This window comes from Euprymna scolopes, chromosome 31, assembly GCF_053919585.1.
Source record: "Euprymna scolopes isolate OS-2025 chromosome 31, ASM5391958v1, whole genome shotgun sequence".
NCBI lineage: Eukaryota > Metazoa > Mollusca > Cephalopoda > Sepiida > Sepiolidae > Euprymna > Euprymna scolopes.
The window spans coordinates 63,843,103-63,915,191 of NC_136512.1; positions in this window are offsets into that span (position 1 = coordinate 63,843,103).

Genomic DNA, 72,089 nt, shown 5'->3' on the forward strand with positions numbered 1-72,089 from the left:
ATTTAACAGCCTAAGCACTCAGAAGCAGGTATTTAACAAAGTACTCATAAGCAAAGCGATCTGCATTACATAACTGTCTCCTCGAGCGATTTGCAACGATTAATACGAAATTGAACCGACGCTCCTTGTTATGCAAAATGTCCCATGACTGTTACTTGAAAATACCTACAACTTTAACTCTATTCGCACCTACTGAAAACCTGCCCATATATCTATTCACCTAATTACGTATGACTCAAAACTTGCTGTTTTTTCCATACTATATTGCACTTACATCTTAACCCTCCTATCCTCTAAAATAGTTTGGGCACAACTCGTAGCTCAATTCTTAATACCTACTCATACTGTAACATTATCCTAGACCTAAGCTAACATAAATAAAATAAATAAAAATTATCAAATTATCGACCCACTTTTTGCAAAAATATTTGAGACCAATTAACCATGCTCTAGTCCATCACCTTACAGATGCTAAACTTCTGACTGACCAACAATATGGATTTAGACAAGCCCGCTCCACAGCAGACATCCTAACTGTAATCTCTGAACGTATACACCGTTCACTGGACAAAGCGGGGGAGGGCAGAGCGGTAGCTCTAGATATATCTAAGGGTTTTGACAGGGTATGGCATGAGGGTCTCATGAAAATTAGATCATACGGTATCACTGGTAGAATACTTAACATAATTAAATCCTTCTTAGATAAGAGAAAAATCCAGGTTGTCCTCGACGGTCGTTCATCTAAACAATATGATATAAATGCGGGAGTGCCCCAGGGTTCTATCCTTGGATCTCTATTGTTCCTGATATTCATAAATGACCTCCCCGACAAAATTGCCTCTGAGATGGGTATATATGCTGATGACACTACACTCTATGGCAGGCACGACAGGAAGACGAATGAACACATTTCTAAAGAAATGGCAGAAACACTAGAGGAAGATCTCCAATCTGTAGTGGAATGGGGACAAAAATGGTTGGTCACGTCCAATGCCGCCAAGACTAAACTAATTTCATTCAATAATTACAAGAAACCTTCTCTACCACCTATAGCAATGGCCAACGACTCTTTATTTGAGAGTACATCTTTCAAACTCCTTGGCCTAACGTTCACAGGAAACATGAGTTGGAACAATTACATTGAGGGCGTTGCCAGGGCCGTGCTAGACAACTACTAACACCGAAAGTATCCTGTACCTCTATAAGGCCACCATTCGCCCGTGTATGGAGTATTGTTGTCACATTTGGGCTGGTGCATCTGCTACTAGTCTCTCGCTCCTTGACAAGGTTCAAAAGAGAGTCGCAAACCTGATAGGCCCTGAACTGGCATCTAAGCTTCAGCCTCTGTCCCATCGACGAAATTTTGCATCCCTCTGCCAGTTCTACAAGTATTTTAGTGGTGAATGCTCTGACGAACTGCAATCACTTGTGCCCCCACGATGTGAGCACCCTCGACAAACCCGACAGGCTGATAAATCCCATCCCCACACTGTAGAGATCCCTAGATGTAAAAGATCTTTCTACTGCAATAGTTTCTTCCCCATAACCGCTAGACTTTGGAATCCCATTCCAGGTCCCTGCTTCCCAACAGTACTGACGTGCAGAAGTTCAAGTGTAACGTGAACCGACATCTTGCTGCCCAAATCCCTACATAGTACCCCAGTAGTTGTTGCCCCTGATAGTAGCCCCCTACACCAAAGTGGCAATTTGCCTTGTTTGGGGTGAAAATGTAATAAAAAAAAATGACAATGTCTATATTCCAAATTTTATAAAATTAACCATCTTACAATTTATTCCTTTAATTCCGTTGACACTTACAATTCTGGACAGTAATTGTTTTGTAGCGCAAAATCATTCATTTAATTATTTGTCGTTTATTTACTATGCGCCATGTAATCACATTTAGCGTCTTAAATTAAGGGTTTATATATATATATATAAAGTTAAATATAATTGAAAAAAATCATATTTCTACAGAAATATATATATATATATATATATATATTTAACTACTTCATTTACTTATATAAAATTAATATACGAAAGTATAAATTTATGCGTAAACTTTAAGTATTTACTTCAAAAGTGCTCAATACGTAGGTAGAGCTAGTTAGTAAGTTATAAAATATATATGGCGATTAAGCTAAACTGAATATTCCGCGTTTCATCCACTTACGCATAAGCCTGAAGAGTCCTAGAGTGGAATATTCAGTCTAGCTTAATCGCCATATATATTTTATAACTTACTATATATATATATATATATATATATATATATATATATATATATGTATATGTATATATAGTGTATGCGTGTATACATATTTGTAATTCAATTCAATTTTTTACAGAGTCCATCTCCATCATGTAAATAACACGGCTTCTACCATCTTTCTTGTGTCAGTAACCATCGGCTACATTCGTAAATAGTTTATTTTCATTTTGCTGGTGACATTTCAAAAGTTGTGAAATAATATCTGTCTATTCTCTGAGGGGAACGGGTTTTATTATTCCTATGGAAAAAAGAAAGAAAAAAACTCATAACTATCGGATTTCTCTGCAAGTACAAAACTAAACAAAGACACTCTTCCACAAGAAAATCCTTCGACAAGGTCCTTCGGTTTGTAGAGCCATCCAATCACTTACATGACAGTTGCACCTGCAGCATTCTCAGACACATGACATGCTAAGAGTTACAGATGAATCCGAACTATTCAATAATTGTACTGGATATAATATTGTTTCCAAGAGAGGCATATTTAAGATGAGTTAGTCTCTCTACGTAGGCGTGTTTTGTTGCATAAAGCTCTACACATTTATCTATCGTTATATATATATATATATATATATATATATATATATATATATATATAATGAACGTGTCTGTTTGTGTGTGTGTGTACATTTCCCTATGCAATAGCTCTGTCAATTTTAACTCTACAGACATGAAATTTGATATACAGGGTACGGAGATTTGGGAAAATCTAAGGGATCGGTTTTCGGCCAGAAATTTGGCTGTTAAGGGGTCTAAGTTCAACGATTTGACTTTTGAGAACTCTACCAAACTCATCCGACAATTTTGGGTCCAAACACTTTAAATTTTAGATATAGGGTCCTTGGACATTGATCTAAGTTAATAACTTGATTTTAGCCCGAAACAATAAATTTAAGGGGTCATAATATGGGTCAAATTTTTAAAAATTACCTTTTTTTTTTGCTCAGCATACACCTCCAAATAGCCGGGCAACGGCGGGCATCCATGTTAGTATACTATAAGGCTGTCTGCATTGCCCGGTCGTAAAACACGCTTGCATATATTTTGATTATTGCAGATTTCGTAATTATTACTGTATTATATTGGATCCAATGCCTGAGCTATGAAGACATGTTTGCTGCAAGGCTAAAAATTAAAACACGGACTAACAGCTATTACGTTACGCATCCATAATTGTAATGCTGTCCTTCGACTTTCACCTGGCAAATTCCATTTTTTTTTAATTTCTACACTTTTGTGGCCATTTTTCTTGGCTAAAACCCAAATATAAAGTTTCGCATGTATTCGAATACCCTATATATGAAGTTTCATGTCTTTAGACTAAAAACTGACAGAGGAGTTTGGTAGGTAAAATAGTTTAAAGAAATATATATGCGTATGCATAAATATACATATTTGTGTTTACTTTAACCTGTTTACGAAAATATATGCAATTATAAATCATGTAGAATATCTGCATGAACACGTAATCTATCTATATAATTATAAAACTCAAATGACCTTGTAACGGGTATTGTAACCCAACATCCGGTTTATCACTTCCGGTTGTGCATGCGTAGACAGGCATAAACTCATAACAGAGTGAATAATAAACTCGACAATAAACGTTTTTTTTTTTACTGCGTACGTTTTCAGCATCCCAACTGTTTATTTTTTCGCGTTAAATCATCCAAATAAACAATTGTTATTAATTTCTGCTTTTTTTTTTTGACATTGTTCATTTTCCCATAACAGCATAAATAGATAATCGACTCGACAATAAACGTATTGTTTTACTGTGTACGTTCTCAGCGACCCAATTGCTTTTTTTCTTTTGGCGTTTAAATTATCCAAATAAACAATTGTTGATACTTTCTGCTTTGTTTACATCGCTCATTTCCGCATTGTCTTAGTTAGTTTTATTGACCTTATTATTAACATATGAATTAAATATTTTAACTAATGGGTCATGAATATTTGTTTAAAATAAATGGAAAAAGTTACATTTTATTTTCATTTTCTATTTAAAAAGTCATCCCTAACATGGGGGAGAGTGTTTTTAACTATTCTGTACTTTCAACTAACAATTTCATTTTAAAAAGATATACGAGGGGCGTGCAATAAGTAATGCCCCTGACCCACTTCCCATAGCAGTAGAGCAATTTAACTTGCCACAAATATTAGTCTTCTCTACATAGGAACCACCCAGAGTTATGCATTTCTCCCATCGTTTGATGCAGCTCTGAAGACCGTTTTTGTAGAACATCCCAGGTTGGTCCTCCAACCACGACGTGACTTCAGAAATCAAGGCTGCATCACCTGATAAACGCTTTCCAAAAATAACTTCAGGCCTGGGAAGATGTGAAACTCAGAGGATGCAGGGTCAGGAGAGTAGGGAGGACGGGGAAGGATTCCATAACCACACCCATGCTTCTGATCTGGCGACATGCGAGTTGTGGACTCGAGCGTTGTCCTGCAGGAGGAGTGTACCTTTGCTGATCTTGCCGCGCCTCTTGATTTTGATAGCTTCCCTTAATTTCCTCAAAAGTGAAGCATAATAGGTTCCTGTATTGTGGTACCCTTTTCCAGGAAATCTATCATCACTACTCCATCCTGGTCCCAGAAGACTGTGAGCATGACCTAGCCAGCGGAGGGCTGCACTCTTGCCTTCTTTGGAGGTGGTGAGTCCAAATGCTTCCACTGCATTGACTGGGTTTTGTTCTCTGGATCATAGTGATGGACCCAGGTTTCATCCTGTGAAATCAGTATTTTGAAAAAATTGACTCATCTTCTTGGCACATCTCCAAATTCATCCTCGAGCAGTCGACGCGTTCTTGCTTCTTGAATGGTATGAGCAACCTGGGAATCCATCTGGCAGACACCTTATGCATATGTAAATGGTCATGAATGGTAGTTTCCACAGACCCTGTACTAATCTTTACATCTTGGGCTATGTGGCGAATAGTAATACGCCGATCTTCTAAAATGGCAGCCTCAACTTGACGGACAGATGCCTTATCAATGGCAGAAGGGAGGCGACTAGGTCTGGGAGCTGTTTCCACAGACTTCCGGCCATGTTTGAATTCACGATGCCAGCCTTTTACAAGGTCATATGATGGGGCATTATCACCATGAGTTTCTTTCATTTCATCAAAAGTCTCCTGTGGTGTGCGTCCTTTCAAATACAAAAACCGGATCACTGCTCGACATTAAACAGGCTCCATTTCACACCTAACTCAGTTCAAACACCTGTAAAATTGAAAGCACAATTAGTTCAGAGCTGTAATTTGCCACATAACCCGTAGAGATATGACTCATTGCACATACAAAATTTTAGCTAGATTAGACAAATGAAAGTGGGTCGGGGCATTACTTATTTCACACCCCTCGTATCAAAATTTGTATTTAACTTTAAGTATTATAATATCTGTTAAGTGCACATTTCCCTATAAGTATAGCAAACCACTTATAATTCAATAGTTGTAAGTTTTCTTTTCAAAAATAGACAATTATAAACAGAACGACTCATAGAAATCTATCTATATTATTTTTTCATTTTAATATACTTTCATAGAAATGTTTCTGTTATGTCACAAACAATTATTTTCTTTACGCCACAAGTGGCACGCTCATACATTAATTCCATAACTAATATAGCATACTGACCCAACGGGTCACGGGTAGTCTAGTATATATATAAAAGTGAAAATGTATGTGTGTTTATCTTTCTGTCTGTCTCTCTGTGTATACTTCACTACCAAAAAACTCTGTCGGTCTACAGACTCGAGATTTGACATAAGGAGTATTAAGATTTGGGAAAATGGTTTTTATTGGTTTTTGGCCAGAAAATTTCGGTTAAGGGTTTAAAGTCCAAATATTTGACCTTTGCGAACTCTACCAAACTCCTCCGCCAATTTTTGTTTAATCACTTGAAATTTTAGATATAGATTAGTTGGTTTTAATTCGATTTCAGCCCAAAACAATAAATGCTAAGGGGTCATAATTGGGGTCAAAGTTTACAAAAAGTTGACCGCTGCGGTCTCTACCAAATTACTCAGCCAACATTTGAAATTTTGCATAAAGTGTATCAGTCATAGGACAAGCTTTTAACAGTGCTGGAAATTTGGCTTCTGTGGGTTAAAAGTTTAAAAGATCTTACATTTGCCGTCTCTAGCAAACTAATTAAGCCAATTGTGGGTTTAAACATTTGAAATTTTACATAGAGGGTATTCAGAAATGCAGCAACATTTTTAATCAGTTTTTGGGCGAAAATTTCGTTGACGAGGTAAAAGTTGAGAGAGTTGACTTTTTCAAACTCTACCAAACTCCTCCACCAATTTTGCGTCTAAACACTTGAAATTTAAGATGTAGGTTACTTGGACATGGATCAAATTTTTTTAATTTAATTTGAGTCCAAAACAATAAACGTTAAGGGCTAAAAGCAATTTTTTTTTTAATTTGACGTCTGCGGTCTATACCAATTTTTCTCTATGGTAGTTAAGAAAGCCTATTATATAGAAAGGCCTTATTCACACTTTTTAATATATACATATGATCATGAAGTTATGAACAGTACATAGGGTCCGAGCAAAGCCGGGCGGAACTGAAAAAAACTAATAAGGAATTAATTTAAGTGAATGTTCATAAGAATATGCAAATTAGATACATCTCTTGCAGATGAATCCAATTCTACGACCCATTTATGAGAAAGTTGTATTTTCTTTTGAAGTAAATAGAAAAAGGGGTTGTATTATATATATATATATATATATATATATATATATATATATATATATATATATATCCACACACAATATATATATAGGAGTATAGATATATCTATATCCCTATAAATTGTTTTTTTTTTTTTGTGTGTGTATTGTGGACCTAAAACAAATTAGTAATTTAGGCGTATTTTTGACCGGGCAATTCCGAAAGAACCCTTATATTTACATAACTATTTATTTCTTTTCTATATAAATTAACTCTCTATACTACCACATAATAAAAGCTAATGAAGGCACAGTTAAATAGTATTATGCAAAACTTTCACAAAAACACACGACTAGCTACAACCACTATATACGATTTTTTTCATGCTCTAACTGTGCCTAAATTACAACGAAGATTCCATTAACGAAGCTTCTTTGTCCGCATGTAAGACACTGTTACACTGGTCTGCTTCCCGGTTTAATACAACAGCTTTCAAATTCAATAATTCAAGTAAATAATGTCTTGTTGATCCGTCCCCTTAAATAATCCAAATTTTATCCAATTTACACCATTAACGATTACAACACTACCACCTTATATTCTTTAATCCTTATCCTCGAGTGGCTTTTGGGTCTTCATAAGTTATGACTCCCAAGTAAGAAAAATAAATAAAACATAAAAATAAAATAAATGCATCGATTCAGACCACAGCAACATAAAGGATTCCATTGTGGTTAACGACAAAGTTGGGTCCTGTTCATTTCAAAAACACTTTTAATCACGGATGTTCATAACATTCACTGGGTCCTCTCCGTAAATACCAAGTGCTTTTCTAACAAGAATTTTTACGAGAAAGATAGTATGAAAACCAATGCCAACAATAATGAACCAATGATGATCTATATCATAACAATAACAACTATCGGGACCTGTGGAAATTCCACAGGGAACTCATTTATATGTAATATATTGATGTTAGCATTCTGTAGATGTTCAGTGTAAATGGAGGCGCTCTGATATTATTGTAGCTCTTTTGTAAAAACTGCAAAAGTATTTATCTAAGCTAGCACGAACACCCGGCAAAACCCAGTCGCAAAGTGCGCTTAAATATGATATTTTAATTCTTGCAGATTTCGTATATCTTATTATAGAGTTAACGTTCTATCGATTTTTACATATTATAATGTTACGGTTTCAAAAATAATATATATATATATATATATATATATATATATATATATATATATATATATATATATATATATATATATATATATATACATATGACTTGGGTGAATTAGCTTGAATCAAAACCGAAATAAAAACTTCTGAAAAAATATATATATATGTATATATATATATATATATATATAACTTGAGTTCCTTCAGCCATAATCGAAACCGAAACCAAAACTTATGAAAAATTCTTGCTAAAATTATTTATTAAAAAAATAGATTATTGGAGTGGCATCAGTTATAATCGAAACCGAAACCAAAACTTATGAAGAATTATTGGTAAAATTATTTATAAAAAAAGATGACTTAAGTGCCATCAGCTATAATCGAAACCGACACCGAAACTTATGAAGAATTCTTGGTAAAATAATTTATGACAAGAAATGGAAGTACATAACAATTACACGTGGCAGAGAAAATAACACAGACGCTATTGTATTGATATATAGATAAAATTATCCTTATCATATTTTATTTAACTTTGAAAAAATTCATTTTTGAAACGAGTATATTCTAAAAATAATAATAATAATAATAATAATAATAATAATAATAATAATAATAATAAGTCATAATCACGTTGACTCACAGGTTTTCATCAAATCACTGAAGTTAAGCAACGTTAAGCCAGGCTAGTACCAAAATGGGTGACCATTTCGAAATTCTAGGTGCTGTATGTGCTCTCCGCTTATCTCGGCATTGTTTCCAGTCGCACTGAACCTTTACTTGCTACTAGTATTTAACAATTCCGACTCAGGAGAGGTGTGGTTCAGGATTGCCACAAAAAATTCTATGCGCATGCACTCTTACAGTGGGTATTATAGTCCGTAAAGACTGAAGGAAGCTGTCATTCTAAAATGCTCGCACCCAGTACAATTAATTGATTACTTGATTAATTGTTTTTGCATTTTATATTTTGCAATAGTACAATCTAATTTAGTTTCAACATTAGCATATGAGTTTATCAGCCCTAGAGAATCGGAGATATAGATACTACGCTATTGTCACCTAAACATTTGCGGTTCTTCTATTTCTCAAATAATAACACGAACGAAATGTATTCCAGTGTGATTATTGATCTGTTCACATTACTAGAGAACATCATTCTCTAGAAGAACATAATCTATAATCTTCGCCCTATGGACTTGTTGGCAAAATTGATTGACGTCACTCATCGTTCATGTATGTGAGGTGGATAAATTTACTGGACGTTACGTGAGTAGATTCGAAATCGAGTAATATGGAACCCGACAAGCCATGGTGGCCAAATGCAGTTACATAGGCAATTATTCACTTGGCCCATTTAGGTCGTTTGCTGAGAGACACCGTGAAGTTGAACAAAGGTTATACCATTCGAAAAACTTTTGATAGTTGTGCGCATATCTCTGTCATAGTGAAGAACAAAAAAATAACAGTATTTGTTCTGGTATAATCTGGTATAGTCATATTACTAGGGCTAATGCAACAGAATATGCTTTTCACTGTTTTGACTCTCAAGTGTATATCAGTTGATATCTCAGTTGATATCATATATGTTTTTATATACACAGATGTGGTTCTCGATTGATTAACTGTATTTAACTGTGCCGGATATATAGTCAGAAGTCAAAACAATGATACGAGTATTCTGTTGTCATAGTCCTAGTTATTACTTATTTAAAGTCGGCACTAATCGATAAAACTCCTGTTTCCCCTATACAAAACCAGGTTCCTCATTAAGGTGATCCTAGTGGAGCAAATATAATTGTCGAAATTAAGATTTCTAAATAACTAGCATACCGCTCGGCGTTGCAAGGTCATCAATAGGACTATGACAACAGCATAATCTTTCCCATGTTTTGATTCTTAGATATGTATATATCCATATTTTAGGGTAAAATGTACCTTGACCTCCAAATGTGTGGGTCATTGGGGCTTACTCTACTTCTTTTATATGTTATAATTAGAGCTGTGACAACAGCATATTCTTTTCCTTGTTTTGATTCTCAGGTATATATCCATTGATATCTTATATGTTTTTTTTATGTAGAGTGATATGGTTCTCGGTTGATTAATTGTGTCGAATATATGTACTCGACAGTCAAAACAATGAAAAATATATGCTGTTGCCATAGCCCTAGTCATAAAATACACTTAAATACGATATTTTAATTCGTGCACATTTTGTATTTGTTAATAAAGAGCTAATGTTAATTTGGTTATTATAGTGTACCCAATATATAGTTGTGGCCGCACGGAGAAGTCTAGTCGCAAAATACGCTTATATGATATTTTAATTCATACGAAATACACATTTATTATTATACTCTATTGATTATTATATTGTACCCAACATATATTAATGATTTCAAAATTTAAAAAAAAATAATGACTTGGATGCAGTTATCTAGAATAAAAACCAAACAATCCAATGTTGAGCATTATTCCTTAATATATGAGTCATTAACAAATGAATATCAAACCTCTAAAAATTAAACGAAGTATACTTGCGCATAAAATTTGTACAGCAGGTCGGAATTCCTAATGTATCAAGTCCCAAGTCTAGAGACTAAAAATTGACAAATGAGTGTAGTAGAGACCATTCTACATACAGAAAGATAGGGTCACTTATATATACATAAGAATAACTCTATAACTACATTCCAAGATCCAAATATGTATTGTTTATGCAAAGCGGCTCTTTCAGCATGTCATAATTCCGGTGTATCTTTACAGATCACTTGAGTTATGCGAAAACAATCGTTTATTATCACAAAATACTAGTCTCCTTGATATACTACTCTGAAAAAATAGAAATTATTTGCTTAGAAAGAAAAATGCATAACAATATAATGTCGGAAAAAGAAAATCTAAAAAAAAGAATATTCATAGAATATATACGCACACACACACACACATACATATATATATATATATATATATATATATATATATATATATATATATATATATATATATATATATATATATATTACTAACTGTACTCTACTACGCGTTGCTGTGGCTCAATTTGGCAGAAATAGAAAAAACTCCCAAAATGAGAAAATGCATTTTTCTTATATGCTTAATTTCTCAGTACGTGTGGACACACTTTTCTGTTTTTCTGCTTTCTGGGCAAATATAAAGTTTTCTGGTTTTCTGACTCTTGAACACGCAACATAAATTTTACATGTGTGAAAAAGTCAGTGTGTACATGTAAGCCACACAATTGTAAAGATTGTCTTTGGGCTTTGTTGGTGGTTATTTTAAACGGCAATAGAATTGGGAATTGCAATCTCCTAAATTGAAATAGCGTATCCGCTGGAATCAAAGGAGTAGGTGGAATGAAGATATCTCTTATTTTTGAAAGAGCCTGTCAAGATTGTTGCTTCTCTGATGTTGTTCATTAATGTTTTTACTGCAAGCCATGTACCATTGCAGAGCTTGGGTTGGTTTTTATTTCGTAACATGAATATTGTTACGCGAATTTTCAATTGCAGTACATGCACTGGCATCCCTAGCAAATCTAGTGAATTCAAAAATTCTGTAGTGTCGACGGACTTGGAATTTTACGCTGAATAATATCGTTAAGTTCATAGCGTCTTTGTTTTGAGCTGTAAGAATAGCTTGTTCTTATAATTAATTTGAACATTTGGAAACACCTTTTTTTTACCAACTCTTCTTTTGGTGTAACTAAGTTACGGAAGTTATGAGGCAACGAAATTCACACTTAACTCGGATCAGCCGGCACTTTTCCGTTCTAATTTTCCACAATTAATGCGAAAATTGCTCTGCAGATCCATGGTTCTGCAAATGGACACGCATATTTTGAGTTAAGATTAATGTATTCACATGGCGCCAAAAAGTTGAGTATTTGAGGCAAGCATTTATTTCATCTGCTGGTGTTGATCGAGAAATTACAGGTAATGTTTGTCTGAAATCTTCTGCAAGCAATATTACTGGATTCCCAAATGGTCTGACATTGCCATGCAATTCTTGCCAGGATCGATCAAGAGCCTCAAGAGACTTTTTTGTGTGCCATTGTACATTCATCCCAAATAATAAGTTTGCATTTCTGCAATATATTTCTCAGGCTGGATGTTTTGGGCATATTGAACATGGAGCTTTGGAAAATTGAATTTTTAATAGTAATACCAAAGCAGAATGAGCCGTTTTTCTATTAATGGTATTAAGGATGCAGTTATTCCGTATGAAGCAAGTGCTAAGGCTATGACTTTTTGTGATCGAATAGTTGCCAAAATCACTTTAATTAGAAGTCCCTCCTATTGTTCTAATTAGCAGTAATTTTCAATTGCATTTCTATTCTCACTGTAAGCAATTTAGGTGACAAAAACAGGATTTATCCACGTATTGACAATGCCTTATTCATCGTAATTTACATGACTAAAACAGGATTTTCCAATGTTTTTACAATGCCTCGTTCACAGTAAGAAAATTACGTGACTAAAATAGGATTTATCCATCTCTTGACAATGTCTTACTCACTTTACGTCATTTAGGTGACTAAAATAGAGAAAGGGATTAGAGAGAGATTGATAAAGGAGGATAGAGATATAGAGATAGAAAAAAGAAAGGGATATGGAAACATGAAAGAGAGGGATATAAAGAGAGATAGATGGAATTGAAAGAGAGACAGAAAAAGATAGAGAGAGTTAGAGGCAGAAACAAACAAATGTGTGTGTGTGTGTTTGTATGTCTCGCAAAAAATTTAGATTCACGCCACTGATCCTCACAAGATCGGCATCGTTTTGAAGTTCGATGTTTTGGACGAAAAATTGGCCAAAACCTTAATTCCTTCACTCCCAACCTGTCCGTTTTGTACAAGGAAGGGTTGGGGTATTTTTCGCGGAATATTTTAGCAAGTCATCGTATCCTTTCGATTGACTACACTTAAATTCAACGCTCGCCACTTCCGGTTGCGCGATAGAGACATCGGCTAATACGTTACGTTTTTTCTTTCTCCTTCGTGTTACGAGTTCGAGCCTGCCTCTCTTCTACAACTTTTTTTACAACACATCTCTCCACCCGGGCTGCCTACTGTAATTTTGACCCCGTCCCCCCGTTACTACCACTTTTTTCGGGGTTCTTTACTACACCACCGCCACACACCTGGGCAATGCCGGATACAACCTCTAGTCACTCTATGATACTCTTCTCCCTCTTCGCTAAAATTTTGATACGCTAATCAATCACACACTGGTCCACCATCTTACAAAATAAAGCTTCTTTCTGACAAACAGTAAGGATTTAGGAAATGTCGTTCTACTTCAGATATTTTAACAGTCACCTCTGAACGCATATATCATGCACTCATGATATATGTAGCCCTCGATATATCCGAGGCATTTGACAAAGTCTGACATGAAAGGCTGCTAATAAAAATCAAATCATGCGGTATAACTGGACGAATACTAAATATAATTAGATCCTTCTTAGACAATAGGATCATCCAGGTCGTCATTGATGGACGTTCATCCAAGCAGCATTAGATTAATGCGGGAGTGCCTTAGGGGCCGATCCTTGAACCACTATTATTCCAGAAATGGACAATGACCTTCCGATAATATGGAGCCCGAGATGGGTATATTTGCTGATGATACAACGCTCTATAATATGCATGAGGGAAGAACAGATGTACACAAATCTAAGACAATGACTGAATCATTAGAAAATGACCTCCAGACCGTAAATGGGTGATAAAATTTAATGCTAATAAGTCTAAGCTGCTCTCCTTTAACAATAACAAGAAACCTCTCTAACCACCGATATCCATGACAAATAACACCCTACCTGAGAATTCTTCCTTAAAACCTCTTTACTTAATATTCACAGGAAATATGAACTGGAATAAATACATTGAGAACATTGTGAAGGCTGCTGCAAGGAAGGTGGACTCCCTCTATCGTGCTAGAAAACTGCTCACCCCTGAGAGGATTCTGTAGGCTACCATGCGGCCATGTATGGAGTATTGTTGCGTCATCTGGGCTGGTGCACCTACCACTCGTCTCTCCATTTTTGAAAGGGTCCAAAAAGGTCTGCAATCTAATAGGTCCCAATTTGTCTACTGGGCTCCAACCCCTGTCCCATCACTGTAATGCTGCATCCCTGTGCCTGTTTTACAAGTATTTTAATGAAATGTGCTACTCATAGAGTTTTGGCCAAGATCAAAGTGTAGTATCTGTTCCGGCAGTTGCTGCACTTAAGATGATTTGTACCAGTCAATGGAGGGGAAACCCTCTATACTGGGACAATTATTATTTTTGGTAACCAGAGTGCCCCCTTTTTGCCTACTTTTAGGGGAGCTGGTTTTTACCTCACATTAAAAACGGCCTTGTGCCTAATTTGCTCAGTGGGGGAGCAAATAAACACCATCTGTTCCGGCAGATACTGCACTTAAGATAATTTGTACCAGTCAATGGAGGGGAAACCCTCTATACTGGGACAATTATTATTTTTGGTAACCAGAGTGACCCCTTTTAGGGGAGCTGGTTTTTACCTCACATTAAAAACGGCCTTGTGCCTAATTTGCTCAGTGGGGGAGCAAATAAATACCATCTGTTCCGGCAGATACTGCAAGCTATGACTAGCTATGACTAGCAAAGACCAGATGTGGGGGCAACCCCACATGCCTGACCATTAACCAGCTCCCATTTCCCACCTCTCGGGAGCTGGTCCCCTTTTTCCCTTCCCCCTCCCTTCACTCCTCACATTAAAAATCGGCCTTGTGCCTAATTTGCTCGGTGGGGAAGCAAATAAATACCATCTGTTCCGGCAGATGCTGCAAGCTATGACTAGCTATGACTAGCAAAGACCAGATGTGGGGGCAACCCCACATGCCTGACCATTAACCAGCTCCCATTTCCCACCTCTCGGGAGCTGGTCCCCCTTTTTCCCTTCCCCCTCCCTTCACTCCTCACATTAAAAATCGGCCTTATGCCTAATTTGCTCGGTGGGGGAGCAAATAAATACCATCTGTTCCGGCAGATGCTGCACTTAAGATAATTTGTACCAGTCAATGGAGGGGAAACCCTCTATACTGGGACAATTATTATATTTGGTAACCAGAGTGCCCCCTTTTTGCCTACTTTTAGGGGAGCTGGTTTTTACCTCACATTAAAAACGGCCTTGTGCTTAATTTGCTCAGTGGGGGAGCAAATAAATACCATCTGTTCCGGCATATACTGCAAGCTATGACTAGCTATGACTAGCAAAGACCAGATGTGGGGGCAACCCCACATGCCTGACCTTTAACCCGCTCCCATTTCCCACCTCTCGGGAGCTGGTCCCCTTTTTCCCTTCCCCCTCCCTTCACTCCTCACATTAAAAATCGGCCTTGTGCCTAATTTGCTCGGTGGGGGAGCAAATAAATACCATCTGTTCCGGCAGATGCTGCACTTAAGATAATCTGTACCAGTCAATGGAGGGGAAACCCTCTATACTGGGACAATTATTATTTTTGGTAACCAGAGTGCCCCCCTTTTTGCCTACTTTTAGGGGAGCTGGTTTTTACCTCACATTAAAAACGGCCTTGTGCCTAATTTGCTCAGTGGGGGAGCAAATAAATACCATCTGTTCCGGCAGATGCTGCACTTAAGATAATTTGTACCAGTCAATGGAGGGGAAACCCTCTATACTGGGACAATTATTATTTTTGGTAACCAGAGTGCCCCCCTTTTTGCCTACTTTTAGGGGAGCTGGTTTTTACCTCACATTAAAAACGGCCTTGTGCCTAATTTGCTCAGTGGGAGAGCAAATAAATACCATCTGTTCCGGCAGATACTGCAAGCTATGACTAGCTATGACTAGCAAAGACCAGATGTGGGGGCAACCCCACATGCCTGACCTTTAACCAGCTCCCATTTCCCACCTCTCGGGAGCTGGTCCCCTTTTTTCCCTTCCCCATCCCTTCACTCCTCGCATTAAAAATCGGCCTTGTGCCTAATTTGCTCGGTGGGGGAGCAAATAAATACCATCTGTTCCGGCAGATGCTGCAAGCTATGACTAGCTATGACTAGCAAAGACCAGATGTGGGGGCAACCCCACATGCCTGACCTTTAACCAGCTCCCATTTCCCACCTCTCGGGAGCTGGTCCCCTTTTTCCCTTCCCCCTCCCTTCACTTCTCACATTAAAAATTGGCCTTGTGCCTAATTTGCCCGGAGCGGGAGCAAATAAATACCATCTGTTCCGGCAGATACTGCAAGCTATGACTAGCAAAGACCAGAAGTGGAGGAAACCCCACATGCCTGACCTATAACCAGCTCCCATTTCCCACCTCTCGGGAGCTGGTCCCCTTTTCCCCTTCCCCCTCCCTTCACTCCTCACATTAAAAATTGGCCTTGTGCCTAATTTGCTCGCTGGGGGAGCAAATAAATACCATCTGTTCCGGCAGATACTGCAAGCAAAGACCATATGTGGGGGTAACTCCACATATCAGACCTTGGTCAATGTAGGGGCAACCCTTCATACCAATTGTCACTATCCAGCTCCCATTTCCCTCCCATCGGGAGCTGGTCCCCTTTCCCTCCCCCTTCCCTCTTTCTCCACATTAAAAAACGGCCTTGTGCCTAATTTGCTCAGTGGGGAAGCAAATAAATACCATATGTTCTTCAGATGCGGCACTTCCATTTCTCGTTCTCTTTCAGTGGAGAAGAAATCCTTCACGACTGAGACAAGTTTTATTTGTGTACCTTTTCTCCGCGTTAAAAAACGACCCTGGTGTCTAACTCTGTAACGTGGGGAGGCATTGTAAATAGGTATTCATTGCATTTGTGTCCTTTCGACATACATATCTTCGACAAATCCGCTTAGTAACAAAATCACACCCCTTCACTTTTGAGGTCCGTACGTGTCAGAAAGTTTTCTATTCAAATAGTTTCTTCCTTGGAACAGCTAGACTTTGGAATTCTCTTCCTGCTGCCTGTTTCCAAAACTGTACTGATCTACAGAAGTTCAAATGCAACGTACACTAACATCTTAATTTTTCTTAGGCATCATTCCGGTTAGTAGCTCCTTACGTCCAAGTGGCAATATGCCTTATTTGGTTGATTGGTTGGTTGTTTTTGTTTTACGGCATATCAACCCTTTTCGGGTTATTTAATTCCGAATCCAAAGATTTTTAAGAAAAAAAATTTTAATAGAATATATTTGCTGTTTCACGTCGGTTTCTATTTAACCCATAGTTGGGACCCTAACAGGTACTACCACTCCGAGTCAGATTGGACCTGGGAGCAATAGTAATTAAAGGGTGGCTCCAAACTCCCCAAAGCCCACAAGCTGGGGCCTCACCACTGGATATATTTTAAGGTCATATCCAGAACTCCCATTGAGGGACTTTTACCCTCTGCAGGGGGGGGGCAGTCGGCGTATTCTAATGCCCCACCGACAAGGCCAGTCTTGTTTGGGGTGAAGGTGAATTTAAAAAAAAAAAGCCAGCGAATGCGCGATTGGTAAAAAAAAAATGTTACGCACGTTACTAATATTAAAATCACAATCGTTATTTTTCGGTGTTGGCGAGACAGGAATTCGTTATTTTTATTTTATAATAAATGTATGAAAATAAACCATATTAATGTAAAAAAGCGAAATACTAAAACAATCGCTAATAAAAAATGACGACAAAAACGAATTTTTATTCCAAACGATCGACGTTTATTGAGATAAAACGATTTAAAAAAAAAAAAAGGTTTTTAATATTGTAATATTTTTTAAACCTTAAGTATATCGCAGTTTGAATAAGTTATTCCTCAGTTCGTTTCATTTTTGTAACCATCCGTGTTTGATATAGATTTTCAGTAACATTCTTGGTAAATCCAGCAACTTCTTTGAATATGTCAAAGCAAATCACGCCGACTTCTGTGCAGCAATATATTTTTTTTCTTCGTATATTGAACATTTTGAGTGAAAGTTTTGTTTTTTACATACGAACAAGATACATGTGTTTTATTTGTTGTCCGTCAAACATTATTTTCTTACACACATCATAACATATGTAGAACAGATATGTTGTCTCTAGAAATAACCCTATCTGACGCATTATATCCGCGTTGCTTGTCAAAATAAATCGATGTGATATAAGAAAAAAATAGTAATTCAAAAATAGTTATGAATGATCTCTGAAACAAAACCAGGTTATAGTTATTTCAAACTAGCTGGTATAAAAAGAGTATCTGCACCGACATTATTGTATATCGAGGGACAATGTTTCCCTTTCGGTTCCCACATTAAAAATGCCTAAAATGGTTTATGCGCACATTTTGTTTGTTTGCTTTTTGGTCCACCTCCATTTTAGACGGGTTAAACCGGTTTCTTCCAGATAACGGAAGTTTCAAGGGAATATTCAATTTACAAAGGGTTTTAGGTCGCTTCTATATCCCCGTCAGGGATGATCGCGATGTTAGTTTTTTTTTTTTTTTTTTTACTGTTCTTGCATGGGGTCGAGGTTCTCATACGTACAGCACTTAATATTCCCAAGTGGGCACCCATCTTATACTTACTAGGTTCGACGTTACTTAACTTCACTCACCTAATGATAACCGGTGTGGCAATTAGTGATGGGACGATCACTATATATATTTCCCGATTCCAATACAATTACTGATTTCGTACTAAATTCCCGATTCTGATACAATTACCGATACTGATTCCCATTCTTTATAAATTTGTAAATATTTAACTATAAAGTTGTTATTTTGTCAGGATTACAGTAAAAAAAAAAACACCTGTTAAATGTTCATATATTTTCTTGAAACGTAAAAAAAAACACTTGTGTGTAGGGGGGATGATTTATAACTTTTAGCTTTACTGATAGCTTAAAAATAATTAATATTTATTATTTTATTATTTCGACCAGCAGTGGGAGATGTTGTTTCAAACAAAATCAAATAAAAAACAGATAAATAAAGAAATCGTTTTTGGCACCGTTTCGGATATGACCAAACGTTTCGATTTTTCCGATTCCCGATTCGATAAATCGCCCAACACTAGTGGCAACATTATATTTTCTTGTGTTGTTTTTATATCCGCGGCATTTTCAAGTTACTAAATATTAAATCTTCCAACTAAAAAACCGATGCGTTCCTCATGTCTGTTTTGAAAATATAACACTGTTGTTGCTTACTGTGTATTCATTTTTATTGTTTTGTTATCCGCGACATTCTAACAAAATGAAAAAGACATTTTAGTTACAAGAATTTTGGTATTCCAGCTGCAAAACCGACGCATCCTCTTAATTAATCTGTTTCGAAAATATTTTCGTCGGACTAGTATTCGTTTTTTCCCGCTTCTTTACGTGTTTTGTTTTGGTATCCGCCTGATATTTTTGTGCATATACTCGCCTGAATTGGTAAAAAGAAATTTTAGCATTCTTAAGCCAATTAAATACATTTCTTTGAATTTATCAAATTTTCTGTTTTGATCCCTCCAAATAGATAGAAAAAAAGAAAACAAATTTTTCCTTCATTAAAATGATTGAGCCAAAGTCAAAGACAGTTTTGACTACGATTTTTTCAACATATGAATAATTCAACCAGTTAAATTATTTGTCTAAACTTCCTTGATGTCTACGCTAATGAACCCCCTTGTTTGGCAAGAACACTTAAAATATGAACATACCTTCTGCGTTTTAATATGTGTGTGACCTTCTATTTTAAACATATATAAAATACATCATTTTTGAAATCTATGCTTTTAAACTTATGTTAGATATTGTCCGGGCAAGGCCGAAAGATTTCCTGATCGCCGATTATTACGAACTTTATAAAATTTGTAAAAATAAAATGACAAAAAGAATGTTATCCAAGCGAAATAAATATTTACAGGTAAAATTATTTATTTATGTTTTAATAGAAATGAATGTTACTTTTCATATAACTAGCACAAGAAATAGTTTTAAAATATGTCTGACCTCTAGAGTCTGACGTAGAGGTCACTTAAGATGACGTGGATCTTAGGAGATGGCTTGAAAAGACACGTATGAGTTAGTCAAGAGTCGTTTGTAATACAAACCCCAAAAGTTTATCTATCCAAAAACTTCACCCAAGCTAAACTCCTAAAAATGGCGATTAGATAATGTCAACGCTAAGTTCAAGTCAAATCCGTATGACGTATTATTTAGATCCTTTGCAATACTGTTCTCATCATGATTATATTTAATGGTGCCGCCCACACTCGAATATTAGTAATAGTATGTATAATCTTTCTGCGAATAATCATTATGTTATCTTAAAAGACCAATCGTCGAAGTGTATTCTTACTTCTTTTGACTTTGATAACCCTTTGCTATCCCAGCGATACAGATAACGGTGATCAGTAACCGAGGATTTTTCCTCCTAATTATTGATAAGGTGGAAGGAAGTTGTAATTCGACTGTCGAGCCCAAAAAAATCAACTGGTACCCAGAAAGGACTAAATTCGGAGGAACCACTCGCTGAAGGTCGTTAAAGGTACAGGGGTATACTATTATTAGTGTAATGACAACAACATATACTTGTCATTACTTTGACTCTCGAGTACATATCCGACACAGACGCAGTTAATCAACCGAGAACCACATTACTATATAAAAGCGTATAAGATATTAACGGATACACACTCGAGAGTCAAACACTGAAAAGAATATGCTTTTGTCCTGCTCTAATTATTTACTAGCATCGTTTTCAGGCGATATGAAGAAAATTATCTTTTATATGGATTATAAGTAACTAATAGATGCTTAAAAACAAATGGAATAATTAAGAATATAATTATATGGTTAACTTTGTCGTCATTAATTTTTCTCGTCTTGAGGGTAATTTTCACAACATTTCGCTCGAATTAACCGTCGGCCTTTGTTCAGGTATATCTTGCCGAACTCAGGAATGTTTCTGCCGAGCTCGTGAATTTGGACGGAATTTCGAACAGAGCCCTTTGTTTACTTCACGGGGGTAGCATAATCTCGTTCCGTCAGCCATGATTTAAGTACTTGGAAAAATCAATTGTATAAGTGATATTCTCCTGAAGGTTTTATATTCAGTTTTCAGTGTGGGCGACTGAAAGATAAAATTTGGAATTAATTAGAACCTCTATCCAGTAAGGGCGGACGGAAAAAGATAGCATGTTACCCCCGAGAAGTAAATAAAGGGTTCTGTTCGAAGTTCCGTCGAAATTTCTTAGTTCGGCAGAAACATTACCAAGAAGATACACCTGAAGAAGGTTGGAGGTTACATCAACCGAAACGTTGTTAAAAATGCTACTAAAGATGAGAACAGAAGTCTGATGAATCCATATAATACGAATTAGCAATCCTCATCTAAAAATGACTCAGAAACGTAAATCCGTATGAAAATGATTTATAATCGACAATCACTGTATTTATTTATGGACGTCATAAAAATGATATACAAAATAGTAGATTTAAATAATATAAAAGTGTTCAATATTGATTTTTCCTCTATCGACGTAAATATAATCAATAAAATTATGTTGTCATCATACATTTTTAAGTGACATTTTTATTTTAAAAATATTTAAGTCAGTTAAAGAAACGTTTTGACAGGCAATATGCAAACGCTGCATCCTATCTTTATCCTATAATACAACATATCTTCAAGTCTAACATAAACAAGTTCTTGATGAGCCGTTCCATTAAGTTAACAAATTTACCGAATTTCCATTACTAATGATTACTATATTGTTCAATTTCTACTGTACACTCTTTAACCCTTATCTTCGAGTGGCCTCTTGGCCTTGATAATGTGGTTATGCCTGTGTAAAAAAATATCGTTATCTTTTGTTGTGTAAATCACTTCAGACAAGGCATAAAACCATTTGATGTAACGAGATAGAAATAAAATAAAATAGTATTTCAAGGTAAAAAATCTACCCCAAAATAAGTATTAGGTGGATAGCGTCTAATCCAGAAAACAGCAATTTTCCCTCGTTGTCAGAAACATATTTCATGAGAAGTGAATATTAAAGGAAGAATAATGGAGAGCGTAGATTTCTATGCTTACGAAAGTAAATCAAATGTTTCAGTTTCTACTCCTTATATTATTATAGACATGTACGTGTTACAAAACGTATTATGAAGCTTACAAGGGAGATACAACACAGATATTTCTCAGGCTGTTATTTTGGGTTCATATTCACCGGCGATATTTAAATAGAGAACAAGTGCATGACGTCACCAAAACGCGTTGAAAATAAAGTTGCGGGAAAAATATTGATGCAGAAATATTTCATACACATCTTCTCTCATATGAGGAATCGTTACAGAATGAATTTAACAATTTAGCAAATAATTTGATTAATAAAAATCATTTGAACGATAATCATAATCGATCTTTTAAAATCAATTCTCTCTTTCTGAACGGAATAACCTCTTGTAGATATGATAATTGTTTCGATTAGTTTTCAATTCTTCTAAAACAGAAATAAAAATTGTAAATAAAACTTGCTTCGATACAAACAAAATCAACAGGATTGAGAATTAAAGTCAAAAACAGATCTTTAATATAATGATCTATAATAATATATTTTAATTTTAATATCCTTTTTATTTTAATATAAATATCTATAATAATATATGTTAATTTTAATATTCTTTTTTATTTTGATATAAAGATCTATAATAATATATTTTAATTTTAATATCCTTTTAATTTTAATATAAATATCTATAATAATATATTTTAATTTTAATATCCTTTTTATTTTGATATAAAGATCTATAATAATATATTTTAATTTTAATATCCTTTTTATTTTTATATAAAGATCTATAATAATATATTTTAATTTTAATATCCTTTTTATGTTGATATAAAGATCTATAATAATATATTTTAATTTTAATATCCTTTTTATTTTAATATAAAAATCTATAATAATATATTTTAATTGTAATATCCTTTTTATTTTAATATAAAGATCTATAATAATATATTTTAATTTTAATATCCTTTTCATTTTAGTATAAAAAATTTATATTAAAGATCTGTTTTTTAGTTTAATTTTCAATCATATTGATTTCGAAAATATTAACTTGGTGCAAAACTAATATCGTTTTTTGACTTAAAGCTAAATGTCAATAACCGACATCATTTTTGCACCAAGCTAATAAAACATAATATAAATCTCACCTGTCTATTTAAATGTATGCATGTAGGTTTGCATGTCTGCCTAAAACTTTCGACAAAGGCGACAGATTTTCACGTGATCGGTATCGTTTGGAAGCTCTATCCTACGGATGACAAATATCGAACAATTGGCTAAAAACATTAATGCCTTACACCTTAAGTAAGTATTTTCCTACAGAGAGGAATCGCTTTTTTTTCGCTGATATTTTCGAACGTAATCCCCTCCTTTCGATGGAATACATTCCGCCACTGCCGGGTTGGTGATGGACGCAACGACAAAGACGTCACGTTTTTCACGTTCTTTTCCGCCTTCGCAATACGGTTTCGAGCCTCCCTGCCTACTACATTATTATCAGTAGTAGTAGTAGTAGTACTATTATTATTATTATTATTATTATTATTAACAACAACAACAACACACCGCGAAACACCTGAGCAACATCCAGGATAGTAAGACATAAGGTTTACTTTCGGCAACATCGCATTCCTCATTTTTCCTTTAGTTCTTATATTCCATCAGCGATGTTTCTGACAACGGGGAAAAATTGCTGTTTTCTGGGTCGGACGCTATCAATCTAAGACACTGATGCACACAAACTCATACATATGTACGTAGGTCGTTCTAAAAGTAATACATCCTAATTTTTTTAACAAAATAATGTTGAATATCTATGAAGACGGAATTTGTAGCATTGGAACGAGCAACCTGTTGTGTTCCAGAATGTATTTCCTACATAATAACCACCGTTCTCCATGCACTTTTTTCCAACACTGGCGTGATGGCTGCGCATGAGCACCCGGAGCGCGCTTTGTTATACGAGTGTCGTTTCTAAAGTAAAGCATTCTACTTTTATTTAACTCAGGAAGTTGAAGAGCTATCATGACGAAAGTAGTACCATAAAAACGAACCACCTTTTTGTGTTTCAGAATTTATTTTTCAACATAGTCACTTCTATGCTTAATGAACTTTTGCCAAGAATTCAATGAGGCATCTCTGCTTCTGATGCGCGTTTGTGAAGTGGGGGGGTGTTCCTTAGACTCGCAAATTACAACTTCGTATAACCTATATCTTGTATCCGAACAAACATTAGTACAAGTGTGTGTTACCTACAGCTTATTTAGTTTAAGTCTTTATATATATATATATATATATATATATATATATATATATATATATATATAAAGAAAATGAAAACTGTAAATTAAACTTACAGTTTAAATTTTCATTCTCTTATAATAAGCTCTATTCTCTATTGCGTATTGAGCTTTTTTATTTAGTTGGGATTAAATTATCTATATAAATAAATCCTGATATATATATATATATATATATATATATATATATATATATATATATATACATATATAAAGAAAATGAAAACTGTAAATTAAACTTACAGTTTAAATTTTCATTCTCTTATAATAAGCTCTACTCTCTATTGCGTATTGAGCTTTTTTATTTAGTTGGGATTAAATTATCGATATAAATAAATCCTGATATATATATATATATATATATATATATATATATATATATATATACATATATAAAGAAAATGAAAACTGTAAATTAAACTTACAGTTTAAATTTTCATTCTCTTATAATAAGCTCTACTCTCTATTGCGTATTGAGCTTTTTTATTTAGTTGGGACTAAATTATCGATATAAATAAATCCTGATATATATATATATATATATATATATATATATATATATATATATATATATATATACATATATAAAGAAAATGAAAACTGTAAATTAAACTTACAGTTTAAATTTTCATTCTCTTATAATAAGCTCTACTCTCTATTGCGTATTGAGCTTTTTTATTTAGTTGGGATTAAATTATCGATATAAATAAATCCTGATATATATATATATATATATATATATATATATATATATATATATATATATATATAAGATTGAAATTTACCATTGTATATATCATGTAAATACTACATTCTTTTGATTTCATTTATATATATATATATATATATATATATATATATATATATATATATATATATATATATATGCGTGTATGTGTGTATATACATATATAATAGTTACCACTTATCAAGGCTCGGATGCCACTCGTGGATACGGGTTAATGAGTGTACGGAAGTCAATGGAACAATATCGTAACGATCGTTAGTAGTGGAATTGTGTAAATTGGATTATATAAAGGGGCGGCTTGTCAAGAACTTGTTTACGTTGGACTTGAAGATGTCCATATTCTAGTCAACTGGAAAGCAGGCAAACGGAAGAGATTTCAACCGGCTAAAAAAAAAGAACCTTTCTTCATAGAATCCATGTTTAGGTTTAGACACAGAAAATGAGTGAGGGAAATCATTGATAAGTTTCCGTTAGACGAGTGTTTTTCGTGAAATAGCGTACATATGCAGACAGAAATATGTGTACGTACATGTAAATGGATATGCGGCTACAGCTGCGCATCGCACACTATTTTATAAACATAATTAGGTTTACTATGAATTAATGAATATATGTAGCAAAGCTATTTTATTTGACGCGCAGAAAAACAAAGGCTCTTCATTAAGATAAAGGACTGAAATGTTTATATTTTAGTAACAGACTGTACAGAGTAGTTTGGTGGAGACCGGTCCAGACACACAACGACAAGTTCATATATATATATATATATATATATATATATATATATATAAAATATATATAATCAATATAAGGGGGCTCCTTCAGTCTTTGACAGACTATGGATACCCAGGAAGGGGTGCCTGCGCATGAAATGAGTCGACATTGTTAAATACCAGTGGCCACTGAGTGTGTACAGGACTACTGGAAACAAATGTCGAGATAAGCGCAGAGCTCGTACAGCGCCTAGAATTCCCAAATGGTCACCCATCTGGTAATAACCAGGCTTGACGTTGCTTAACGCCGGTGATCTGACGAGAACTGCTGTGTCAACTCGATTACGCCGTTATATATATATATATATATATATATATATATATATATATATATATATATATATATATATATATATATATATATATATATATATCTTATGCCGAATATATATATATATATGCATATTAAATATATTTATATATATTTAATATATATATATATATATAGTTAACATATATATGTGTTAAATATATTTATATATTATATATATATATATATATATATTAAATATATATATACATATTAAATATATATATATATTATTTGCAAAGGAATTGACGTTATCGCAACCTTCGTTTACCATTAGTTTCTCGTTGGCAGCGACCACATATTTTCACTGGAACTTCGGTGGCAATGAGCCTTTCTACGGTCCCAGTATCCTTTGTACTTATTCAGCGAAGGTCTAGCTAGTGCTTTTTCCACCCTCCTTAATGCTCCTTACTTATTTGGTATGGCGCCAGTTTAATGTTACACCCACCCATATACACATAAAGAGGTGGCAGGTGCGTGCGGGGGTGGTACGTTCCCTTAAATTAATACAGTTTCAGTTTTCATGGTTCCATGTGATGTTTCTTTGTGTTTTAGATCTGTAGTATGCATTCTAAAAATTGACGTCTTATTTAAATATGTACTTGTAGAATTACAGACACACGTATGTACGTTATATGGTCACATTAACAAAAGAGCTTTACACTTTTTTTAATGCACATGAAGAGATTTGGCAATAATCAAGATTTCATAAATCAACATAGAGTAAGAGAGAGAGAGAGAGAGAGAGAGAGAGAGAAAGTATAAATACATGAAAGAGAATGGAAGGAGAATAATGTCTGACGTTTATTTTAAACTGGCAGGGAGATCTTACGTTGCCCTGGATTGAATGATGATCAACGGATATTTCACACTCCTATGTTTTTATTGCCATCCCAATCCCGGGTTTCGCCCGTTAGAAAGCTACACATGCCTCCATGTAGCAACTTAGTCCAAAATATGTTATTCTACATTGCACTCTAGAGAATCTATTGTTTCTATTATAAAATTATTTTATATAAACTTCTTTCCAGTTAACGAAAAACCATTAACAAATGTACGTGAGGTTTTTGAACTTAGACCACGTCATGAAAAAAAAAACACACACACACACACACACAAAAAAAAAAAAGCACAAGAAAAAACCCGTAAATTTTGAAGTCTTATAAAATTCCTTGCGGTTAATGAAAAAAATAAAGGAATTCACCTACAAATCATGCTATCGACTTACAGTAGAATTTCCACGGCCCGTTGTTCTATCATTGTTGCTTACCGACGACATGGAAAAATGGCTTTACCAATGATAGATATATTAAAATAACGGTTTCGGTTATCGATTATCGGCAATTATCGGGGGATATTCGGAGACAAAACTTCACTATGATCACTCCCAGACTTATACAATAAAGTTCTGTAAATTTAAAAGAAAATATGTCCAGTCCTTTCGGAGCCTATAAGGAACGACCTCACCCATGGACAAAGTTGTATTGAGAGATAGAGATTACCAGTAATGAGAAAAATAAAGATGTTTTAAATTAACTTTAATCTTTTATATATTTTAACAGTTATTTTGTTTCTATGGCATCAGATCGAAAAAAGTAAATTACTGACAAAAAAACGTTGATCATCTCACATTTTTTTATAATAATTGATTGTGCTTGTTCGACGTTTTAACTTGTTTTTTCTCTATTCGATATCGTAAACTTGCCAATTTGTTGACAGTGTTCCTAATTCTTAATATTCAGTTGAATATTCATATGAGAACGTGATAATTATTCCGTCTAAAATTGTGGAACTGTTTGCTTTCTAAAAATATTTTCTATATTATGCAAAAATGAAGCAAAAATAATTTTTAAATGATGCCTGAGTCCATAATTATCATTTTTGCCGTTTGAAAATAAAACTGTTCGTCGTCTTAATGATCGGCTATATAACGATACTGATTACGCTTAGCAAATGAATAAATTCATAGACAGTTTTGTAATCCAATAAAATTCGCTGATACTTGATTTATTTGTTTTCTAAATGAATTTATCGAATTCTAAGTTGAGAATATTAGCGTATCAGAAAGCGAATATTTTCTCTAACGTCTCAGAAACATTTTTTTTTTACTCTTACTTAAATTACAGTCGAGATATTGACTTAAATTACATCCGGTGTATTGACTTGAACTGGGGATAAATTTGGCCTGCAATCATTAAATTTTCAACAACTTAATCACACGTTTTATAAGCAAGGTTTCTTATTCTGATCCGAGAAAAAAGTTCTCACTATATGAAACTGTTCACGCAACGCATATGGTAGGCTGGACTATATGTATTAAGAACTAGTTTGGGTGCCCGATGTTGCCCGGTTATTTAGATGTGTGTCACACCAAAAGAAATAAATGGTAGTGAGCAGGCAGGTTCGAACCCATACCGTGAAGAAGGAAAAGAATGTGAGAAAAAACGTGACGTCTTTGCCGTTGCGTCCATCACCAAACCGGAAGTAGCGAAGGTTTAAATTAAGGCTAGTCTATCGAAAAGTTTGGATGACTTTCGAAAATATCGGCGGAAAAAGCGACCACTCTTCGTAGAAAATTGTCCAGTTGAGGATGAAGAAATAAATGTTATTGGCCAATTTTCGATATTTGTCGTCCGAAAGGTCAAGCTTCAAAACAATACCGATCTCGTAAAAAACCGTCACCTCTGTCGAAAATTTTAGGCAGACATACATATATACATGCATACATTTAAACAGACAGGTGAGATTTATATTACAGAAGACTAGCCTGGGTGTCCGGCATTGCTCAGGTGTTTAGAGGTGTGTGTTGAGCCAAAACGAAAAGTAGTAGAAGGCAGGCAGGCTCGAACACTTACTGCGAAGGAGAAAAAGAACAAGAAAAAAGTACGTGACGTCTTTGCCGTCGCGCCCATCGCAAAACCGGGAGTGGCAAACGGCAAAATAAAGGTAGTAAATCGAAAAGAGTAGATGACTTTCGAAAATATCTGCGAAAAAAGCGACCCGTTAAAGGTGAAGGAATTAATGTTTTTGGCCAATTTTTCGATATTTGTCGTCCGAACGTTCGAAGTTTAAAATGATAGAGGTTTCGTCCCGTTCCTCTGCATCTGTTAAAAGTTTAAGGCAGACATACATGAATACATACATTTACACAGATAGGTGAGATTTATATGAGAGAAGATGTTAAAATTAGTGGGTTGAGCTTCTATAGAAAATTATTGAATATGGATTCATCATATATTTCTGGATTTCTAAGATGAAGATTTTATTCTTTGGCTCATTCAAGCTACTGTTCTCTTCTTGAGTGTTATTCTAACAACGTAATTACGCATGGCATAACGGATAAAGGATTAGTAATATTCGGTTCTAAGTGGCACTCTTTTGCAGCTTGACCGTCCAATGGACATTGTGTGCGATACTCAGAATATAAAAACGTCTTCATCTTGGCTGATTGTTCGAGTAAATGTTAGAAAAATAAAGCATCCTTAAAACCTGATAACTGGCTCGTTATATAATGGATGAAGTGCTAGGTGCTCGATTCTACGTGGCACTCTACTGGAGATCGAATGGTCAACTGTCAGTACGCGTGATATTAAGAATAAAATTACGAACTATTTAAAGATTCTATCCGGTCATAACTGATGGATTGGGAGAATTCTACGATTGTGGATTGTATAAAGGGTTCTGTTCAAAGTCCGGCACCGAATGCGACAAAAAGATTCCGGAGTTCGACACTTTACATCGGAATAAAAAAAGGTTACATCGGCGGAAACGTTGAGTAATGGCATTAAAGATGGGAATAACATTCCGGGTAATCTAACCAATCAAAATTGATTGATTCATTTGTCAAAACATTTGAAAAGATCCTGGCATTTTTCAATATTACATCATATTCAGTCTATATTAACGATTTGGGATTAAAAATGTTTTTGTGTAAACGCTTGGATAGCGTCGATTTATGTTCAATGTACATGCATGCCACATGAAATCGAAGTAAAACCACCAAACGGAAGAAGTATATATGAAGACATTTATTGTCCGTGAATACGATTGGGTTTTGTACGGCACAATCACGTCGACACACTGATTCTCGCCACATCACCGGAGTTAAGCAACGTTGAACCTGGTCAGTATCAGATGGGTGACCATTTGGGAAGGCTAGATGCTGTATGTACCTTTTGGGAAGGTGGGCGTGGAGCCAGAACCCTCACTCCGTAAAAAGGACTCAGTCGCTACAAAAGCATCTACAAAGTTGTAGATTGCCTGTACCCCTTAGGGGCTCAAGGCTATGGATGGATAGACGATTGGGTTTTCCATGAATTTATGCACGCTATAATGCGTAAAAATACTAAGTTTTATGTGCGCATACCTATCTGGGAATATGTGTTTGCTATGAAATGATTTCACGAAAATCTATATAAAAACATCTGAGTATAATAACGTGTTCAAGTTTGTATATAAGTAAATATAAGAATACTTACGCACTGAACTGCGTGTTGGTAAGCGCGAACATGGCATCTGCTATTTAATTGAGTTCACAAGAATGTGTTTGTTGATGAGATACATATCAACGCAGTCTCTAACAAAGTCTGGGGTGCGTAGTTGCCGCTGCCAGTTGAATGAAGAAAGACTTTATGGAGCTCTTTTTATTGTCTCACACAGGAGCGCCCCCTTGCGTTTTACAAAGGACAAATAACTCGGTCTGAAAAGGCCCTCTGTCGGTGAGTTCATTTAATTGTGTTTAGAAAATGATTAAATCCAACAAACTTCTTGGATGTTCGATAATCGAATATGTCCACGGACAAATGGTTTTCAATAATCGAACATATCCTTAACTAAAACATCAAACGGTTTACGGAATTATGTATATTTTCGAATTGTCACCAATTTACTTACTGAACAGACCGAAAATTAATCACAAGAACGGGTATTAATGTATCAACCAATCCTAAGAATTTATCAATAGGTTTAAATGACTGATATAACAAGATACAATTCTCTATCTATACAAAACCCGGTAAGTCCAATGATGGAGTACTGTTGCCACACCTTGCCAGGAGCTACTAGAAGCAGCTTACCCTGCCTTGAAAGAGTTCAAAATAGACTTCGCAACGTAGTGGGGATGCCCTTTTCTCTCCTCTGCAACTCCTTTCCCACAGAAGAGACGTTGCGATGCTGTCTCTGCTTAATCGATATCCTCAGGGCAAGTGTTCGCCTGAGCTTCAATCTATGGTCTCCCTTCACCAAACTTTCACGAAAAACACTCGTCTAGCCCAAACCACTATCAATAATTCCCCCCACTCTTTATCTATGCCTAAACCTAAACAAAGATTCTATGCACGCCTGTGGAACTGTTCTGTTTGCCTGCTTTCCAACTGACTACAATGTGTTTGTCTTCAAGTCCAATGTAAACAAGTTCTTGAAGAACCATCCCTCTAAGTAATCCAATTTACCAAATTTCTACTACATCTGATTACTACACTATAATCACATTGACTAATGTATACCCATTAACCTTTATCCTCGAGTAGTTTCCGGGCCTTGATAAGTGGTGGATTTTGTAAAAAAAAAAAGAAATGTTTCAATGTTTATCGATCAATAATGCTATAATATTTGCGTATTTGCTGTATATTTGAATGGTTGTCTGTCTATCTGTTTTTCTGTTCATTTTACTATTGATATTTCGCAGCTAGGAATATATGGACGTGGATAACATGGATACTGAGTCGCTCATTGGAGTAAATATGGGAAATTTTAGAAAACATTAAGATTTCTTACGGAGTTCGTGAGCAGATCAAAATAAGGAGCTTTGTTACAATGTCAGTTTCACGGAATTAATAATCAACAAATATGTATTTACCAAGTAAGTCCTTTGTACGAGTAAAAATGTAAACATAATTTACAATTAAAATATTCCTTCAAAGTGAAAATGGTGTGTGTGGCGTGGGGAGGGGTACTAACCCTATTCGGATTTACCGGTTTCTTCCGAAAGAGAAAGTTTCAGGGGAGTATGAAATTTACAAGCGGTCCCCAGTTGCATGTATATCAGTGTCAGGGAGATGACGACGTTAGGGTTTTGCAATTCTTGCAGGAAAATGTTGACGTCCTCCGACATACAGCTCCTGGTATTCCCAAAGTGGTCATCCATTTTAGCAATGTCCAGGCTCAACGTTGCTTAACTTAAGTGATCTGACGGGAACCGGTGTGTCAACATGATTATGCGGTATATGAATAATAACCAACAATAAGCGTTAGATGAATAGATTCTAATCCAAAACAGCAATTATCTACCCTCTATCAGAAGCATCGCTTAATAAATGTAAGGACAAAAAGACAAGATAAAGGAAACGAATGTTACCAGGGTGTCGAAAGTGTCATCATTTGCTTTCCTTGTTAACAGATGAACAGACTACAAAGTCATGAACTACATTTATTTTAAAGTACTGGTGTTTTTGGTATCAAGAAATATAAAGGAATATAAACACCTGTGAATATAATTGTAACAAATGTTTGTACGGTTTCACGTAGTTTTCATAAAAAGTCAATAAAGCTGAAAAGTAAATTAAAGAATGCTAATCTTCATTCTTTAATAACATTATACAAAATTTGAACTAGATCGGTCCAGTATTTCCCGCGAAAATTTCTAATGTAAATATGATATTGTGGCAACTTATTTTTATTAATCGTCATTAATCTCCCGTGCAGAAAACGGATATACTAACGCAAAAAAAATCTCAACCGGATAGGACCAGTAGTTACCGCTGAAAAAGTGCAACGGACAGACAGATGGACAGGCAAAGAGATATATAGTTTAGTTTAGAAATTCATTGCTAATTGGTGGGCAATTCTTCAAACCATAATTAGACTATTTATTTAAAAAAATGTTTGGGTTTTTTTTCTTGAATGATATCTTTTAAAAATCTGTATTAAAAAAACAAGCACAATAAGTCAGTTCGCGTTGTTGTTGTTGTTGTTGTTGTTGTTGTTGTTGTTGAGGTCATAAATCCTGACCAACGAAGATTGGTTCAAATGAGAGTTCGACTTTACTGAGCAAATCTAAAGTGATATTCGCTTCACGAATGAATAAGTTCATAGACGATGTTTCAATGAAATACGATGTGCTAGTGCAAAAGTGTTGTTATCCTAATGAAGTTGCTTCAAGTTTGACAGAATTAATATAAGCGGAACATAAAACAAATGTATTCTGTCACGTTATAGAAAAACCTTTTTTGTTTTTAAATTTGTTTACAAATAACCTGGGGTAAATTGAGTTGAACTTTCAATGAAACTAGAATATCACAATTCGTTTTAGAGAAACACTGATAGAATGCTTTATAAGCAAGACAACATTTAATTTCTACTGATTGACTGCATTACATTATCTTCGGTTGACATGATGCAAAGTTTTTAGAAAAATGTCTGTTCGATGAAGAATTTATAATGAAATAAAATTATATGGGAAGGATGTTGTTTGAAGCACCATTTCTTACCTTGGCGAAATATAAAACCGACTTCAAAATCTAGTGGACATTGCAGTTTTCTTCTTGTTATTGCCTCTTTCTCACAGAATGGACTTTCTCATTTCTCTGTATTCTAATTCCAAAGCGTCCATGTTAGGACAATACAAAAGGATAATGCAAGGGGAGTAATTCTTTACTTCTTTGGGCAAAGTTGCCTCTCCTTTGTCTGAGTCTTTGACTTTAAATTTTCACGACTTCTCGCGAGATCAACGACCAGAAAACAGTGAGATTTCAAAATGGAGTAATAACATAATTCCCGTCGTTCCTGTTACTTGGACTTCTAACCTTTCATGAGTTATGTTTGAAATGTCATTACGTGTGTGTGTGTGTGTGTGTGTGTGTGTGTGTCTTCATAATAAACGTATATCGCCATGTAACAGCGGGTGGTGTTCTTATTTCTTAATTATTCCGTTCTTTCATCATGTGCTGCAAAAATACCCACGAGAAGGCTGTACACCCTGCGGTAAGATATTTTATGTTATATTGATCCCAAGGCATCCCACTGTATAACAATCCAAAACAATGGGATGAACTAATAGATTTACGGAGCAAAAGTATAGGTAGCAAGAATTGTAAAATGACGATGGGTCCATAGCGTTGAGCCCCTGGTGGGGCATGATTTTTAAAAGTTTTACTATTTAAACAGGTTTATTTTTTAATCACGTTCGCTGTTTTTTTTTTATTCACGCCATTTTTTTTTCGTTCACTTATTCTTTATTTTTCATCACGTTTGCTGTTTTTTGCTTGTTTTGGTTTTCCTGATTTTAAAAAACGTTTTAACATTTAAACAGGGTTATTTCTTTTGCTTATTCTTTATTATCCATTTTGTTATTGTATTGATTTGCCCCCCCCACACACACACCTCACCACACTCGGGCAACGCCGGGTACCTTCGCTAGTTTTAGATAAGGGGATAACAATAACGAAAGAATTATCGCAAAGACAGAAGATACCTTTAAACGATCAAGGCTGTCAGTAGAAGGAAAAACAGTTAGCAGATTAATGTTTCCCAACAACATCTCAGTTCTTGTAGAAAAACTACTAGAATCAGAATTTCTATAACAATTACGTTTATTAAACAACGAATTGAAGGAGACCACTAGATCAACAGGTCATACGAGTTAGCATAAAAGAAGCACAGAATACATCAGACAATTTTAAAGAGCACATACCATAATAGTATTAATATAAAAAAGGTGAGACTAGCAACATCACGTCTCTGAGAGAGAGGCCGCAAAGATGAAGAAATAGAGGGAACAATCAGAATAAAGATATTGTTTGCACGTTATCAAAGACGCTCAGTTGGGACATAGATTCACCAGCCCAAATATGTTAACTATATTTCTTATGACATTTTAATTGGTTGAAATCAAGATGATATCATATAATTTATTCTCAAGAAATACATTCGCCGCTATCGAAAGTTGATGATAACGTGCCCTAGGGGAATTTTCGAGTTGGTTTCTATTTTTTGTTGTTATTTCTTTTTTTTTTCTTTTTTTACAAAAACAAGTCTACATAATTTTTTAGGCAATTTTTTAATTCAGAAAAACTCGATAAAAATGAAACTGTCAATGATATTAAGCGAATCAAAAAAAATGGAAAGATGAGTTTTAAAGATAAACAAAAAACAAAAAGGAAAAACATCTCTCTATACTTTTCATTTTTTAGATATAAAAAATTTGTATGTTTCTTTTGAAATGTTATCTTATTTTTTTTCCCCATTGGCTCTCGACTTTATTTTATCTATGAGGAAAAATCTCTTATTTGCATCGTAAATACTTTTTTTGTATTGAATGATGTTTTCTACAACTTAATTTTTTTTAAGAATTATTTATCTTCATTTATCTCGTAATATTGTCCTCGGAGAATCAAACCAGCATCGATTTTCAAACAAAGTGAACATCATATTATAATAATTAACATAGAACTTTACTATAAATAAATAGTAATTTTTAATTAATTTATATAAGTGCAGTATATCTAACAAAAACATCGGGTCTATTTAAATACATTTATGTCTTGTGAATAAATGTAAATATATATAAGAAAGAAATGATACCAAGAAACATTATTTATACTATTTGAAGCTTAATTCTTCTGATCACGAGAGAAGAGAAAGAGGGTGAGAGAGAGAGAAGAGAAAGAGGGTGAGAGAGATAGAGAGAGAAGAGAAAGAGGGTGAGAGAGAGAAGAGAAAGAGGGTGAGAGAGAGAGAAGAGAAAGAGGGTGAGAGAGAGAAGAGAAAGAGGGTGAGAGAGAGAGAAGAGAAAGAGGGTGAGAGAGAGAGAAGAGAAAGAGGGTGAGAGAGATAGAGAGAGAAGAGAAAGAGGGTGAGAGAGAGAAGAGAAAGAGGGTGAGAGAGAGAGAGAAGAGGGTGAGAGAGAAGAGAAAGAGTGTGAGAGAGAGAAGAGAAAGAGGAAGGAAATACATACATAAAAACTAGTATAAATATTAGTGTTGGGACGATACATCGGAGTTAGGATCGGAATCGGGAATAGAAAATATCAGAACTTTTGGTGGTATTAGAATCAGTATCGGAATCGGAAAAATGTGTGCCTATTTTCCGATGCCAAAAACGATTCCTTTATTTCTTTCTTTTTTATTTGATTTTGTTTGAAACAAAATCTTCCACTTCTGGTAGTATTCGTGGTAATAAATATTTATTAATTTTAAACTACCAGCAAAACTAAAAGCTACACGCCCCACACAAGTGTGCTTTTTTTTACGTTTAGAGAAAATATATTCACATTTAACACGCGTTTTTACTGTAATCCTAACTAAATAACAACTTCATAGTTAAATATTTAGAGATGTATAAAGAATCGGAATCAGTAAGTGTATCGAAATCGGGAATTTAATACGGAATCGGTAAATGTATTGAAATCGGGGAAAATATATAAATCGTCCCATCACTAATAAGTATATTAGCTTGAAAGTGTTAGGTCAATGCAAAAATAATGTCTTTTTTATACATCATTTCTGCACCAACCTAATAGAAAAAATACTAAAAGAAAGAAATAATAATATATTGAAATATAATATTACGGACACACCACCTGACAACCTGACGCATATAAGAACATTCTACATAGAAAATATTGTATAAAAATGAATAATGGAAAAGAAATAAAAAATTCCTAACAATATTTAATATCCATCACAACTCTATCTTGGAAACTGATTTGACAGCCAGACTTCCGAAAATAAAGAAATAAATAAAGCATAGAATATAGAACAGGCAAAGAAAAATTTCACTGAACAGTTGTATAAATGTTTATTTATTCCCTCCCCCCTTGAAAGAAGAAATACTACCCTAAAAAAATAGGTATATCAACATCTACTATTTTGTATGACATGTTATGTTGATAAATAAACGTAATATAAATGAAAATTATTGAGAATTTCTTTCTAATGTTCTCATTATTCTTTTTAAATCCATGTCCACGGTGTTTCATACGAACTGCATTGATATAGTCTTCAAACACAACTCCTTTCACATATGTATATGTATATATGTATAGTTATACATATACATATGAATTGGATCAATAAAAATGAAACTGCATAGCTGTATCCACTATTATATCTTACGTTTCTTCAACTTGAATCTATACTTTATATGCTTGCATTGATCTGCGGACTATAAATCTAAATTTCTATTTATTTACTATAAAAAAACTGAAGCTTTATAGTAAGTATGAAATAAGAGTAAGTAAAAGATATACAAGTGAGAAAAGTAAATGTTTATATGAGAGAAGTATAAAACATATGAATATACATAGAACTGGTATAGAAAAAAAAATAATAACAATGGAAAAAACAAAGAGGAAGATAAAAGATACAATAAAACATAGCAAAAAAAAAATCGTACAAAATATTAAAATTAAGAAATTGAATAAGAGTAAGAATGGAATTAAAATCCAAAATATAAATATAAAATAAAATACTTCAAAATAAATAAAAAACAAAAATGTGCAATAAATACTATTTTTTATCCAAATCTTATATTTATATATATATACATATATACACACACACACACACACACACACACATATATATATATATATATATATATATATATATATATATATATATATATATATAAGAAAAAAAATCACGGATCTTGACCAACGCACATTCACGCACACACACGCACAACAGACAACTCTCGCCTTAACACACGGGCACACACTGGCACACACACACACATACGCCCAAGTAAAAAAAGAAAGAAAATCATAAAATCCCATAAAAATCTTCACCAAAGAGACCAAAAGCCCCCTCGCCTACTAAATGGACTTAACTCGAGTATTGGTGACAAAAAGTCTGAGATTGGCACTTCTCTGAAAAACACAATCAGTTTTGTCAGAGTTAAACTGTTTTCCAAAAAGACATTTAAAACTTTCACTTTAAAAAAATATTTATATAAAAATATCTGAAGAGAGCTGAACAAGGCTTGAAACGCGTTATAAAAATATTTTAAAATAAAAAATGATAAAAATCTGAAAACCCCACAATTGTTGATGGCCACACTCTTTTAAATATACATTTTTTCTCTCGTTAGAACAACAATACCATCACTTTATATATATATATATATATATATATATATATATATATATATATATGTATGTATGTATACTCATGAGCAAAAAAATGGGCCAAGAGTGAAAGAAAGAAACAATCGATTTTTTAATAATTTTCCATGAGTTTTTGTTAATTTATACCTGAAAATGTGTGTTATCATAGCAAATAATAATCAGTGGAAAAATTAATCCTAAAAATGTAAGACCGCATCTTGGTGAGGATATAAAAAAGTCGAATTGCAGGATTAAGGCAGTCCAAAATGAATTGCAAGCAGATTTTTTATATTTTAAGAAAAGAAAATGTGAAAACATCTCTTTCTGCAGTTAAGCGAATTGATCAAAGGTTCGAAGTGGAATGTTTGTTAAAATGGGTATCAGGATCTGGTCGCCCTAGAGCATCCACTTTTAGGGACGACCACAGTTTTAATTGTTTGCAGGATCGAAAGAAAACTTATGTTGACCATAGCAAAGAATTCAAAACAGAGGCTGCAAATTCTCTTTCCAGATATATAATACCTAGACGAATGGAAGAAATGGATTATTCTTCTAAAAGGTGTGCAAAGAAGCAATTTTTTTTATCTAAAAGGAACATCAATGAAAGAAAGAGATTTTTCTCGTGTTATGACAAGAAAGATACAGACTGTTTCATGAATGTTTTCTGGTTAGATGAATCAAGATTTTGTCTTGTAATTGATGCTCCCGATGCTCTCGAACAGTGCAATCGAAGACCCGCAGAAAGATTTTCGCCAAGTTGCATAAAACGACAGTTAAACACGAGAATGAAGAGATAATTGTATGGGGAACTTTTATTGCAGCAGAAGTTGGGGAACTTATTAGATGTGAGAAGTCAATCGATGCAAAGAAATACATTCGAATATTAGAAACAGGACTGTTACCAATTCTCCAGAAGCTAAGAATATCCCAGAATATTATTTTTCAACATGATAATGCCACTGCACACACTTCTAAAGTCAGAAAAAACAGTTTTCTGATAATTCAACTGGTTTGAAAATTTGGCGCTGTGAAAGTCCAGATTTAAACTTAATCAAGAATAGTTGATTCATAATCTCTTGTGTATTGGCCGGAAGAATTTTGATATCAGTCACAAACTGTTGGAAGTTGTGCAAAGCGAATGGTATAGCATCTCCTCTTGACAGTGTTCATTTTGGATGAGAGCATGGCTAAAATGATTATTCTTTTAAAGAAATCAAAAGGGAATGCGATTCCATCCTAAGCACTTATTAAAGTAAATATCTTGTTCTGTGCTATTAGTCTCGTTTAAGTTTCCTTGTTCAATTGTTCTCTGTACAATATAGCATTTAGTACAATAAAATGTATAAAAATTTGTTTGGCCCATTGTTTTTGCTCACGAGTGTATGTATATGTACATGTATGTGTATATATAAGCATATATCTATATATGTATGTATATGTATGTATACATGTATGTACATACATGTATATGTATATATCCATATATATATATATATGTACATACTTATGACCATGTAGATGTATATAAATATGTATATATAAATATGTATCTATATGTATATATATATTTGTATGTATATATACGTGTATATATATATATGTATATGCATATGTATATATGCATATATATACATATATATATATATGTACACATGTACATATGTATGTATATATATACGTGTATATATATATGTATATGCATATGTATATATGCATATATATATACATATATATATATATATAGTGTGTGTGTGTGTGTGCAATGTACACAGGGTGATGTGACGCGCAAGTGTGTTAGCTATAAGGTAGCGCCTTGGCCTACTCACCATCTCGCTCTCAGCAACCACCACTGGCTAGTCTTGTGCGAAACGAGAAGCTAGGTGCGTAAGTCTTCTCCTGCCAGTACACAGCCTCTCCATCATCAAGACCTCTGCTGTGCCTCCTCGTGGTCACACACGGTAACTGGTTGTCATGCGACTCCAGGCGTAATCAGTAGAGGATCTCAGAACAGTAGGGAGTCCCAGAAGGACTGTGCTTTGGCCCACCGATGTGTGGACATGCACTGACACATTACCAATCCCTATCCCAGCCATGGGTAAAATGTCCTACTGCCTGGTGAGAGCCATGGAAATGGATAAGGCTAGGGGAGCAACCCCGACAGAAACGACGGAGTGGAGCCCCGTAGGCAGTTAGACGGCATACTTGCCTCCCTCCGGCAGCTTCTACACCCTTGTTCGTCCCCAGCCGTCTCGACTATGTCTTGCCGTTGGAATTGGGCGGGCCAGGACGAGAGAGTGAGGCCGATGCAGCGCAAGTCTCCCTCACTATAATCCAAATCCAGCGCAAGTCAGGGTGTCAAACATTGCGTCAGCACCAAGCCCTGTGGCGATGGGCGAGCGGCAAAGCAGCAGGTGTGGCAATCACTGTGAGCTGTAGCTGGAGACCTGCACACAGGCGGCCCAGAAACTGGTCGTACTCCACTCGACCGAAGCAGCGAGAGGGTGCAGGCAACTGGCTGGCCCACCAAGCAGTCATTTTCAGGATCACTCAGCTCGCCTCCATGGCATGAGGACGGGGCGATAAAAGGAGCCCTAAACATAGCTGCTTCACCATCACCTCTGGCCAGCATACTGCGGCTGGCGGGGTTTCCCTCACAGCGGTCGAGACATGAGAAAGAAAGGAAAGAAAGAAAACCAAATTTTTCCATGATCCGCCAAAGGCCATTTCGGCAGACAGTGTCGAAGCCCTTGGTCAGGTCGACGAACGTGGTGTAGAGGCTCCGGTGCTTCTCGACAAACTTCTCCTGCAATTGGCGTGTAGCAAAGATCATATCAGTCGTCCCGCGGCCCGCTCGAAAGCCGCACTGGCTCTCGGGAAGACAACCTCTTCAAGGTGCACCAGCAGGCGGTCGAGAAGGACGCGGGCCAGAATCTTCCCGGCGATGGAGAGAAGGGATATCCCGCGGTGGTTGTCACATGACTGACGATTACCTTTGCGTTTGTAAATGTGAACAATAGTAGCATCACGAAAATCTCGGGGTAGTTCTTCACTCTCCCACATGGATTGGAAGAGTTCTGTCAGTCTTACAAGCAGTGTAGTTCCACCAGATTTGTATACTTCTGCTGGAATTGAGTCGAGGCCAGGGGCCTTCCCAGAGGAAAGTTGCTTGATGGCTTTGCTTACTTCCTCTGACGAGGGTGGGATGTCGAGCTCCTCGTTGATAGGCTCCTGGCGTAGTAGGTCGATGGCTTCATCGTTGATGGAAGATGGGCGGTTCAGCACGCTGTTAAAGTGCTCTGCCCATCTATCAAGGATCTGCTTTTTGTCATTCAAGAGAGTTGTTCCATCGGAGCTAAGCAGGGGGAGTAGCTAGAGGACTGGGGACCGTAGACAGCCCTCAGCGCATCGTAAAACTTCCTCATAATTTGGCTATCGGTATGCTCCTGGATTTCATCTGCGTTGGCGCTGAGCCAACCATCCTGCATGGAGCGAAGTCTGGCCTGCACCTTGCTGCGGATGTTGATGAAGGCAGCTTTCTTTGCGAAGCACTTGGGGTCACTCTGATGTGCACGGAGAAGGCGTTTCTCCTCCAGGAGGGGTTGAATCTCAGAGTCATTTTCATCAAACAAGTCCTGGTGCTTCTTTTTCTTGGGTCCAATGATTTCGAGAGCGATGGAGTAGGTGGAGTCTCTGAGGTGTGCCTACTGATCTTCAATAGTGTCCGAGATGGTAAGGGGGACAGATAGCTTGTCGTTGATTGCTTCCTGTAGTTCATGGATGACATCTGGACTTTTCAGTTTTTCCGCGTCAAGGCGCTTTGTGACTTTCTGGCCCTGCGGCCGCCTCTTAGGTTGTATGTAGAGGCACATTTTGGATATGATAAGGCGGTGGTCTGTCCAACAGTCGGCACCACATACAACCTTGGTCAACTTTACATCTCTCCTGTCCCTTGCCCTGATGATGACGTAGTCGATCAAATGCCAGTGCTGGGAGCGTGGGTGCATCCACGACGTCTTGCTACGGGTGGGTAGGCGGAACATGGTGTTGGTGATGGAAAAGTTGTGTGCAGCGCAGGGGCTGAGCAGCCGTAGGCCGTTGCTATTGCACTTGCCCACTCCATGGTGGCCAAGGACCCGGTCACAAGTTGAATGGTCAGTGCCAACGCGGGCATTGAAGTCGCCGAGGATGATGAGCTTCTCTCCCTGCGGAGCAGCGGATCTGAGGCTTTCCAGATCTTCATAGAACTGGTCCTTGGTATCTTTGTGGTTTGTGCGTAGGCGCTGATCAGTGTGGCGGTTCTTCCCTTGCTGAGCGGGAGTTGCATCTTCATCAGCCAGTCATTGATGCCGTCCGGGATGCTGACCAGCTTCCTCACGTGCTCAGTCTTGATGGCGAAGCCCACGCCAGCCTCTCTGCGCTCCTCGCTGCTGGGTCCACTGCAGAAAAAGGTGTAGCCGCCACCTGACTCTGTCAGTTGACCCTTGTCTGAGAGGCGAGTTTCACTGAGGGCTGCGATGTCTACCTTATCGCGGGCAAGCTCCCTTGCCACAAGAGCAGTTCTCTTGGGTCGGTCAGCTCTGGTGTTGTCGAGCAAAGTACGAACATTCCATGATGCTAAGGCAGCACCCTCTCCCGCACTGCCAACATTGACATTGAGGTTAACCATAGGACCTCCACAGCGAGCAGTGCATTTGGAAGACTTAGAGACAATGTGTGGAACAGGAGAGGCATTACACTCGCAACCAAACTGAAAGTATACCGAGCAGTTGTCCTGACAGCCCTACTCTACGGCTGTGAAACTTGGACGCCATATAAAAGACATGAAAAACAGCTAAATGGCTTCCACCTCAGATGCCTCCGTAATCTTTTCAATATCCGCTGGCAAGATAGAATTCCTGACACAGAAGTCTTGACGCGCGCGGGGCTCCATACCATCACCACCATAATCCACAAAACCCAGCTCCGGTGGGCAGGCCATGTCTATCGCATGCCTGACGGCCGAATACCCAAACAACTCTTCTATGTGGAACTCAGCCAGGGAATGCGAATTGCAGGAGGCCAAAAGAAACGATATAAAGACTGCCTGAGGACCTCCCTAAAAGACTTTGACATCAGCCCCCAGTTTTGGGAGAGTCGCGCTGCGGAACGTTCTGCCTGGCGCTGCGCCATCAGTCTCGGAGCCGACAGGGCAGAGGATCAACGCATGACCCATGACCAGCAGAAGCGCAAGAGGAGTAAGGAGAGAGCTGCGTGTTCACAGCCTGCCGATACCGCCTTCACTTGTCCAGGGTGTGGAAGAGTCTGCCGAGCACGGATTGGCCTCATCAGCCATCTCAGGACCCACCGACCCCCGACGCCGAACTGATTGATACCTTGGTCATCGTCGACTTCGGCGGACGAGCAAGAACATATATATATGTATATATATATATATATATATATATATATATATTAGATTAGGTTGGTGCAAAAATGATGTCGTTTTTTTTAATGTATATATATATATATATATATATATATATATCTGTTAAAAACGATATTATTTTTTGCAACGAACTAACATATATATATATATATATATATATATATATATATATATATATATATATATATACGAGAAACAAACAATTAATCAAGTAATTTTCCAGCGTAACTTACGCGATCTATCATGAAGATTAAACATATAGAAAAGCTATAATCTTGTAAAAAGGCAATGTCGGAAAGTACATTCGGATACATTTCTAATGTATGAAATGAATACAAAAACAAATGAAATAGCTCAGAAGAGGAAATTCTGTTATGATAATTCGAAAATTGAGCAAGCTCAAATATGGCTTATACAAGGATCAAATAAATGAAAATCGCATAAACGGCAAATACATGGAAAGGCTGCAAAACGGACGAGGCAAGATGAATAATATCCTAGCGGAACTATTCAATAAAAATGAATTAGTGAAAAATAATATGAAGACCTTCGACAAACAAAACAAAAAGTACACAAACAAAATTAAAAAACAATGAAAATATAAATAATAGAACAGTACAAACGCCTATGTTAGATTTGATTGGGGAGAGAATGCGAAAATAAAAGCACACACACACACACATACACATATATATATATATACATGTATACACACACATATATATATATATCTATAATATAAAGCTGAACGTCTGTGTGTGTGTGTCTGGTCACGAATAGGCTCCTATATGGTTGACTATTATAGAAAACTGATCACATATAATGGTAAAAGATGTATCGAGACACAGGAATGGGTATGTTTTATCTGGCATAATGATGATTTATTAAAATTATAGGGTCTGCGTACGCGCCTGGTCCACAAAGTATGGAAATAAAACAATTAAAAATTTTAAAAAAACGTTTACAAGTGTTTTTGATATAGATGTACATAAGAATACTTTGATAAGTATGTTTTAACTTAAATAGGGATCGTATAAGAAAATTGTGGGGTCTGCGTCCGCGCCTGGCCTCCATAGAATGGAAATAGGCACATCCTTTAATAAAGACTTTTCATATCTATCTGCGTAAGGATACTTTGATAATTATGCTTCAGTTAGAAGGAATATGGTATAATAAAACTATGGGGTGTTCGTTCGCGCCTGACCTCCATAGAATGGAAATATGTCACAGAGTTTAACAAGGTCTTTTAATATAGATCCACAGAATATTGTGATAAGTGTTTCAGTGTGAACAGGTATGGTATGGGGCTTATTTTATTTTTACTTTCATCATATTTTGCTTTGGTTGTGATACCCCCAAATTCGAAGCTATCTCTTTACAACTCTTCGTTTTCATAACCTATCATACTTTCATAAATCAGAGTCCATTTTCTGTAGGCTATTTTTGAACCCAGTCAACGACGGGTACCTTTGCTAGTATATATATATATATATATATATATATATATATATATATATATATATATATATATATATGCTCACATGCGCAGATCATGATGTTATAATCATGAGATCACTCTTATCGTTTTGACATTTACGCTTAATATAAATGTTAATTTCAACTGTATTTCTCACAGTTAATGTTTGCCGTGCGATTTGTTCCATGCTAATAGAGTCAGGGATGGCTTCCTGGTAGGTTTGAATCTCCCGACCGGCTGTAATCGTACCTCCCTACCCTGATGATTCTATGAAATTAATGTCTGTAGGTATTAAAAATAGTTATAGTAATAATTACATATATATATATATATATATATATATATATATATTATACACACATATATACATATATATATATATATATATATGTATACTTTACATACACCTTTTGTTGTAAAAATCTAATGGATAAACATCTGAAAAAGTTGGTGGGGACAGGATATTTTTATGAGCACATAAATTGTAAAATTTTCTACCCATTAATGAAACAGCTGTAATGGAAAACACCCAGGAAATAAACGATCGTTATAAAAAGGAAAACCAGAGTCTTTGAATTTTCAATCAATCTAGTTCTACCTATGTATTGAGCACTGTTGAAGTAAATACTGGAAATTTACGCAGAAAATTTTATTTTCGTATATTAATTTGTGATTAAATGAAGTAGTCATATATATATATATATATATATATATATAATAGAGCTAAGACAACAGAATATTATTTGCATTGTTTTGACTCTCGAGTATATATCCGTTGATATGTTATATATTTTTATATAAAGTGATTTCGTTCTCGGTTGATTCACTGTGTCTAAGTGTGTCGGATATATGCTCGAGGGTCAAAAAAGTGATGAGAATACTCTGTTGTCCTAACCCAACTTCTAAAACAGTTATTTATATATATGCGTGTTTTGTCGTACTACGGTTCATTAGCGTAGCTTGACTGTTCCAAGTTTCGAAACCTGGACAATAGGTACTATGATCGAGTGCGTATAGTTCCCATCTAAAAGTACGTGCTATATTTATCGCTTTTAAAATCATGTCAGTCTCCTGGAAAGAAGACGCTAATACCGAATATTTAATTATCTTTATATGAATTAACAGCAAAAGAATCAGCATAGCTTGATTGTCCCAGGGTTCAGGGACATTTTTATATAAATTAACAGCAAAAGAATCAGCATAGCTTGATTGTCCCAGGGTTCAGGGATTTTTCCATGGGAAACAACTTCAGCTCTCATTCTTTCATCCTGGATACTAAGTTTAAAAATGTTAAGAACCTTAATCCAGGCAAGTTCACTTTCTTTAAACTATGATGACCTAGAACTACGTTCCAAGATTGAAAGTTAACTCCTACGCGAGCATTAAAGTCAGACACCAGAATTATTTTATATGTACGCCGCACTATAGAGATTACGCTTCGTAAGTCATTGTAAAATTAATCTTGAAATTAGTGTGAGTTACTTATGGTCAAGGTATAGCAGCTAATAAGTGTTGAATGTGTATTACATTCTAATAGACGCCGAAAGGTCATAATGTTATCTGGGTGGCTTGTTGCTAGTGAAAAAAGTGATCTTGCAATTTGTTTTTACAGTGAAACCAACACCAGCTTAATGTGGGTGGTTCATTCTCTTGATTGGCAACACCGAAAGATTGTCTAGCCACCTATTTAAATAAGTTGTTGGTTGGTTGGTTGTTTTGTTTTATGGCATATCAACCCTTTTCATGTTATTTAATGCCGAAACCAGTGATTTGGAAGAAAACTGTTTTAATAGAATATATTTGTTTTCTGTTTTCAAGTCGGTGTCTATTTAGCCCATAGTTGGGGCCCTAACACGTACTACCACTCCTGGTCAGAGTGGACCTGGGAGCAGTGGCAATTAAGGCGTGGCTCCATACTCGCCAAAGCCTGCAAGCTTCGGCCTCACAATCGGATATATTTTAAGGTCATATCCAGAATCTATTTAAATAAGTGCAGCAATGTCTATGCCGTGTTTTTTTTTGTTTTTGTTTTTTTTTAATAAGAGCTCTTTTCTTTCTAGTATCTTGCCATTGTCTTTCTATATATGCGCTTTCGTTTTCTGGCTGCCTTACTGGATAACCAGATAGCGGTTAGGAGATGCCATGTTTCAAAGTATGCAAGCAGCTTTTCGAGCTCTTTCTATATACCTCATTCCTAATGTAGTGAAAGCAGTGCTCACTATAATAAAACATTAACAAGTAAAGATATCTCATTTTCCTACCCTTTTCGCCGAGAAAGGTAGATGAGTTATATGATCTTCTTCAATCAATAAAAACAATTAGTATTTCTTAGACCGCGTATATTATTAGTTAACGTACTTTCGCACGTCGCTCAAAAGGTCAACCATACTCTTAAAAACTTCTACTAAATGAAATCCTCTTTTATACATCATTATGCAACGGACTATTTTTAATCATTCTTCTTTATTGTTATTAAATGAATCCGCAATAGCAACGACCTAACGTTTACTAGCTAGTCACGATTTGAGCGCGTGAATGACCTCAGAGTGAATTCGAAATTGTTTGGCTTTAATTATAATTTCCTGGCCATAATCCAGCCGTTATCGATCATTTCGTGAGTGCCCTCCCCCCGTATAAAGGCAAATATTTGAGGGCAGCCTACTGACCTTTCGGTGTAGGTCAACAATTTTCTATTAATGGAGACAATGATATTGTTTACTGACCGGTCGCGATCGGTCGTTTGTCCTCCTAATGTGACTTATTAGGAAATAGTTTACGACTGGTCTTATAAAATGTTCTTGGAATAAAAATAGAATTCACTTCTGAGAACAACGAAGGTCATATGTTCTGCATTGACCTTCGGGTTAATGGATGGCTTTTCGATATAAGTATAGGAGCAAAGTCTTCACTTTATATCACGGGGAAATGAACACGTTCAGTCGACCAGCTTCAGTAACAGAAAGGCAGTCGCTCACGTTGAAACTGAACAATGCTTATTTCTTATTACTGCGACATCGTCTTCTCTCTCTCACTCTCTTTCTCTCTCCTCTCCCCCTCTCTCTCCCTATATATATATATATATATATATATATATATATATATGTATAATTATTATTACAATAATTTTTAAATACCTAGAGACATTAGGGTTTCATCCTTTCGGGAATCGTCAGAGTCACGATTCCAGCCGGTCGAGAGGTTCGAACCCGGCGACAAAACTATCTCTGACTCCATTAGCAAAGAACAAACGTCACGGCCAACGCAAACCCCGAGAAAGATAGTTGAAATTTAAACATTTATTATTAAATGTCGAGACGTCCGTCCATATAATATCATGCTCTGTGCATGCGACCTTAAGTACCGACTTTAGTTTCAACTTTAAAGTGCTCAACAATAAAACCGGGTTCGTAAAGTGGATGAGATATTTAATACTATAATAATATTTGATACACACACACACGCATACACACACACGCATATATATATATATATATATATATATATATATATATATATTTGTCAATGTGAGTGTGAGAGACAGGTCTTCCCCATGGACTCAGAAACGGTGGAACCAATTCTTTTTATATTTCACATTAATGATATTTCATGTATCTGGGAGTGTCTTTACATAGGCTTTTTTAAAAATCAAAATTCGTCTAAGTATCAAAAATCGATAATCGAAAAAATTCGATTAAAGAAGAAAGTTCGATTTTGATGAAAGTTAAGACTTTTATAAAACCCTACATCACATGTACATTTGAGAAGTTTTACCACTGCACAAGCAGAAAAGCTCGGCCTCTAAAATCAACTGTAGATTTTTTTTTTATAAGACGGGGGCGCATTCGAAATGAATGTTTAATTTTAGAGCACAATTGGATCATGATACTTGACTTTTTTGCGTTTAACTTGGATTCAATTTACCATGTAAAAATGATTTCATAAAATCAACATTGAGTTTTATGAATTTCTCTTTAGCACACAATGTTACAATGATACTAAATGTTTGCATTTAAAACTTTTATTGAAACCATTATTTGCAGATAATTTAATAAAATGAATAATAGATTCTCTACAGTGCAATTTATACTTCTAGGTATTGTGGAGTAAATCACTGCTGGAAGGCATGTAAGGCTTTCCCTCGGTATATTACGTGGGGTTGATCCTTAACTAGAGCAGGCAATTAATCGATTTTATTAAAATGAACGATTTCACCTATTTCGATGATGACATTTGTTGACCCTCATTCAAGCCCGGACAACGTCGGTTTTCCCTGTTCGTCTCACTCTCTCTCTCTTACTCTCTCTTTCTCTGTGTGTATATATATATATATAATTATATATATATATATATATATATATATATATATATATATATATATATATACTAGCAAAAGTACCCGTCGTTGACTGGGTTCAAAAACAGCCTACAGAAAATGGACTCTGATTTATGAAAGTATGATAGGTTATGAAAAGGAAGGGTTGTAAATTTGGGTTGAATTTGCGGGTATCAAAACCAAAGCAAAATATGATGAAAGTAAAAATAACATAGATAAACCCCATAATTTATTATACCATACTTGTTCACACTGAAACACTTATCACAATATTCTGTGGATCTATATTAAAAGACCTTGTTAAACTTTGTGACATATTTCCATTCTATGGAGGTCAGGTGTGAACGAACACCCCATAATTTTATTATACCATATTTCTTCAAACAGAAACATAATTATCAAAGTATACTTACACAGATAGATATGAAAAGTCTTTATTAAAGTGTGTGCCTATTTCCATTCTATGGAGGCCACGCGCAGACGCAGACCCCACAATTTGATTATACCATCCCTATTTAAGTTAACAAATTTATGTACATCTATACCAAAAACACTTGCAAATGTTTTTTTTTTATTTTAAAATCTTTTATTTTCATACTTTGTGGACCAGGTGCGAACGCAGACCCCACAATTTTAATGAACCACTGTTCTGCAAGATCAAACATACCCATTCCTGTGTCTCGATACATCGTCTATCATTATATGTAATCAGTTTTTCTTAAATAATTAACCATATCGGAGCATATTCGTGATCAGACACACACACACATTCAGCTTTATTATATATATATATATATATATATATATATATATATATATATATATATATATACATTGTCGGGTATGTCAAGAAGAAATCACTGAAGTGCTCGCAAATACAAAATATTTATTCAAAAACTACATGTTAAATATTTCAGAGAGGTACCATGGTTTCATAGAGGTGGATTCACTTTTTTAAGAGGATTAAAGCTCTTTAAATTATCAGATATATAAACATTAACGGGCATGGAGTATTGTTGCCACATTTGGGCTTGTGCCTCTACCATTAGCCTCTCTTTCTTGGATAGGGTCCCAAAAAGTTTTCAATCGAATAGGTTCAACTTTGTCAACTAAGCTCCAACCCCTGTCTCCTCGCTGCAATGTTGCATCTCTGTGCGCGTTTTACAAATATATTAATGGGATTTGCTCTGATGGACACTTGTGCCCCCCTCGACATACATATCTCCGACAACCCCGCTTAGCAACAAATACTCACCCCTTCGCTGTCAAGGTCCTGAAATGCCAAACAGCTTTCGACTCTAATAGTTTCTTTCCTCGAACAGCTAGACTTCGGAATCCCCTTCCTGCCACCTGCTTGCCTAACTGTACTGATATGCAGAAGTTTTAATGTAACGTAAACTAACTCTTTTCTAGACATCGTCCCAAATAGTAGCCCCTTTTGACAAAATGGCGATACGCCTTGTTAGGGGTAAACGTGAGTAAAAAAAGTAAAAATTATAAAAAAATATGTACAAAACCAATTTTTTACTTCTTTTTATTTTATTGACAAGCCACACGGATTCATTTCCGTTTGTGTGAATAGTTTCTTCTGCTACAATTTGAAATAATGCAGAGGTAACGCCGTGTAGCTATGTTAGCTAATTATAATTACGCATACAAATTAATAAGGTTGATAAAAAACAATATAGGAGATGTTACAATAGTAATTTGGTTTAACACGTCATCCATAATTCTCGTGACAATTCCTGCTTTTTTATCTTCTCGTTTCGCTCTTTTATGGTGATATTTTACGAGGAGAATAATGAGAACGAATCGAACTTGTAATTTTCCTTGAATGCTCGAAACATTATTTTCATTTCGAATTTGAACAACAACAAAAAATGCAGCTTTGTTCGTTTTGTAATTACACAAGACATGCGCCTGCGTTTGACGTTTATTCCCCCGATATTTAATAGACGTGTCAGGAATTTGCAATAAAAAAACATGATTTTATCACGGCTGACAAGTGAAATTAGTTTTAAATTAATTTAACTTATATGTAGTTTTTTTGCATTTTTTTTAATTCAGAATAATAATGTAGGCCGGTAATAATTTGAAATCGTTCATGATTTTTAATTAAAATCTTCGTGTCTCATCAAAAATGACGCGAGATTTCATGAATTCTTATTAGTTTTTTTTTTTTACTATTATTTACTTCGACTTCATTGTTTGACACTGAATTTTGAGTTAAAACCAAGCCTCGAAACTATTGATGGGACGATTTAAAAAGGTTTCTTAATTTCGATACAATTACCGATCTTGTTCTAAATTCCTGATTCCGATACGAGTACTGATTCCGGTTCTTTTAAATCTCTAAACCTGTAAAGCTAGATAGCTGTTGTTGTTGCTGCTTGTTGTGGCGGTTATTATTGTTGTTGTTGTTGTTTTGTTGTTGCTGTATTTGTTGTTGTTGCTGTTGTTATTGCTGCTGTTCTTGTTGTTGCTTGCTATGGCGGTTATTATTGTTGTTGCTGTTGTTGTTTTTGTTGTTGTTGTTTTGTTGTTGCTGCTATTGTTGTTATTGGTGTTGTTATTGCTGCTGCTGTTGTTGTTGTTGCTGTTGCTGTTGTTGTTGCTGTTTTTGCTGTTTCTGTTGCTAATGCTGCTCTTCTTATTGTTGTTGCTTTTGTTGAGGCTGCTGTTGTTCCTGTTGCTGTAGTTGTTGTTGTTGTCGTTGTTGCTGTTGTTGTTTTTTGTGGTTGCTGTTTGTATTGTTGCTGTTATTGTTGTTGTTGCTCTTGTTGTTTTTGATAATTTTATCTTTTGGTGTTATGTTTGCTGTTGTTGTTGTTGGTGGTGTTTCTGTAGTTTTTGTTGTTGATGTTTATGTTGTTGCTGTTGTACTTGTTGCTGTTGTTTTTGCTATTTTTGCATTTGTTGTTGTTGTTGCTGTTGTTGTTGTTGTGGTTGTTGTTTTTGATGTTTGTGTTTTTGCTGTTGTTATTGCTGCTGTGGTTGCTATAATTGTGCCTGTTGTTGTTGCTGCCGTTGTTGTTGTTGTTGCTGTTGTTGCTGTTGTGATTGCTGTTGTTGGTGGTGATGTTGCTGTTGTTGTTGCGGTTAATGTGCCTTTTGTTGTTTCAGCTGTTGTTGCTGTTGTTGTATTGATTTTTTGTTGCTGTTGTTGTTGTTGTAATTGCCGTTGTTGTTATTGTGATTGCAGTTGTTGGTGTTGCTGTTAGTTTTGTTGTTGTTGCTGTTAGTGGCGTTGCTCTTGTTTTTGCTGCTGTTGCTGTTATTGTTGTTGGTGTTGTTGTTCTGTTGTTTTTGTTGTTGTTGCTGTTGTTGTTGCTGTTATCTCTTTTGTTGCTATTGCTGTTTCTGTTGCTGCTTTATATATTTGTGTAGATGTTGTTTTGTTGCTGCTGTTGCTGTTCTTGTTGTTGTTGATGATGATTTTGTTGGCATTTGTTTCTCAGATATCTTTCTATTAAGAATTCTTTCTAGAAGTATATCAGATACTGTTATGTATTCGCTGCGAACGATTGTTCAAAATGCGCTTCTCACTCCATATAATCGTTAAATCTACTTTTGTCATTGGTCTACGATATAGACACGTTGACAGCAAATAAAGCACAAAACACCTGATCTATAAAATAATAAATCGTTTTCTTTTTTTAATTTCTCAACGACAAACAGTTTTAGACTTAAAGTTATGACGTGTGTTTTGACATCAGTGAAAGCGCGTGGGGATTGTTTGAATATTGGCGGTGAAATGTTAACATCTTACCCAGCCCGACATATAAAATCAGCAGTAAATTCATTTATATGATGAAATGAATGTTTCTGTTTGAAGCACAATTTCACAGGGATACTTGGTGTTATCATTTAAAACTATAATTGAAGTAATTATCATCGCACAACAAGTAATGCCAGACATAAAATCAACAATAGGTTCTTTGATTTGACCAGGGCGCGTTCGAAATGTATATATCTGTTCAGGGCACAATTGAAACATGATACTTGACCAGGATTTGAAACTTTGCTGCAAGCCATCTATATAAATAAATCACAAAACGGCCTCGCGCGTGTTTTGTATGTCCAGCAAAGGGTTTTTCGCCGGGGTTCTTAGGGAAGGAGGGGTTACTATGTTTTAGAACTTTTTATATACTCCCTAGATTATAATATCTACGATTTGCGAAGGGGCGTCGTCTCTACATTTATTTTGATCGACTTTTATAAAATTCACGTTATCCCATCTTGCGTGTATCTTTGTGTTTTTCGTATGAATAAAGCGAAACTAATAGCAGCGAACGTCATTCACCGGCCTTCTCGGCCGAAACCCCTAGAAAAGCAATTAGCATTGATCAATGTGGGGAAACCCCTTCGTATCAAACAATTGCTTCTTTGGAAGGAGCTGGTTTTCCACAACATCGTGGGGAAACAAATTAATGAAACGGCTGAAAGCTGAACTGGCCTTCAGCCAACGTTCATTTCTGTATTCACTAAGCAAGTCAACATTTTGATTGAGATCCCTAACTTTGAACGCTTTCCACTTCCTATGGCTTGGTAGCATGGCGATAAAAGTTCATGTTTTCTTTCGCTTTCTTTTTCGCTTTCACGTCATGTGTTTGTCACGGGTTCGAACCTGCCTGCCTACTAACATTTTTTTCAAAACACCCGGGCAACGCGCTTCACAGGTTCGAGGCTGCCTGCCTACTAACACTTTTTTGTGCTCAACACACACCTCCAAACACCCGGGCAGCGCCGGTTATTCCTGCTAGTTATATATAAATCTAATATTATTAACTAAACGGTAGGTTTTCTACATGCAATGTAGACAATATATTGTGAACTTGGAGAGGCATGTGAAGCTTCCATCAGGTGCATCACGATGGATCCTCTACTTAGAACGTGAAATCAATCAGTTTGGTTGGAAAATGGGCTATTTTATCGATAGTGATGACATTCAACTCCGGGCAAAGACGGATCACCCTGCTAGAAATTTTCAAAACGAAGTAACTCTAATATAGTGACAACCGTTCAGTATTGTAATAGCGCTATATCAATTACACATAGTATACGCCTTGTATTCTCGTGGTATAGACTTAATTTTTATATTAACTAACAAAAAATACGTCGGTTGTGTAGATATTTCTACTAGTACTAAGAATGTGATTAACGTTTTCCCTGGCCTTCGGGGCAAGATCACAGTGTTCTGACGCTACAGGTATGTTCTGATCCTACACTTTAACTTTTCTGTCATCACTCAGTGGATGAAACATCCTTCATGACTGAGACAATTTAAATTTTTGTTCCTCTCCAGAGTGTCCTTGTTTGGGAGCTGAATTTTCCCCACATTAAAAACCGACCTTGTGTTTAACTCTGCCCTCGTGGGGAGGCAAGTAAATAGGAACAGTTTAGTATGCGTTAACGAATGTGCTGATTGCGTTGTGAATGAAATAAACATTGCATCTCATCCAGATAACAAGAGGAAAACAAAAATGCCGCCTGTATAAGCGACATGTTCGCACCTGTTTCGTTTGCAGCCACGCACCGCTCATGGACAAGAAGCGCCGATCCCAACACGTTTTCCGTGTGTTTTTTTTTTTTTTTTTTTTTTAAATCTTTTATCTTCTCTTCTGACCGTGGTTCTGGATATAACCTTAAACTATATCCGATGGTGAGGCCCCAACTTGCGGGATTTGGAGAGTGTGGAGCCACTCTTTAATTGTCATTGCTCCCAAGTCCACTCCAACTCGGAGTAGTAGTATCTTTTAGGGCCCCAACTATGGTTTAAATAAAAACTGACTTTAAAAAATATATATATTCTATAAAAAAAAATTTCTTCAAAATCACTGGATTCGGCATTAAATAACCTAAAAGTGGTTGATATGCCGTAGAACAAAAACAACCAACCAACCAATCTTCTGGCCGTGGCATCGTTTCTCATTAGCGGCTTGCGAGGGGCGGTGCATGGGTTCGCAAGTATTAAAAAAATAAAACAACTCAAAAAACAAACTCGCGAGAAGAATCATACTCCAGAACATTTTGTACATATCGGTTGAGGTCAGAGACCTTGTGTGACCCCATCGCGTGAAAGAATCCTCCGAGCGCCAAGGTCAACATCTACGTTGTCTGTCGATTAGTAATAACTTAATAGAACAGTAAAAGTCGTGAAATTATTACGGTAGGTATGTTTTCTTTTTTTTTTTTTTTGTTATTTTAATGCCTTCCGTTCGCTCAGTATAATCCGCCGGTTTCCGTCGTCGCCGGGCGTTGCTGAGTGAGACTCAGCTTTCTTTTGTGTGCCTCAATGAACAACTTCCTTCTATTATCTTACTATCAAGCTCATATTTTATAATCTTTCTTCTGTTGATAATCTTATTTCCCAGTTAAAAGTGTTCTCGTTTCATTTTCGAACAAAGCAAACTATGTATACTCTAGTAAATACACGGTTGTTTTATATTGTAGCGACAAATAAAATGTATGTATTCTCTCTTTTTAGATTTTTGTGGTGTAAACTATTAAACAAATGCGCTACATTAACGTTTATTTCTACTAGTAATTATTATGGGACTAACAGTTTTTTTATTCGTCGACCATTTTGCTTTCATACTGTGAAAAGAAACAAACATTGTATTGCATCATATTACGTCTAAATGAATAAGAACAAGGCAGGGATGTTTTTACAAGGTAGTCAACACTTATCAAGGCCCGGAAGCCACTCGGTGATAAGGGTTATTGCGTGTACAGCAATCGATGGGGTAGTATCGTAGTAATCGTTAGTGTTGGAGATTTGATAAAGTGTCTTAATTAAGGGAGCGGTTCATTAGATATTTGTTTATGTTGGACTTGAAGACATCCAGGTTGTAGTCAGGTGGAAAACAGGCAAACGGTAGAGAGTTCCACAGGCGTGCATTTCTAAAAATTAAGCTTTGTTCATGGAATCTACGTTTTGGTTTTAGGACAGATAAAGAGTGGGGAAATTTTTGACAGTGGTTTCAGCTAGAGGGGTGTTTATCGTGAAAGATTGGCGAGGGGGACCAGTGATTGGAGCTCAGATGAGCACTTGCCATGGAAGTAACGATAAAGCAAAACAGGCTCACGACGTCTCTCCTGTGAAAGAGAAGTTGCAGGGAGGGGAAAAGGGCATCCCCCACTAAGCCACGAAGGCTATTTTGTACTTTGTCAAGGTAGGATAGGCTGTTTTTAGCAGCTCCTGCCCAGATATGGCGCAGTATTCCACCCTTAGACGTACTTGGCTTTTATATAGATAGAGAATTGCATCAGTAGTGAGATATCTTCAGGAGCGGTAGAAGGATCCAACCATTTTTCCAGCGACCTTGACAACTGACTTAATGTACATGTTCCATTTCAGGTCAGGAGTATAGGTCAAGCCCAGAAGCTTATCAAAACATGGAGCTTCCCCTAGACGAGAGCCATCCATTTCAATTGATGCATGCATACAGATGATATCTGTATGCATGGATGAATAAGAAATTCTCATGAATAAGAATAAAATTTGTGTTTCTATGAATATGCAAATGTAGGTAGATTTAGACCTTTTAAAATGTGTTACGGAAATGACGAAACGATCGTAGCGTGGTAAACATCAGAAAAAAGCGTGGCAGTTTAAATACAGACTCTCCAAAAAGTAAATGAAGAGTTTGGATGATATCTTTCTGTAATTTTAACACAATCTGACTAAGACATTGGGGATTAACTTTCTTAAATGGCAAATTCAAACGATCTTTATTTATTAAAAATAATGTCTTTTAAATGTTGCCCATTTTCAGCTTCGTATATTCTTTCCAAAACATTATTCATGACAGATTGCAGAATCTCTGGATTGCAAGCTTACCCTTTTATTTCGTTCCTGGTGTTTTCCTTCAATTCTTGCGGTGTTTGCGGTTTGTTTACATAGACTCTTTCTTTAAGATATCCCCACAAGAAAAAGATCAGCTAATAAAGTCTGGGGAACGTTGTGGCCATTTGACATTGCCATAGCGAGATATAATAAAATGGGAAACATTTATAGATAGATAGATCATAGAGGCAATAATCACATGCACTGCGATATATTTTACGAATAATATATGTAGAAGTACATTTCATTTGTATCACAAATTGTACAATGTTATGATTGTGTCACTTTTTGCTCAATTTCGAAAGAAAATATAACTTTTATATTCTGTGTATTTATTTATTCATAAAGTTCAAATGATGTATTTCAAATAATTTTTTGTCATAATAACTTTACTTTATGAATTTTAATATTTATTTCAAATGATGTACTTTCAAATAAGTTTTCGTCATAATAACTGTACTTTATATATTTCAAATGATGTACTTTCAAATAACTATTTGTCATTGTAACTTTACTTTATGAATTTTAATATTGATTTCAAATTATGTACTTTCAAATAAGTTTTCGTCATAAGAACTTTACTTTATATATTTCAAATGATGTACTTTCAAATAAGTTTTTGTCATTGTAACTTTACTTTATGAATTTTAATATTGATTTCAAATTATGTACTTTCAAAAAAGTTTTCCTCATAACTTTACTTTATATATTTCAAATGATGTACTTTCTAATAAGTGTTTGTCATAATAACTTTATGAATTTTAATATTGATTTCAAATTATGTACTTTCAAAAAAGTTTTCCTCATAATAACTTTACTTTATATATTTCAAATGATGTAGTTTCAAATAAGTTTTCGTCATAATCACTTTACTTTATATATTTCAAATGATGTACTTTCTAATAAGTGTTCGTCATAATAACTTTATGAATTTTAATATTGATTTCAAATTATGTACTTTCAAAAAAGTTTTCCTCATAATAACTTTACTTTATATATTTCAAATGATGTAGTTTCAAATAAGTTTTCGTCATAATCACTTTACTTTATATATTTCAAATGATGTACTTTCTAATAAGTGTTCGTCATAATAACTTTATGAATTTTAATATTGATTTCAAATTATGTACTTTCAAAAAAGTTTTCCTCATAATAACTTTACTTTATATATTTCAAATGATGTAGTTTCAAATAAGTTTTCGTCATAATAACTTTATTTTATATATTTCAAATGATGTAGTTTCAAATAAGTTTTCGTCATAATAACTTTACTTTATATATTTCAAATGATGTACTTTCAAATAACTGTTCGTCATAATCACTTTACTTTATATATTTCAAATGATGTACTTTCTAATAATTTTTCGTCATAATAACTTTATGAATTTTTATATTGATTTCAAATTATGTACTTATAGAAAACAACAGAACAGAAATGATTAAGAATTTCATGACTTGAAACAGGATTTCATCGGTGTATACTTTATAGAGAAGAGGGTCGAATAATTTACTCAATATATTTGTTTTTAATTATGTAAATTTAATTAAACTCTTCCACTAATCAATGTAAATACACTGTTTATTAGAATTGAATGTTAAATATATATTTTAATGTGTTAATTAGATTGATTGAATAGCTTTTTCATCTTTAGTATTATTCATAAAGTGAATGAATTCTCCGGCTTTCTTCAGATGTGCCTTGCGAATTAGGGAATTATTTTGTCGAATTCGCGATTCTATACAATATTTCGAACTGAACCATTCGTCAGCCTTGGCCGAATATCAGTCTTAAATAATTTGCTTTTGTATGCTTATTATTGCGGCAAATGAGAATTGTTCACAGGTGCTTGCGGACTGTCACACGATATGATGAAATAAGTGTAAATGAAATACTTCTTATTCAATCACATGAAACAGCTCCTTGCTAATCTCATTCATAAAACTCAGTGTGTCTGTCTGTCTGCCTCCGTTTTAAAACTATATCTCCTCTGAGATGGAAGGTCTCGGAGCAGAATGACGCGACTAAAATGATTGCAATTTTTATAGGTGTTTATCTTGATGAAATAGTTTCTAAGACTTCAAACTTGAAAGAAATGAGAACTTGGAACGTGTAAGTCGACTTTAACTGCTCTTCCACGTATGCACAAATATATATACATTTACACACACACACACACACACTCTCTCTCTCTCTCTCTCTCTCTCTCTCTCTCTCTCTCTCTCTCTCTCTCTCTTGGTATCTCTTGGTATATTTTTAGCTATTTCTTATTCAATGGCTAAATTGGAAACGCCATAAGCTGGGGCACTATAAATTTTGGTCTAAGCTTCGGTTTCGATTCTAGCTGATAGCACCGAAGTCATTTTATACTTTTGAAATCACGACTATATATTGAGTATAATATAATATAAAATAATCGATGGAGAATTGACTCTATAATGATAAATACGAACTCCGCATGAATATCATATTTAGCGTATTTTACCACAGGGCAAAGCCGGGCGCACTCCCTGCTAGTAAACTATGATATATAATAAATATCACAGCATATCTATTTCAACGTTTTAAACGCTGATATAAATTAATAAAACAAACAAACACAGAATTGATGTCTTCTAGGTCGGAATCTATCTACCAGTTATAGTTGCATAGTTTTTTTATTGTGGTTAATAGCCTCTTTTTACTCCTTACATCAAGTTGCTTTATACTTTTTTAGAGCGATTTCTATTACAAAATCACTGAAAGGTTTAAACCATTGAGTGTTGTAGTAATAAATATCGAGTGCTTGTCTTATTCTCGAATCTTAATTAAACAATTTTAATGAAATTTATTTCGAAGTTCGTGAATCGTGTTTTTTTTTTTATCAGTAAATTAAAAGAATTACTTATTATAAGTTTTTTAGGCTATTATAATGTAACGTCGGCCAGTCTTATTTAACACATTATACAGCGTGGATCGATAAAAGTGCCGCCCTAAAGAAAACAACACTACAGCTTTATTTTAAACCTTCTATTGAACAAAATCCATTCAGGTAACTTGATTATATAGAAGAGCTGGCATTTATTTAATGTAGCAACCTTCAGCCTCAATCACCACTTCGATAAGGGTCCGGAACTGAGAGCATACCTTTTCCACAAGCGTCAGCGGGACCTCAGCGAATACTCTGTGAGTGGTAGCGATCTGGCTGGCTTTAGCATTGTGGAAAGTCATGTTCGTAATGTTCTCGACGTAGTCCAGTAGGTTTAGGTTCATGTTGGGGAAGCGAGGGACCAGTAGGAGAATGGTACAAAGTCGTAGTACCTTTTTCTTTTTTTTTCTTTTTTTTTTACATAGGCATCACCACATTATCAAGGCCAAGAGGCCACTCAAGGATAAGGGTTAAAGAGTGTACAGTAGAAATTGGACAATATAGTAATCATTAGTAATGAACATTTGGTAAATTTGATAACTTATATGGAACGGCTCATCAAGAACTTATTTACGTTAGACTTGAAGACAACCATATTGTAGTCAGCCGGAAAGCAGGAAAACGGAAGACAATTCCACAGGCGTGCAGTTCTAAGAAAGAAGCTTTGTTCATGGAATCTACGTTTAGGTTTAGGCACAGATAAAGAGTGGGGGGAATTATTGATAGTCTTTACAGCTAGACGAGTGTTTCTTGTGAAAGTTTGGCGAGGGAGGACCATAGATTGAAGCTAAGTCGAACACTTTCCATGAAAATAACGATACATCAGAGACAAACTCGCAACATCTCTTCTGTGAGATAGAGGTTGCAAGGAAGAGGCTACGAAGTCTATTTTGAACTCTATCAAGCAGGCCAAGTCCTTTCTAGCAGCTCCTGCCAAGATGTGGCAACAGTATTCCATCCTTGGACGTACCTGGCTCTTATATAGATAGAGAATAGAATCAGCAGTGAGATATCTACTGGATCGATAGAAAGATCTCACTATTTTTCCAGCGGCCTTGGAAACAGATTTGATGTACGTGTTCCATTTAAGATCAGGAGTAATGGTCAAGCCAAGAAGCTTGTCAAAATTTGAGGCCTCCTGAAGACGAGAGCCATTCATTTCAATTGATGCCAGATGTGGATCAGAATGTTGATGATGTAAAGATAGAAGCTTGGTTTTAGAGGCATTAAAAGTAACCAGCAACTCCTTACCCCATTGTACTACGTGCTCAAGATCAGAGGAGAGAGAATTGGAGAGAACTTGGTCGTTTACTGTCTTAGATGTGCTACCATAAATGGTAGTGTCGTCAGCATAGATGTCTACAAATGATGTAAGGATGTGATTTGGAAGATCATTAATATAGATCAGGAAAAGAGTTGGGCCCAGGATGGATCCCTGAGGGACACCGGCATTAATACTGTGAGCTTCTGATTTTTGCCCCTCAACTATTACTCTTATGAACCTATCAGAAAGAAATGATTTAATAATTGAGAAGACATTTCCAGCAATACCATAGCTAGAGATCTTATGAAGTAAACCTTTATGCCATACCCTATCAAAGGCCTTAGATATGTCAAGAGCAATTGCCCTATAAAGGTTGCCTCCGTCAAGAGATTTGCTAATCCTATGAGATATAACTGTAAGCACATCTGCTGTAGATCTAGCAGAACGGAAACCATATTGAGTGTCACTAAGAAGGTTATTTTTGTTGAGATGGTTGATTACTTCTGTATTTAACACAGATTCCAGCAACTTACTCATGACGCACAAGAGACTTATTGGCCTGTACTGAGAGGGGGATGAGCGATCACCTGAATTCTTAAATACAGGGCATACTGATGAAATTTTCCATGGAGATGGGAAACTATTCTCCTTAAGACAACATTTAAACAGTTTTGTAAGTATGGGCGCTAGTTCAGGTTGAAGTTTTTTGAGTACTATAATTGGAATACTGTCAGGGCCAGTTGCTTTACTGGAATCAAGGTTTTGGATTAGCTTGGCAACATCACGTACAGATATACGTATATGACATAGCGTGTTTTCTGATACAGAAGGAAATATTGGGGGTTGGCAGCCTTGATCGCAAAGGGTAGAATTAGCTGCAAAGTTCTTGACAAAGAGTTTGGCTTTGTCTGATGCTGACGAGATTACCTCAGGTCCATTGATAATAGTTGGGATGGAGCACACGCTTCTGTTCAGGATTCTGTTTGCTATTTGCAAAAACTGGTGGGAACCAAGCCGCTGCTCAGCTACTTTGGACTTAACAGATTGAGCATACAACTCTCTTGCATTCTTTATTACTTTCTTACAATGGTTGCTGGCAGTCCTGAAAGCGGCTTTAGTTTTCATACATCTATTACGTTGGAAACAGTGGAAAAAGTGATTTCTGTGCGCAATGGCAGCAGCACATTCTGGAGAGAACCATGGCTGGCTGTTAGGTTTTTGCTGAAACTTTTTAGAGGGTATGAAACGGTACATACCTACAATTAACCATTCCGTCAGGTTTAATACTATAGAGGACACATCCTTTTTAAACATGGAATGCAGAGGTAGATCAGATATAAATATACGGAAGCTATCCCAGTCAGCCTTAGTGTATCGATATACTGTACGATGGAGAGGTACGTCTGGGGACTTATTACATTTCATTTTTATCTTAATTGATACAACAGAGTGGTCGGAAGATCCAAGAGGCGACAGAACAGAAACTGAACATAGTTCAGGGCAAGTTGTGAGAAAAAGGTCTAGTAGGCTCGCATACTGGCCGTCATTGTCGGGCACACGAGTGGGTTCCCGAACAATCTGAGTGAGGTCATAGGCAATGGAGAAATCATGACAGAACCTCCCCTCATCATCGGTCTTGTTAGAGTGGGTCAATCATTCGACGTTGTGAACATTGAAGTCACCACATACGAGAATGTTAGCTGAAGGATAAGCAGATAGGACTTGGCCAATTTTCTCAGATATGCTTTGAAAGATAGTAACTCCGCTGTTATGGGGGCGATAGAGAGTAAATATAAATGCCGTAGTGTGAGCTAAAGCAACCCGGAAGCACATATAGGGTAAGTTAGGATCTTCCCTGGAGATGTCCCTACCACATGGAAAGTTATCCCTAATATAGGCACATATTCCATGCCCATGGCGATCTTGAGGGTCAGATTTAGAAGTTAAGTTAGAGTATCCTTTAATTGCGAACTCTTCTAGAGAAATAGCCTGTCCAATGCCAGTTTCGCTTAAAAATAAAAGGTCTGGTTTAGTCTCCTGTAATTGGGTTTCAACCTCTGGAAGGTTAGAACGTAGACCCCTGATGTTGGAGAAGGAGACATGGTAGTAGGGGTCTACGTTCGAAGTTGGAGAACCGGATTTAATCGTGTATTTTTTCTTGAAACTTGTCGTGATGAATTTTTGGAATTTGTGGACTAGGTCGTCAGATTTACTTAGAGCAGGACAGAGAGGGGAAACTAAGAGAGAAAAAGAAACGAAGAATTTTTTTTATTTGTAGTTAATGATAAGGTAAAGCCGTAACAATTACCCACTAGTATGACATCGAGAGGCCCCACCAGAAGCTACTGCATGGTCCAGAATCCATTCACCAAATGGCAATACAGCAGCTCCAGTACTTTGCACCTGCTGATAGGACAGCCTCCTTGGTGGTTAATCCAAGGTTCGGGTCCCTGACTATCAGGCGGATAACGTCAGCCCAGACAAAACGTTTACCTCCAGCACCCTTACTAGTGACATGGCTACAAGGATAGACATATAAACAGAAAATTTCCGCCATCTCTGCCAACTGTTCGCGCAAAATACTGCCAACCTAGAAAGCAGCTTTTTCTTCTCCCTTTGTCAGAAAAATCACTCATTAAAAAATGAGGACTGAGGGACAAATAAGAAGAAGCGAGAGTAACAGGAGCTGCCGATAACGCATCCACAATGCGTTTTCTACTCTCCATTAAAAAAAAAACTATTAAGTATTCTACTTATAAAAGTCCAACGGACGTGTTTAAGGGAAAGTATGGTGATAGATTCCCCTCTCACGAACTAAGAATGAGTACAAATTCGTAATCTATTTTTGCAATCGACTTGGTAGATAAATAAACATTTATGGACCAGAAATTTGTGGGCTGGCGCTTAGTCATATTGCCACATCTAGAGGTTGCCAGCGGCCACCTAATTGCACTAGAGGAGTACCACACTTTCTAATACATCCGGATACACTTCGGTGTTGATTTTTAATCCGATTTTGAAGATTTTATGTGGTATGATGTGTCCTTCAGTTGAAACCACGCCAAATACCGTAACCGTGGCCGAAAACTTTTTTTTCGTCAGCCTGGGCACGTTATTCGTGGTCATCCAGTGATCAAATTTGGTTCTGGCAATGGTTCCGTTTTCATAATAGCGGTGCACCTCCGATCTAGCTTGCTGAACATTGTGTCTCTTTCATATATGATAGAAAGCTCCTATCGCTCTTGAGATTTGTATACCACTGACCAACTAGTAGATGGTCTACAACAAAGAAAGAACACCGGTTTTCATCAAACGGAAATGAAATCACGCCGTCTTTTCTATGGCGACAATTTTATCGTTCTACCCTGTATAACCCCTCAGAATGGACATTCATGTTTTTTTTTATAAATGTCTATGAGAAGATAGCGGACACTTAATTATTTTCCCCATTTACTTTTCAACTTGTTAATCATAATGGAATTAGTATTTAATACGTCGAGTCGTTTTATGAACTCGTACATAAAAAATGATACTCGTTCTAATATCTTCATTCTCTAAGAGAGCGCGGACGCGCGTATGCAAATGCATGCGAAATTACGTTACGTGTTAAGAAAAAAGCCTATAAAAAGGAGAAAGAGCACGTTAGAGAAGACGATCGCGTTAGAGAGGTAAGTGATGTCACAACCTTAACGAGAAGTCACACGTAACAGGAAGAATGAGGAAATAAATGTCGTAGTTACAAAAAAAGATGTCGAGTTATTCTTCATCTAGGTCTCCTTAGCGACGTAAATTGCTGCAACATGTTGGTCCCGTGTATAAAGGTGTACAACGTTACAGTTCTTTAATTTTCTATTTTATCAATACCTTCAATTTGCCCAATTGATGAAAAAATCATCACTTTTTAATCTTAAAAATAACTCGTTCCATAAGTAAATTTTATTTTATCTAATACCAAAAACCTTCGCTCTAAAAAATAATTCCACTGAAAAAAAAAAGCATTAATTACTAGAGTAATGCCAAATATTTCTCTTAAGAACTGAGTTTGCAATATGCAATGTTCTCGTCATTTATTTTTTATTCCTTACATCTATCTATATATAAAGTTAAGTTTTTTTTTTCATGTTCTGACATTGATATTTAAAGCCTACTTTTTCTATTTAAATACTATTAAAACGAACTTTATTTTAATATACTCAGTCATGGATATGCGAGCGAGTACATGAAGGTTAACTAATGTGTATATTCCTTTGAAAATGAGAGTTAATTAATTACTTTTTCATTTTTATGGTTTCTTGTTAGATAATTTGTTTTCATTTGACGATTAAGCTGAATTCTATTTATGCATAGTTTCAAAATTCTGCATAATTGTGTAGAATTTAAGCCAAAAACATTCAAGCTCACGAAAAAAATCTATGTGTGTGTATGTATGTGTATGTGTGTGTGTTCGTGTGTGTGTGTGTGTGTGTGTAGAAGTGCCCTTCCGGTGTGTGCGCAAAATCTCTGCCAAACTCTTCTTGGATATTTGGTCTACAGAGTTGAAATTTGATATATAGAAAACTTGGCCGAGTAGCACACTTTCTATTTCGTATTTAGCATGTAAAAGTAGCTGCTTAAGAGAAAAAATTGAAAATAAAATCAGTGGATATGGTAGGAGTTAATCGACTATTTTCTGGGCATGCGTACATATACATTTTTACCTTGAAATCGCTAAACTTTTAGTATTATTTTATCCACCTGGCGATCGCATAAGTCGTTGACGATGAAAGTCAAAACGGTAAATAAGATAAAGGTTGCCAACATCCTAAGTAAAAGTGATTTTTTGTGGAACGAACTGGATTCGAACTTGAAACACTCATGTCATCAGTCCGTGTTGTTAACCATTAGACCACCCCTCCCCATGTTTAGAATGGGTTTCTAAAAAATAGCGTTATTATTTCAGTATTGTCTATATTCTGTGTAAGTAACACAGTTCAAACAAATGTTTCTTCCCCCCTCCTCTCCACTTCTAGAGGGCCCTTTTTGGGGAGCTGAATTTTCCCCACCTTAAAAACCAACTAACTCTGCCCTTGTGGGGAGACAAAGAAATCGAAGCATCATTTATCATCAATAACTGTAACAATACTTAAAATGTTTTTTTTTTTTTTTTTTTTTTTCTCTATTGAGCCATGGATAGAGAACTGAAGATTTTAGTACATTGGTACAAAAATAATGTCGTTTTTATAAATAGAGTTGAACGGCAAAATACGACATTATTTTTGCACCAACCAATTTCAATGCCAGCTGATGGCACCGTAATAATTTTTTAAAAACTTTTTAAATCATTACTATACATTGAGTGCAATGTAATAATCAATAGAGAGTTTGGTTTATAATAATAAATACGAAATCTGCATGAATTAAAACATTATATTAAACGTATATTTCGACCAGACAATGCCGAGCGATTTGCTATTCGTCCATTAATTTTTATTATTTCCAATTTTTATTTGTTTTTTCTTTAAATCTTTTTAAATAATATTTGATACTGTAAATATGAGCTTGCATTTAGTACATAAATATATTTTTAATTATCATATGGTATTAATGTGAAGATTTTATTGTTGGAATTGTTTTTTCTATATTTTTCTTGTCAGAATTATTTATAGAAACACGGTAATTATTTTGAGTAAGAACCACGTAAAGGTTGCCAACATCGTAAATGAAAGTGAATTGCGTACAGGGCGGTCGCTAGAAAAGCGGGAAATTTGAAGGCCAGCTTAGATCATGAATAAAATGTGTGATTGGTATTTTTTGATTGATGCCGTATGAATGTTGTAAAAATAAATCGTTGTTTGACAAATTTCCCGCTTTTCTAGCGACCCTCTAAAGAACAAACTGGATTCGAACTTGGGGACACTCACGGTCGTTAGTCCGTGTCGTTAACAACTGGAGAACCGTTACTTCCCTGTTTCCCATTATTGTTGTTCAAAATCTAGATAGACTATTAAAAAATGAACACATTTGTTAAATAAACGTCTCTATAGTTTGTAAAAATTATCCTTAGACATTCATTCAAGCTAATGAGTAAAAAACTCTTAATTAAATTTCTCTATTCGGTAAAGATAACAATTTTTTACTGATGATACATCACGTATTTTCTTTCTAAAACATGTCAATACATTTTGCATTGCCGTGGGCTGACTTATCGCAGACATTTAACACTTTGCTTTTTAATAATTTCCGTTTCCATCTTTGAGCAATAGTCGTTCCAAAAGAAAGACATCCTAGGTTTTAACTTAAAGAGTTGAAAATCTACGAAGACAGGAGTGTAAGCATTAAAACAAGTGACATTTTGTACTGGGAAATTTATTTTTCGTTAATATCACCACCAATTCTCAATATACTTTTGCCAGCGATGAACCATGGCTGTGCATGGGTGCCAGGAGTGCGCCTTGTTACATGCGGGTCGTTCCAAATGTAGAGCCTCCGATCTTTAACTCACAATATGGAAAAGTTACGTAGAAGTTGGTGTTACCATTAAAACGAGCGACCTTTTGTGTTTCAGAAGTATAATTTTCTACATAGTCACCACCATTCTCAGCACATTATGGCCAAAAATTCGATAACGAATCATGGATGCGTAAGTTTAGTCACCATAAAAATATTATTTGCAATTCTTTCTTATTCATTCGGGCGGAATGACAATACAAGGCGTCCTTCGTATTATTAAGCTACTTAGTAATGCTCAAATATTTATTAAAACTACCAAACAAAACAGGCCTTGCTATTAAGCTCACTTTTTATTGAAGATGATCATGATGGCCCCCTTCGTCCTTGAAAGACAATGGATATCCTCTGTAAGGGCAGATGGAATTCCCTTATAATCACTCATTTTAGTACTAATTAGGTGACCTGATGAGAAAAGGTGTATCAACGTGATTATGTCGTATATATTACGTCATTATGTCAACGTGATTATGTCGTACATATTACGTCATTATATCAACGTGATTATGTCGTATATATTACGTCATTATGTCAACGTGATTATGGCGTACATATTACGTCATTATGTCACCGTGATTATGTCGTATATATTACGTCATTATATCAAAGTGATTGTCGTACATATTACGTCATTATGTCAACGTGATTATGGCGTACATATTACGTCATTATGTCACCGTGATTATGTCGTACATATTACGTCGTTATATCAACGTGATTATGTCGTATATATTACGTCATTATATCAACGTGATTATGTCGTACATATTACGTTATTATGTCAACGTGATTATGCCGAATATATTACGTCATTATATCAATGTGATTATGTCGTATATATTACGTCATTATGTCAACGTGATTATGGCGTACATATTACGTCATTATGTCACCGTAGTTATGTCGTATATATTACGTCATTATATCAACGTGATTATGTCGTATATATTACGTAATTATATCAACGTGATTATGTCGTATATATTACGTCATAATGTCAACGTTATTATGTCGTATATATTACGTCATTATGTCAACGTTATTATGTCGTATATATTACGTCATTATGTCAATGTGATTCTGTTGTATATATTACGTCATTATGTCAATGTGATTATGTCGTATGTATTACGTAATTATGTCAATGTGATTATGTTGTATATATTACGGCATTATGTCAATGTGATTATGTCGCATATATTACGTCATTATGTCAATGTGATTATGGCGTATATATTACGTCATTATGTCAATGTTATTATGCAGTATATATTACGTCATTATGTCAACGTGATTATGTCGGATATGTCATTATGCCAATGTGGTTATGTCGTATATATTACGTCATTATGTCAATGTGAACATGTCGTATATATTACGTCATTATGTCAATGTGATTATGTCGTATATATTACGTCATTATGCCAACGTGATTATGTCGTATATATTACGTCATTATGTCAATGTGATTATGTCGTATATATTACGTCATTATATCATTGGTATATGTCGTATATATTACGCCATTATGTCAATGTGATTATGTTTATATATTACGTCATTATGTCAATGTGATTGGCATGTATAATACGTCATTATGTCAACGTGCTTATGGCGTATATATTACGTCACTGTGTCAACGTTATTATGTGGTACATATTACGTCATTATGTCAACGTTATTATGTCGTATATATTACGGCATTATGTCAACGTGATTATGTCGTATATATTACATCATTATGTCAACGTCATTATGTATATATTACGTCATTATGTCAACGTGATTATGCCGTACATATTACGTCATTATGTCAACGTTATTATGTTGTATATAGTAACGTCATTATGTCAACGTTATTATGTCGTATATATTACGCCATTATGTCAACGTGATTATGTCGTATATATTACGTCATTATGTCAACATTATTATGTCGTATATATTACGCCATTATGTCAACGTGATCATGTCGTATATATTACGTAATCATGTCAACGTTATTATGTCGTATATATTACGTCATTATTTAAACGTCATTGTCGTATATATTACGCCATTATATCAACGTGATTATGTAGTATATATTACGTCATTATGTAAACGTATTATGTTGTATATATTACGTCATTATGTTAACCTGATTATGTCGTATATATTACGTCATTATGTCAACGTGATTATGTCGTATATATATATATATATATATATATATATATATATATATATCGAGAATATATTTTATAGAAATCAAATCATAAAAGGCGTTGCACCAACTGACACTTATTTTGTCCGTTACTCCTCGCATTCCGTAACCGACGTTTCTGACTATGGGGAAAGAATTACTATCTATTTGGTTGGAATCTGTCCAACCAAATAGATAGTAATTCTTTCCCCATAGTCAGAAACGTCGGTTACGGAATGCGAGGAGTAACGGACAAAATAAGTGTAGCAAGAGTTACGATGCTGCCGAAAGTAAACTTAAGGGAGACTTTTTGATCATCTTTACATATTTTCCATTCCCTACAGCCTCTCTCCCACAAAATAGACGTTGCGAGCCTATCTTTATTTTATCGTTATTTCCATGGCAAGTGCTCGTCTGAGTTCCAATCTCTGGTCCCCCCTCGCCAATCTTTTACGAAAAACACCCGTCTAGCTTAAACCACTGTCAAAAAATTTACCCATTCTTTTTCTGTGCCTAAATAAAAACGTAGATTCCATAAACAAAGCTTCTTTCTTAGAACTGCACGCCTGTGGAACTCTGTTACGTCTGCTTGCTTCCCACCTGACTACAACCTGGATGTCTTCAAATCTGACGTAAAAAAATTCCTGATGAACCGCCCCCTTAACTAGACACTTTATTAAATCTCAACATTAACGTTTTGTACATGCAATAACCCTTATCCCTGATTGGCTTCCGGGCCTTGATAAGTGGTGACCACCTTGTAAAATATATATATATATGTGTATATATGTAAAATAAAAGCATTCCGTTAACAATCTGATTTCGCAGAGTTCAAAACAGACTTCGTAGCCTCGTATAGGAAGCCCTTTTCTCTTCCCTGCAACCTCTTTCTTACAGAAGAGACGTTGATAGCCTATCTCTGCATTATCGTTATTTTCATGGCAAGTACTCTGAGCTCCAATCTATTCTCCATACTCGCCAAACTTTCACGAGAAACACTCGACTAGTGTAAACCACTATCAATAATTTCCCTCACTCTCTATCTGTGCTTAAACCTTAACGTAAATTCCATGAACAAAGTTTCTTTCTTAGAACTGCACGCTTCTGAAACGCTCTTCCGTTTGCCTGCTTTCCAGCTGACTACAATATGGTCGTCCGACGTAAACAAGTTCTTGACCAGCCGTTCCCCTCTAAGTAACCAAATTTACCAAATTTATTACTATTACTATGATATTGCCCCATTGACTACTGGACACTCTTTAACCCTTATCCTCGAGTGGCCCCTGGGCCTTGATAAATGATGACGCCTACGTAAAAAAATTATTATTTTGTTTTTGGTCATTTATATACAAATGTATCGTTTTAATATAACTGTAAGGAAAGGAAAAGAAGAAAAACATGGTTGGGTGATGATATGTGAAGTGATGACTTTGTATATTTTTGTGAGATTTTTCTTTACTGAAAATTGTGAAATTGTGAAATGCCTTTTCTTGAAAAGCAAATCGTTGTCTTTAAATACAGTCTCACTTTCGCCTTTACAAGAAACACACATATTTTCATCTCATATTCAACCACACACACACACATATTTTCATCTCATATTCAACCACACACACACATATTTTCATCTCATATTCAACCACACACACACACATATTTTCATCTCATATTCAACCACACACACACATATTTTCCTCTCATATTCAACCACACACACACATATTTTCATCTCATATTCAACCACATACACACACATA